This window comes from Heteronotia binoei, chromosome 12, assembly GCF_032191835.1.
Source record: "Heteronotia binoei isolate CCM8104 ecotype False Entrance Well chromosome 12, APGP_CSIRO_Hbin_v1, whole genome shotgun sequence".
NCBI classification, from domain to species: domain Eukaryota; kingdom Metazoa; phylum Chordata; class Lepidosauria; order Squamata; family Gekkonidae; genus Heteronotia; species Heteronotia binoei.
In genome coordinates, this window is record NC_083234.1 from 77,786,880 (window position 1) to 77,852,145 (window position 65,266).

General features: G+C 50.6%; 1 protein-coding gene across 1 annotated transcript; it reads left to right on the plus strand.

Annotated features, from left to right (window-relative positions):
- The first annotated feature begins 19,075 nt into the window (after window positions 1-19,075).
- Window positions 19,076-55,378, plus strand: PRDM12 (PR/SET domain 12). Its single transcript, XM_060251034.1, is given in 6 exon segments — window positions 19,076-19,322; window positions 25,042-25,113; window positions 25,116-25,231; window positions 34,147-34,302; window positions 50,803-50,914; window positions 54,996-55,378. Coding segments are annotated over 6 exon segments (1,086 nt in total).
- Window positions 55,379-65,266: the final 9,888 nt, after the last annotated feature.

Here is a 65,266-nt window from a genome sequence, read left to right on the forward strand (position 1 = left end):
TCTCACTTTCTTATTCTCTCATTCTCTCTTTCTTTCTCTTTTTCTCTCTCTTTCTCTCTTCCCTTCCTTCCTTCCTCCCTCCTTCCCTCTCTCTCCTTCTCCCTCTCTTTCTTTCTCTCTTCCTCTCTCTCTCTTTCTTCCTCTCTTCCTCTCCCTCTCTTTCTTTCTCTTTCTCACTTTCTCATTCTCTCTTTCTTTCTCTTTCTGTCTCTCTTTCTTTCTCCGCCTTCCTTCCCCCCTTCGGGTCATGCCACTTCTGCAGAGCCTCTCTGCTGCCTAAACTGCGATTTAGCCAAAAGTGAAGCCGACCGTGGCTCAGGCAGTGTTTTACGGGTTGGGGACAGCCCAGAGACAACCCCCCCCCCTCCAGTTCCCCTTTCTCTCCTCCCCATTCACAAAATTGTTATTTTGGCCACAGAGAGGGTTGGAGAGCTCTTGAGGACCCCCCCCCTCACCAAACAAGAGCAGGGAGGAAGAAAAGCCCCCATCTCCCCCCCCCATGTGTCCCTCTCAGCTGCAGAAGCAAGCGGCTCTGCCCCCTCCCTCCCCCCCCAAAAAAAGAGAGCTGAAAACAGATTTTTTTTTGCAGCCAATCAAATCCTCATCGTCCCCTGTAGATTATCTCTGCGGTCTTCATTTGATACCCCTTTAATACAAAGGGGGCTTTGCAGGGCCCTCTTTTCTCTTGTCTCCCCCTGCTCTTTAAGTGCAATAAATGTTCCGCCACAAGAGCCATAAATCAATCTTCCCTCTCTTCCACCCCTATTCATGCACCAGGGGGCTGAAAGGAGCCGGGGAAGAAGGAACCCTCCCAGTCCACCACCCCCCCTCCAAAGCAGCTGTTGGGGGCTAATCTCCTTTCTTGCTCTGACATCCCTTCTCATTTCCCTCCAACCCCCTTCCCCCCCCCCATCACTCCATCCTTGGTCTCTCTCGCTCTCTCCTGCTCTCCCTCTTTTCGCTCACATCCTTCTCTTCCACATCAATCCCCCAAATGTGTCCAGTTTCCCCCTGGCCGACCCCCTCCCCTCCCTCCCTCCCTTCCCCTGCCCATCCATCCCCTTGTGGGGGGGGGGGGAAGGAGAGAGAGAGAGATGACTCCCCGAATGCCAAATTGCTGGCCAAAAGACCATGCAAGATTGATTTGCTCCACTGTTCTTCTCCCTGGCATTATTTCAGAGGGCTTCTGAATAGGAAACCAGAAAGTCTAAAGATGGAATAAAGATGTTTTCTTTCTCTTGGAGAAAAGGAGGGGAACAGGAGGCGGGAGGTCCATCAAAATCTAGAGCGGAGGGGGAAAAAAGACAGGAGAGGGGGAGAAAAAGAAAAGAAAAAGGGGAACTGTGGCTATTGAGTCTTTCGCAATATGTACACCTTTGAACAATGGCCCAATATACTCGGGGGCTCTTTATTAACACCCATGAATATTAAAAGTCCTTCAGAAAGAAGGACTATAGACAGGGAAATGCCAGGCCCACAATGAGCTCCCAGGCAAACGGGCTGCTCTATTAAGGGCCATGAATATTAAACTGGTTTCCTCCGAAATCTTTGGAGAAAGGAAGAGGTAAGAGGGGGGGGGGGTGCGTAAAAAAGAAAGAAAAGCAGAACAGGCAAAGAGGTTGGGGAGAGAGGTGGAGAGTGGGAACGTGCACATTTCGGCCTGGGGGTTTGAGAGGTCACCTGTGTCCAGGCAGGAAAGGGTCAGTTCTTTACTGGGGAGGAGACCCATAAGACCCAGTGACTCCACAAGACCTGATTTGGGCAACTGTTGTCTTCAAGCTACTTGACCAAATGGTGTGTGTGGTTCCCAGGGGTGGAATTCTATCAGGAGCTCCTTTGCATATTAGGCCACACACCCCTGATGTAGCCAATCCTCTAAGAGCTTACAAAAAAGAGCCTTGTAAGGTCTTGGAGGATTGGCCTAATATGCAAAGGAGCTCCTGCTAGAATTCCACCCCTGGTGCTTCCACATCACAGGCACAGACCAGGACTCCATCCTCCAGGTGATTGACAGCCTGTGGATTCCCAGGAGTCCTGGTCATGCAGCCCTTCTCCCATTGGCTGGGGAGAAAAGAGAAGGGCGGAGGTGTGCTCAGAACCCAGGTTAGAAACTGTGATGGCTGCATTGTTGAGAGTGGAGAACCGGTTCTGTGACTTGGTAGCTGAGCCTTGAGTGCTTCAAATGCCAATCATGTTGCTATTGCAGTTTGTGGAAAGATGTTCTCATTTTAAAAGATGCATTTGTGATGCCCACAGAGTAGTAGATTTGCGGTGTTCTTTCATAGTTGACTTTTATGTTCTGAATCAAGGGAGACATTTGCTGATAGGTATGATGTTAAGGTTGAAACTGATATCTGTTAAAAAACAACAACCCTGAAACTAAGGCTCCAAGTTTGCATTGATTTCTGTAGGTGGAAGGAAGTTTGTTTAGGTTAACTTGGTAAGTTGCAAGGACATAATGAGATCCAGGATTTACTTTCTGTACCTTCACACCCCCCCACCTGGGGGGGACCCATGTTTGAGTGGAAAGGGTACCAATTCTGGTTTTCTGAACTCTGTAGCTGTCCCTGCCACCATCACTTTGGACCGTGTGTCTTTATTGCCTAATTCTGAATTGTTGATACAATCCTAATGGCAAACGTGAGACATTTCTCACCTGTTGGCAAGTGGTCTCTCCTAAAAGCAAGGTTCCTATGCACCTTCTTTTCTTTCTACATTCTGCCTGGCCTACACAGTCAGCACAATGCAGGATCATGAGGTAAAACCAGAGCTTTCTTTTGTAGCAGGAACTCCTTTGCATGTTAGGCCACACACACCTGATGTAGCCAATCCTCTTGGAGCTTGCAGGGCTCTTAGTACGGGGTCTACTGTAAACTCTTGGAGGATTGGCTACATCAGGGATGTGTCGCCTAATAGGCAAAGGAGTTCCTGCTACAAAAAAAGCCTCGAGTAAAACCCAGAGTGTGTGGGTAAGAGATGTTCCTTTGGAATGCTCCCATGCATAAAAATCAATTTGGAAGTCAAAACTAGCCCAGGATGGGAGGAGTGTACTTTTGCTGGGGGGTTGAAAAGAGTCTTGCCACAGATACAGCTAGAATGTGGGTCCATCTGTCCTTATACCTTAGAGAGTGGAGTGGTTTTAGATGCTGAATGCAATAGCAGGCAAACGACAATGGCAGGTATCTGAAATCCCAGCATCTGAAATCACTCTGCTCTCCAAGATATAAGGACAACGAACTCACATTTTAGCTGTTATCTGAAGAAGTGAGCCGTGACTCAAGAAAGCGCCCCCCCCCCCCCCCCGGCCACAAATTTTGTTAGTCTTGAAGGTGCTCCTGGAGTCTTGCATTTTTCTGCTGCTATAGATCGATTGACACAGCAACCCATCTTGATCTATCTTGCTGGAGTGTGTGTGTGTGTTTGTGTGAGACAAAATATCTTGAAATGGATTTGGTCAGCTCCCTCGCTCTCCCCCACCCCTAGGAACAGAGTGACCCCAGGACGCAGTCCTTACATGCCCAATTCATTGGCTTTGGAAAACAGGGTCAAAGTCAGCTGTTATTGCTGGGTGGGCTGCCATATAGTGGAGCGGGGGAGGTTTCAGAGATTAATTCCTAACCCACAGGGACTTTTAGGACTCTTGCCATGCTCAAGAATCTGGGTGTACTTTATCACCTACGAATCCTTAGACTTACAAATGTAGACATGGAATTGAAAAGGCCAATTTAAAATGCGGAAACTTTTGCCTGCTTCAGGTGAACATCTTCCTTAAATAAGTAACCAGGTTCTTAATTTAATTTCACCTGACTCTGTTAATGAACACCTTGCCATGCTGAAAGACAAAGCAGCCAAAGGACTGTTCTACTTTTCGGAGGGAGGGGGGGGGGGATCAGAAGCTCTCCCAATCTGAAAGCAAGTTCTGATTCTTTCAAAAGAATCAGCCAAATCTGCCAAATCACAGCAACGAGTCTGGATGGAATAACCGCTGCCCCCCACAAGCCCCCCTCTGGGCTACAGCAGTGAACTTCTCTGCTCCACCTTGCACGGAGCCCCCCCCCATCCCCCCACACCCATGAGTGACTCTGAAGCTATGCTCCCAAACTCACTGTCAGCCCCTAGTGGATGGAGAGTGTGGTGGCCCTGGCACACTTAGAGATTACCTGAGGGAATCCCAAATCTTAGTTTTCTCTCCCATTCAACAGAATGCAGCATGCGCTGCATCTTTTTATGGTGGGGGTGGGTGGGACAGAGAGTGCCTGTTATCCCAGTGTGGCAAAATGAGCTGATGGTCATCACAATGGCTTGGGGGGCAATTAAGTCCCCTCCCTCCCTCACTGCAGCTGCCATTTACCTTGCTGTTATTGTTGTTGTTGCTCCAACCAGCTTTTCAGACCTCCCAGTCTCCACTGCATTTGGCTCTCAGCCACGAGTTGACTTAGGGCAAGCCTTTCTCTCTCATTGGCACTATGCTGGTAATAAAACTGACCTACCTTACAGGGGGGGTTGTAAGGCAGGAATAATGTAAAGGGCTTTGAAGACCTATGCATTGTGTCAATGTAAAATAACTAGGGCTGCCAATAGCCTGGAGAAAAGGCTGCCTTGTCTCTTGCAGTGTTATTGCCCAGGAGGTGTTCTCTACCTCCAAGCCATGAAAAGCTTCAGCGGCTCATTTCTACTCATTAAACTTTTGTAAAAAGGACAGGGCACTTTTGCCAGGCCTGTTGGCAAACCTGAATATTGAGCATGGAGGAATTCGGGACGGCCTCCATGAAATGCTGTAAGTGAACCGCTACGCTACACTGGCTGATGCTATGGTGAAGGACCAGCCTTCGACAGAAGAAGAAGAAGAAGAAGAAGAAGAAGAAGAAGAAGAAGAAGAAGAAGAAGAAGAAGAAGAAGAAGAAGAAGAAGAAGAAGAAGAAGAAGAAGAAGAAGAAGAAGAAGAAGAAGATGATATTGGATTTATATCTCATCCTCCACTCCAAAGAGTCTCAAAGCGGCTCACAATCTCCTTTCCCTTCCTCCCCCACAACAGACACCCTACTAGGTGGGTGGGGCTGGAGAGGACTCTCACAGCAGCTGCCCTTTCAAGGACAACCTCTGCCAGAGCTCTGGTTGACCCAAGGCCATGCCAGCAGGTGCAAGTGGAGGAGTGTGGAATCAAACCCGGTTCTCCCAGATGAGAGTCTGCGCACTTAACCACTACACCAAACTGAGGGACCTCAATGGGGAAGAATGTCACAGAGCCCACCCTCCAAAGCATCCATTTTCTCCAGGGGAACTGATCCAGAGATGAGCTGTAATTCTGGGGGATTCCCAGGTCCCACCTGGAGGCTGGCATCCCTAGCATGTGGACAGCTTAACATGGAGTTCTTAGAAGCTAAAGTGACAACGTACATGTTTTCAACGCTGGCTCAGAGTTGTGAACGAAAGGATTTCTTCCCCCTGGTCCAACTGCATATCGGAGATGTTGGAGGTAGGGTTGCCAACTCTGAGTTAGGAAATTTCTGGAGATTTAGGGGTGGAACCTGGGGAGGGTTTGGAGAAAGGAAGGATCTCAAGAGGCCACCCTTTTCTCCAGGTGAACTTACTTCTGCCATTTTGAGACCTCTTACAATTCCAGGAGATGTCCAGATCCCGCTTGCAGGTTGGCAACTTTAATCTGAGTTGGTGTCTTATAGCAGGGCTCCTCCTCTTTTTAGCTATGCCCATTTAGTGGTGCAGAGTGGTAAAGCTGCAGTACCGCAGTCCGAGCTCTCTGAGTTCAATCCCGGCGGAAGCTGGGTTCAGGTAGCCAGCTCAAGGTTGACTCAGCCTTTCATCCTGCCGAGGTCACTAAAACGAGGACCCAGCTTCCTGGGGGGAAAGTGCAGAGGACTGGGGAAGACAATGGCAAACCACCCTGTTAAAAGTCTGCCATGTAAATGAAGTGAAAGCAGCATCACCCCAGAGTTGGAAACGACTGATTGCTTGCACAGGGGACCGCCTTTACCTTTTTATTTAGTGCCCTAGTAGAATGTGGAAAGGCTGCTTCGGAGGTTCTGTTCCAGATCTCCAGATGACCCCTCCCAGCTTTTCCCCATGGATTTGAAACAGCTCAAAGGAAGATGGACGCCAATGCGGGTTATTCTGTAGGCCAAAGGCGCTGGGCAGCACAGCCATCTTGGCTCCAAGATGATATGAGAAGTGGCTAAATTACCCCCCAGCCCATTCTGTGAAAATGCTACAGGCAGTGACACCAAACGTTCTGGAGAGATCCAGGAGAGCCAGCGCCCTCCCCCCATCAGCCAAGGATGTTGCCCAGAACCATCCAGGTGGCTTCGGTCCAGGCCTGAACCCAGATGGAGGAGGATCAAGATTATCTCTCCCGTCCAGAAACACCTGGAGTTCAGAAGCCACTTCCCTTTCAAGTTCTTCAGATGAGGGTGGTCAATTTGAGACAAGGCTGTAATTACTCAAATCCTTTGGATCAAGAGTTGTTGCTATTTGTTTAAAGGCCGGCTTGTCCCCTGCCTCACCATCTGGGGCCCCTCGGACTCTTCTAGCCCCTCTGTTTGTTTGTTTTCCAAAGGACGCCTGGGCCTGGAAGGCTGCTGAGGCAGGAGGGGAGCTTTTGAACCACCCGATCCCCATTGGAGGAGTCCTGTGGTGGTCCCAAGACCGAAAGGATCAAAAAACAGGAGCCCTTTGAGAAAATGTTGATTTCCTTTAGGGAAAATGCTACTGAGAAGGAGGAGATCATAATGGTCCATAAGATGTTCTCCCTCCCCTAATAATAGAAGCTGGGGCCATCTAAGGAAGCTGCTAGCTGGACAATGAAGAAAGCAGACAGGAAAAAAGTGGATTCGTTTACAATGTGGCATTGGAGGAGAGTTTTACATCTATGGTGGACTGCCAGAAAGACAAACTAGTGGGTTCTAGATCTTATCATGCCTGAACTCTCCCTAGAAGCTAAAACGACTAAATTGATATTTTGATCACATTTTGAGAAGACAAGAGTCCCTGGAAAAGAAGATATTGGAGATCTCAGAGTGGTCACAGTCTTCTTTTACTTCCCCACCCCCACAACAGACACCTTGTGAGGTGGGTGGGGCTCAGAGAGTTCCTACAGCAGCTGCCCTTTCAAGAGCAACTCCTATGAGAGCTATGGCTGACCCAAGGCCATTCCAGCAGCTGCAAGTGGAGGAGAGGGGAATGCACAGACTCCCAGATAAGAGTCCGCACACTTAGCCACTGCACCAAAAGACAATCATGCTGGGAAAAGTGGAAGCGACTTGTGACACTTAAGCACGTAACACATGGTGAAGCTGCTTGCCTTTGGAAGAGACAAAAGAGAAAACTCATTCAAGCAAACATAACTTATGGAATTCACAGCCACAATTAATGGTTATGGTCACCAGACTGGCATCTGTTTTGTCTCTATATTTTATTTGGCCGTTCTCCCCAAACAGATACAAAGTGGTTTTGGAAAAGACTGAACAAATTTGCAGAGGAAGGGAGAATCAATCGCTCTTCTCCACGATAGCTGTCTGCCATCAGCTGGCTGGAACATAGGATGCCAGTGCTGCATCAACTGCATGGGTTGCTTATCTACTTTGGGGGCCAAGTCTAATGGGCTCTTCATGGCCTGCAGCCCTCATAGCCTCTCAAACAGCATCTCCTAGGATTATTTCTAGCCTGAGACTCAAAGCCAACAACAAAATCTGGAAAGCAATTCAATTGGGCAGCAAGGGCCTCCAGTGCACAATGCAGGAGGAGTAAGATTACAGAACAGGAAAGACAATGCAAATGAAAACCAGACTGAGGAAATAATGAAGGAAGTGGATTTATTCCAGTGCAGCTAGGATTGCCAGCCTCCAGGTGAAGCCTGGAGACCAATGTTCCCTCTAAACTGTGGAGTCCTGCGAGCAAAAATTCTACTTTGTGAGCTACTGGCATTAAAGTTGTGAGCTACTGCAGAAATTAGCGTGCTCTGGGGTCATTTTTCCTGAGCTGAGACAAAAATGTGTGAGCCAGAGGCTTAAAAATTGTGAGCTGGCTCACACCAGATCAGCTTAGAGGGAACACTGCTGGAGACCTCCCAGGATCACAAGTGATCTCCAGACTACAGAGACCAGTTCCCTTGGAGAAGATGGCTGCTTTGGTGGGTGGACTCGATGTCATGGAATTTTGCCTCCCCAAATCCTGCCCTATCAGGGCCTAGCTCCCAAATCTCCACAAAATTTCCAGCCTGGAGTTGGAAACCCTAAGCTAAGTAACTATTCGCCCCTTGATGGTCTCCTAGCCCAGAAGGGTCCATTGGGCAATGGGTTAGGGTGACAAACATCTACTCTGTTTTAGTTTTTAACGGCGTGCAGCAATTGTGTCCTAGTTTTAACTCCTTGCCAGCCACGGCTGAAGTCTACGTCTAGGCACGGGCACAGACAGAACCACGAATTGTGATTTGTGCATAAATCGGGCCAGTTTGTGGATCGTTTCGTTTGTTGGGCTTCATTTGTTTGGTCTTTGCAATTCATTTCCCCAGAGAGCCTGGTGCTGATTCAATCAATTGCTAGGCAACACTGGGGGCAGACTTCCGGGAGCCCTAGAAATACCCATAGCAGTTGTCCATAGCTTGATTGGCAGCTCCAGGAGGCAATCACAGAGCTCCCATTCTGCAGCACAGAGAGTTGCCAGCAGGCCCCTAGCCAGAATTTTAAAAATTGGGGGGGGGGGGGCATGTGAAAAGGTTGGGGGGCACTCTGCAGTTCTTCTCCCCTGGCCACCACTGTGACTCAGGGTGCCTGACTCAGGGCACCTGCAGTGGGCCCTTAAAATGGCATAAGAAGGGCAGCAGCTGCTCTTGTGTACCCCTCTTGTGCAGTTTAAATTGTGGGGGAGGGGAGGGGATGGCCCTCAGCTTCTCAGCTTTCACACCCATGGTCGTGGGAGGGGGAGGGAATGTCGGGACACCGGACAAGAAGTCAGGGTGCAGGGCCCCCGCAGGCTCCCCTGTAGCTTCAGGCCTGGTTGCCAGTGAGAGCTGAACTGAAGCTTTCCTGGGGGCTTTGGGCAGCTATAACTTGGAATCATAGAATCATAGAGTTGGAAGGGACCTCCAGGGTCATCTAGTCCAACCCTCTGCACAATGCAGGAAACTCACAAACGCCTCCCCCTAAATTCACAGGATCTTCATTGCGGTCAGGAAGTTTTTCCTAATGTTGAGCCGGAAACTCTTTCGATTTAATTTCAACCCATTGGTTCTGGTCCTACCTTCCGGGGCCACAGAAAACACTTCCATGCCATCCTGTACATGACAGCTCTTCAAGTGCTTGAAGATGGTGATCATATCACCTCTCAGCCACCTCCTCTCCAAGCTAAACATCCCCAGCTCCTTCAACCTTTCTTCATAGGTCTCCAGACCCCTCACCATCTTCGTCGCCCTCTTCTGGACCCCTTCCAGCTCGTCTATATCCTTCTTAAAATGTGGTGCCCCAAACTGAACACAATACTCCAGGTGAGGTCTTATCAGAGCAGAGTAAAACTTGGACATTCCAAATCCAATCTTTGCCAAGCTTGGCGGGCAGGTGGAGGAGAAGCTGTTGAAGACTCCCAGTGAGTTTTACACCTCCCGAACCAAATGAACCAACGAACCATGAACCAGCTCAGAAATCAAACGAACCAAGAAACAAAACAAACCACCATTTCCGCATTACGTGCACATCCCCATCTCTCTCCCTCGCAGCTTTTGATGACGTGTGGTATAAATATTCTTCAATAAGTAGCTAAATGGAACCTCCTCATTTAGGGGCAATGTGACTTTGCTCAGTCATGCAGCATTTGTGGGAAGCAAGCAGTTGTAACTTGCACATACTTGTTTAATTTTATTTTTGTGTGTTTGTAGTCTACCTTTCTTACTTGGACTCAAGGTGGATTACGCATGCAGGCACCCAGCCTGTGGGCAGACAGTTTAGCACTTTCTCTTCCCCTGCATCTGTAAGAGATCTAAGCTGTGGACTTGTTGGCCATCCAATGTAGCCAAAGCCATTTACTTGGATGGCTTCCAAAGAGGATTTAAGAAGAAAAAGAAGAAGATATTGGATTTATATCCCGCCCTCCACTCCGAAGAGTCTCAGAGCGGCTCACAATCTCCTTTACCTCCCCCCGCCCCCCACAACAGACACCCTGTGAGGTGGGTGGGGCTGGAGAGGGCTCTCAAAGCAGCTGCCCTTTCAAGGACAACCTCTGCCAGAGCTATGGCTGACCCAAAGCCATTCCAGCAGGTGCAAGTGGAGGAGTGGCAAATCCAACCCGGTTCTCCCAGATAAGAGTCTGCTCACTTAACCACTACACCAAACTGGCTTAACACATTCGTGGTGGACACAGGTACATCAGTGGCTAGCTAAATAGGACCTGCCTGTCCATGGGCAGTATACCTGTGGATATCAGCAGTTGGGAGGTAGCAGCAGGGGGATGGCTTTGGTCTCTGTGTTCCTGCTGGGGGCTTTCTGGGGCATCTTGCCAGTCCCTTGGGTGCTGGGAGAGATGGACCACTGGCCTTGCCCACCAGACTTCAGGGTACTTTTCAATAAATCCCAGGACATTAAAGTCATTGTAAAAAAAAAACAGTAAACTTCAACAAAACAGTGAAAGTAGCAGAAGCATGTAAACACTTTATTTCAAATCATTAAATCAATACCATTATTTTTTTTAGCAAAACACAGTATTATTGTTCATGCTTCAAAACCATAAGGCAGGTCGGTGTGGAGCTTGGTTCCAGCCACCCCCAAAGAAAAACTGCAACCAGAAGCGCATTTTTCTAAATAGAAATAGTTTCTCATAGTGGCACTGAAAATGCAAGCAAATGGCCGGGGGCCAAACAATTGGGAGGGGGGGGGGGTTGCCACCAAGAAGATCCTGCTCCTAGGCAAATATACAGAAAAGAAGGGGGGTAAACTGGATCTCAGTTGGTGGGTGGTTGTAGATGGGAGGCCTCAGTCCTCGAGGCCTGGAAGGTAAGCCCCATCTGTGCTTTGGCAAAACAACAACAACGGTGTCCACAAATGAAAATATTAATACGAATACATTCATAAATATGCTGAAAAAATTGTAATTATGCTGAAAAATCACTAATTGACGAGTAGGGGAAACATAGAGGACCCCAGAAATGTTCTCACAATTCCAAATAAGTGAACACAGTTACCATTTCAAATGTAACAGTCCTTCAATGGTCCACAATTCAGAATATTCAAAAAGCCCATCTTTAGTCCCCGGGAAAATTAATCCAGTAAAGAGTGTAGTCCGTAAGTGTCAAACATGCAGCCCAGGGGCCGAATCAGGCCCCCTAAAGGGCTCCTATCAGGCTCCTGAGCAACTGGCTGTCATCTGCTTCCTTCTTCCACTCTCTTGCTTCTTTCTGAATCACAGCTTGCTTTGCCAGGCTTGCTCAATCGCACAGAAGGTACAGAGCAAAACCTCTATTTTCTTTATTGGCTGAGGCTAGTGCCTTTAAGGGGGGAGGAAGGGGGGGAGGCAGAGCTTGTTTTATCAGGCTCTCTCAACCGCACAGCAGAGCTACTGAGCCAAGCCTTTCTTCCTGCTATGGGCTGTGGCTCCTCCCCCTCCTGGTCCCCTGGGGAAGAAAGGAAAGAGCCAGAGCTTCCTTTGCCCAGTTCCCTGGGTCCCATGGGAGAAATACAAAGAAAGCACCTTTAAGACCAACAAGTGCTAATGTTTTTAGCATGTTTTAAAGTGGTTTTTTTAAATCTTTAATTGTGTTTGTGTCCATTATAAAGTTTATATCTCTGCTACCTAATCTTAAATAGGTACACACATGGGCTGGCACAACCTGACACAGCCCGGCCCAACAAGGTCTCATTTATGTCAGATCCAGCCCTCATAACAAATGAGTTCGACACCCCCGGTGTGGTCTGTTGCGGAATGACATCATAAACCCATGCTATCTTGAAGCGTTTGCTAGCTAATTATCCCCGCATTTTGGGGCTGTTCCCTTACAGCCAAGACTTTAGCAAGAGCTTCCAGCAACGGTTGCAGCCACACTGCAAAGCAGTTCATTCCATAGTAACCAGGCACCATCCCTGCTTTGAGCAGATCCCTGAAGTGGAAGAGCAGCCCGTGGGGATGTTTTCAGACTGGCCAGGTGTGTTCCTCACAAGCAGCCAGCAATCGAACTGGTGCATTTTGCTCCAACAGGAGTTTCTGAACTCTCTGCAGAGGCAGCCGATTACAGCAAATGATCCTGGCTGTAACCAGAGTGAGCCTCTCCTGGCCAGGTGAATCCAAGTTAGCTCATCCTGAACAGAATTAATTCTTCTGCAGCAGGTAGGGTGTGTGTCAGGTGCTGACACGCTGCAGCTGACTTATGGGACCCCAGAGGACATCCCAGAGAGATTTCTACAGTCGATACGTCCTTCCCAGGTATAGAAGACGTTTAAAAAAAAAAATCTTCATCAGTTATATGGCTGAAAAATGAAACCTGATTTCCACACTACTCGAGGCACTGCTCATCTCTCAAATGGAATCTTGAGGTTCTCAGTTAGCCAGTTTGGTGTAGTAGTGGAGTCTGCGGACTCTTGTCTGGGAGAACCGGGTTTGATTCCCCACTCCTCCAGCAGCACCTGCTGATGTGATCTTGGAAGAGTGCTCTCAGCCCCCCCTCCTCCCAGGGTGTCTGTTGTGGGGAGGGGGAGGGAAAGGAGATTGTGAGCCACTCAGACTCCTTCAGGAAGTGAAGGGCAGGGTACAAATCCAGTCTCCTCCCTCTTGTTCTTCTTCTTCTTCTGACTTTAGGAGGTCTTTTGGACACTATTATATGAAGGCCCACTGAGGAGTCTCTTGTTGGATTGGTGTTTAGTGCTGAAGAATATTTCTTGAATTGTGATATTTAGTTCTTACTAGTTGCATCTGAATTGTGACCACCAATTCTGTTTTGTTCTCTGTATTTACTACGACTGATTGTCAATAGACTGATGTCTACTGGTATTTGTGAATTCTTGAGCCTTTTTTGATGGTGTACCCTCGCGTTCCCCATATTTGCCTAAAACAGAGAGGCACATTCAACCATCCAGTCCTACTGGGGGGGGGGGATGGGGGAGAGGAGGAGGATAGAAATGGAGGCGGCCGATGCTGGAGAAGAGGCTGTTCTGCACAGAGAATATTTCCTTTATACCCTGCCTGAATCCCCTAATGGGGGCCCAAAGCGGCTTACATTCCCCTCCCCTCCGTTTTATCTTCACATCAGCTCTGTGAGGAAGGTGAGGCTGGTAGATGAGTGGCCCAAGATCACCCAGCAAAACTCCCTTGGCGGCAGAGTGAAGATTCAAATGGAGGTCTCCCAGATCCTGCACCAACCACTACATCACACTGCCTCCATCTGAATAGCAAAGTCATTCTTAAGCAAAGAGTGCTTTCACACCGCATTATATTACTAAGACTTGAACTGTTGGGCTACTTGTGCTGCTCTTCTCTTCATAGACATGTAGCATTGAATAGATTTTTTTTTGGTTTAGGAATACTCTCAGCAGGTGTTGGGAGTGGGGTCATAGGGCAGTGGTAGAACATCTCTTTGGTGTGGAGAAGGTGCCATGTTCAAGCCGCAGCATTTCTAGTGACAAGGATCTTATGGTGGTTAGTGATGTGAAAGACCTCTACCCGGAGACCCTGCCAGTCAGAGCAGGAAAGACCTCTACCCGGAGACCCTGCCAGTCAGAGCAGGAAGGACCTCTAAGTGGAGACCCTGCCAGTCAGAGCATGAAAGACCTCTACCCAGAGACTCTGCCAGTCAGAGAAGGAAAGACCTCTACCTGGAGACCCTGACAGTCAGAGCAGGAAAGACCTCTACCCAGAGACCCTGCCAGTCAGAGCAGGAAAGACCTCTACCCGGAAACCCTGCCAGTCAGAGCAGTAAAGACCTCTACCCGGAGACCCTGCCAGTCAGAGCAGGAAAGACCTCTACCCGGAGACCCTGCCAGTCAGAGCAGGAAAGACCTCAACCCGGAGACCCTGCCAGTCAGAGCAGGAAAGACCTCTACCCGGAGACCCTGCCAGTCAGAGCAGGAAAGACCTCTACATGGAGACCATGCCAGTCAGAGCAGGAAAGACCTCTACCCAGAGACCCTGCCAGTCAGGGCAGGAAAGACCTCTACCCGGCGACCCTGCCAGTCAGAGCAGGAAAGACCTCTACCCAGAAACCCTGCCAGTCAGAGCAGGAAAGACCTCTACCCGGAAACCCTGCCAGTCAGAGCAGGAAAGACCTCTACATGGAGACCATGCCAGTCAGAGTATGAAAGACCTCTACCCGGAGACCCTGCCAGTCAGGGCAGGAAAGACCTCTACCCGGAGACCCTGCCAGTCAGAGCAGGAAAGACCTCTACCCGGAGACCCTGCCAGTCAGAGCAGGAAAAGCCTCTTCTCGGAGACGCTGCTAGTAGAAGTGACCTACTGAGTGGGACCGGCCAGTGGTCTGACTCTCAGTCCCAGTAGGCCGCTTCCTGCGCTCACCGGTAACTCTCCAAGCTGCAGTCACACCTGGAGGAGGCAGCTCTCCTGTTTCCTCTGTTCTGCCTCCGCTGCAGCCTGCGACACAGAAACGCCGTTTGATCGGCTGAGCTCCATTCACTCAGGGCTGCGCCTGCTCTCCGAAGGCAGCAGAAGAGTTCTGTGACTTGACTCTTGCATGTTGCCTGCCGAAAGAACTCCCAAGTGATCATTACAAACGTGTGTGTGTGGGGGGGGGGAGTACCAAGTCTCGTGCCTGCAGAGGGGGAAAGGTCAAGGTCGTTGCCGACTCTGGGGTGACGCCGCTTTCACAACGCTGCCGCGGCACACTTTGTAGGGCGTGGCTCGCCCTGGCCTTCTCCAGAGCACAGGTCCTTGCAAGAGCCTCCGGTCGACGGGCGTCCTGTCCGCAGCGTCTGCAGTTAAGAGGACCGGCCGGGAAGGACCTCGGCCTGAGACCCCGGAGAGCAGCTGCCAGCCTGGGTAGGCAAGGCTGACCTTGGCGGACCAAGGAGGGTGTGTGAGGCAGCGCTAGAGGGCAGCTCCTAGAGCAGGCGGGCCAAAGTTGCTTCATGGAAGAGCCACGTGGAATAAGCAGCAGATGTCTGAGGAAGGGAGGGAGGGAGGGAGGGAGGGAGGGAGGAAGGAAGGAAGGAAGGAAGGAAGGAAGGAAGGAAGGAAGGAAGGAAGGAAGGAAGGAAGGAAGGAAGGAAGGAAGGAAGGAAGGAAGGAAGGAAGGAAGGAAGGAAGGAAGGAAGGAAGGAAGGAAGGAAGATTGAGGAGGGAGAGAAAGGTGGAAAGAAAGCAACTTTAACTTTCCATGCATTCCCGGAGCCACTGGCTTGGCAAAGCGATTTCGAGCGCAGTGCCTTCTCCCAGGCAGCCAATGGGGCGGCGGGGGCTGCCCTGGCCTAGAGCACAAAGGCGCCGCCGAAGGGCAGGGTTGGAGAGGCTCTGCTTGGCATGCAGGAGGCCGCGGGTTCCATCCCCGTTGGGCCCCCCAAGTGGAAGGGCCAGGCGATGTGGGGGATCCGGCGAGCCGCTGCTAGCCCGAGGAGCGAAGGCGGCCCTCGAGGGCTGGGCGCAAGGCAGCTTCGCGGGGCTCCCGAGGGAAGGCTCCTGCGGGTGACGCGTGCAGCAGCCCAAGGGCAGTCTAGGCTGGGTTTCCCCTCCAGGCCAGTTGGCAACCCACGAGAGCGCCTCCTGCGAAGAGGGCCGTCCAGGCGGGGGCGACAAGCTGCCCCGTTGCTCTCTCCCTGCGGGCTTGCAGGCGGCGGGGAGGGGAGGAAGAAGAAGGCAGCCAGAGGAGAAGGACCCCCGCCCCCCCCCACAAGCTGGCCTGGCTCGGAAGCCCGGTTGCCAACAGGCCAGGAAAGAAAAGGACCCTCGGCCGGGATGGGATGAGGAATCCAGACCCGCTTCGCTTCCCCTGCCCCGCCGTCCTGCCCAGCCCAGCCCTCCAGGCAGCTTTCGGTGCCCCCCCCGCAGCCGTCCCGGGGTCGCTCGTGGCCGAAGAGGCCCCGCTGGCTCGTGGCCTTGGCCGAGGGGCGGCAGCGAGGACAGGGGGTCTGCCGTCGGGGGGAGAAGAGAGAGGAGGGCGGGAGCCGCGGATTCCGGGAGAAGGGCGGCCTATAAATCTGCAGGCTTCTTCGCCATCACCTCCTCCTCCTCCCTCTTCCTCTTCCTCGGCGAGGGACACCAAGCCTGCGGGCCCCACACAGGCACTCGGCCACGCCCGTTGCGGCTGGAGTTTGGCGCCGGCCACCCGTCCGCCCCCCCGGGCAAAAGCGCCCTTCGTGCCTGCGCCCGCTGCGGGGCTCCCCGGGAGACCGGCTGGAGAGGAGGGCGCTTGGCCCCCGGTCCCCTTCGCCCGGCGCCTCTGGCCGCTTGCCTGGGATGTGGGAACCGGCGAGCGAGCGGCTCTTCTTGGGCGCCGGGCTGCGGGGCCGGAGCATCCCGCGCCACTTCGGAGCTTTTCAGCCCGATCTGAAATCCTGCCCCTCCCGGGCCCGGGGAGGAAAAAGAAGAAGGGCCCCCCCCCACCCCCCCAGCCGCCCTCCAAAAGGCTTCCGGGTTGGGACTCATTTCAAAAAACCCAACCAAAAAACAAACCCCCCCCCCCAGCAACCGTTCTGGGGTGGGAGGGAATCCCCCCTTCTTTTTGGTCTCCCCCCCCCACCCCCGTGGGGCGGGCGTGGGTGCCGCCAGGCTCTGCTTTCGGGAGCGGGGAAAAAGGAGGGAGGGGCGGCGGCCGAGTCCCCATCGCGAGGTTGGCTTGGAGAGAAGCGCGGGGGGCTTTGGCGAGCCTGTTTGGCAACCCCCCCTTCCCTCCCCTGCACAGCGGAGCTCCCAATGCGACCCCCGGGCTTAGCCGGCTCCAGACGCACCAGGCGAAGCTTCAGCCTGACTTGAGATGCCCCTTTCGCGCCCTCCCCTAATCCCGGAGCCCCCCTGATCCAATTCGTGCCTATTTGGACCCCCGTCTTCACGGGGCCGATTCGGCGGCTTGCTTTCCTCGCGGGCCCTTGCTTACGAGTAACCCTAGGATCCCCGGAACGTATTTCAGCACGTGGAGAATAAAGACAGCCTCCCTCGACCATTTCTAAAAAATCTCCGCCCCCCCCCCCCCCATCCCATCACTTAAAACTTTCGATTCCGAAATGAGAATTTAAAAAACGCTTCCCTCTTTTCAGGCACCTGCCGACAAGAATTCGGATCTTTCCTTTCCTTTTCCTTATTAAAAAAACAACAACCATCAACAAATTATTTGGTCCGGTTTTTCGAAAGAAAGATTTGCTAACGAACTTGAGGTCCCTCGAACCCGGTCCGGGTGGGTTTACACTGCTGAACACTGGTTAGCGCCTGGGAACGAGTAAATCGGCGCTGCCGGGGAGGAGCGCGGAGAACCAGCATCTGAAACCGATTAATTTTTATTCTGCACCGATATGGAGGTAGGTCTAGGGAGGCAGCTACAACGGTCATTAGTACGCTAAGATTTATCGTTCTGATCTTCCACGAATTCCCCTCCGAAATGTTAAAAAGCCTCCTCTTTAATCCAGTTCCACTCCGGATTCAACGAAGTTTTTTAAACAAACCACAAAACCGGGGCAGGGGTGGCAGTTCGGGCGTTTACCCCGGTTTCTCTTTTTTTTGCAGGGGAATCGACACTCCCGTGTTCGATTTGAATTCATTTAACATCGTTTCCGAAACGGATAACGAAAGCGAGCGGTTTCGTTACGGGGGGCTGAGAAGGGCATTTGGGGCCCTTTGCGCCGAAGGACCCCCTGGCCACTCCGCCTCGCTTCTCTTGGGGGAAGGAATTCAGACCCCCGGCGGCGGCAGCAGCACGAGGAAGGGAAAGGGCTGCTGGCGAGAGAATCCGGAGAGCCTCTGCAACGACACTTCCCGGCAAATGAGGCTCCGGGATCGCGGGGCCTTTTGGGCCGCCTTCGGGCAGCCGCTAGCCTGGTCGCGTTTCGGAGCGCGCCTCCCAGCCCCGCTGAGCCGAACCCCCCGGCCCTGGGGCCTCCGGGAGAAGGAAGGCGCGCCCGGGCTCCCTTTGTCCGCCCGCCTCCGCAGGCAGGCGGGCGCGCCCTTCTCCTGGGGCAGGGCAGGGCAGGGGGGCGAGGCAGGGCAGGGGGGCCGAAGCTGGCCAGCAGCCGAGCCCTCGGGAGTTTGGGGGGCAGCGACCCGCCGAGAAGCCCAGCTCAGTCCCTCCAGGCCCGGTGCCCACCGGCTCCTTCTCGCCTCCATTCCACGGAGGCCGCCGCTTCTTCCCACTTGGCCCCCAGGCCTGCCCCGGCCCTTCTCCCCGCTGCACTCCCGCCGCTTGCCAGGAAGCCTTCCTCCTCCTCCTCCTCCTCCTCTCCAGCGCGGGGGAAACTAGCTGAGCTCCCCCCCCCCAGCTTCTTTCCCCTCTTCCTCTTCTTCTGGTTTCCAAAGGCCGCTCTGGCATTCAGGACCGGGGGAAAGTCGCCCAGGTGTTTGCGGGGGGGGCATATTTTTTCCAACCCCCCCCCTCTCTGTCTATGCCCCCAGCCAGCCCCCTGCCCTGCTCCCTTCCTGGAGTTGCCCTGGAGGCTGGGCTGCTCTGCGCGAGAGGCGCGGCGGCGGGGCTAGCAGGTGTCGGTGGCCGCATCTTTCTCTCTCGCTCGCTCTCTGTGTCTCTGGATTGGTGGGCTCGGGGTGGGCTAGGAGAGGCAGCCTCTCCGCCTCCCCCTCCCCTCCCCTCCCCTCCGCCTTTCTCTGGATCCGCTCCACACCCCCTCCGCCCGTCGAGGGGAGGAGGGGGTCTCTCGCTCGCTCTGGGAAGGTTTGGCTCGTTCTGGCAGAGGAACCCGTCTCTCTCTCTCTCTCTCTCTCTCTCTCTCTCTCTCTCTTGCGACGTCAGGGAGGGGGGGTCATTAAGAGCCAATTAGAGAGGTCACTGGAGCGCATATATAGCCCTTCCAGGATTGGGGCGAGCCAGCTCTGCCAGCGCGCAGCGGCCGGGGACCCCGCGCCACCCCCCGACGGAAAGCCAGGACGGCGGGCTCCTGCTCCCGCTCCCCCTCGCGTGCCGTCTCACCTCGGCCTCCCCATGATGGGCTCGGTGCTCCCGGCGGAGGCGCTGGTGCTGAAGGGCGGCCTGAAGGCGCCGAGCCTCTCGCTGGCCGAGGTCATCACGTCGGACATCCTGCACAGCTTCCTCTACGGCCGCTGGCGGAACGTGCTGGGCGAGCAGCTCTTCGAGGAGAAGGCCGGCGGAGGGGCCGGCGGAGCTGGCGGCGGCGGGAACCCCAAGACCGCCTTCACGGCCGAGGTGCTGGCCCAGTCCTTCTCCGGAGGTGAGTCCGCCCGCCCTGCCTGCGGCGCCCCGACGGCCCCGCTCCTGGCGGGAAAGAGGGCTGGGCGGCGGGGGCGCCTTGGGGGACTGGAAGCTGGGTAGGGTTGGGCCCGACCAGACGGGAGGGCAGCCAGAAAGGCCCCCGGCTGCGCTGGGACCGTAGAATTCTCCTCCTCGGTCGACGGCTGCGGCTCTGCTCCTCTCCCAAGGCTGCGCGCAGGGCGTCCCCGGCCCAGGCGAAGTTGGGGCGGACTCCCCTGCCCCCCCCCCCCAAAGGACACGGAAAGGTGGTGGAGAAGAAGCTGCGCCCCTCCCCGCCCACAGGGGTGCGTCGTCGGTGCTGGTGGACTCTGCCTAGAAGAGGACCTCCCGCCCGGGAGCCCTCGGCATCCGACGGTCCTGAAGGCCCAGCCCCGACGTCCCCCCGGCAGGTCAGCCCCGGCTGCAAAGCTGCTTGAGCCGGGACCGTCGATCAATATTTACTCCCCCCCCCCCCCCACCACTTCAAGGGATCAGGTTTTCCCCGGAACAGAGTCAGGTCCCGAAGGCGACTCCGATCGTCCCCAAAGGAGACCTCTCCCCTCTGGCGGCCTCCAAGGGGGTCCAGTCTCTGGAGCTGCCCCGCGCGGTCCCGCCAGCTCTTGCCCCGCCGCTCTCGCAAGCCTCCCCACCCCCGACCGACCCCTGCGCCTTTGCGCACGAAGCAAAAAGGCCTTCCTTCCTTCCTTCCTTCCTTCCTTCCTTCCTTCCTTCCTTCCTTCCTTCCTTCCTTCCTTCCTTCCTTCCTTCCTTCCTTCCTTCCTTCCTTCCTTCCTTCCTTCCTTCCTTCCTTCCTTCCTTCCTTCCGCGTTTGACCCGCATTCCGTCTCCTCCAGTCCCACCAAGTTCTCCTCCTCCGGCCCCTTCTTCTTGAGAGGAGCAGAAGCCGCCTCGTTCCCGGCTCGCCTCTCTCCCCCCGGACAGGACAGGAAGGCAGCGCAAGGCCGGCCGGCGTGTAATAGCTCTTGACTGATGGCGAAGCGGCTGAAATGCGCCCAGTCAAGTGGGGCCTGACCTGAGACAGTTCCCGCTTCAGCCCAGAACTTTCAAAGGCGGGGGGCCTCCCTGGCCATTCATGCAGGGCCGGCCGCCCGGTCCCCCCGCCCCGCCCCGCCCGCAGAGGCCTGTTCCGCCCTTAATGCGCCGTGAAGCCCCCGCTCCGCCGCCTTTCAGCGCCTGTCATCCCGCTCCGCTCCGCCGTTTTGTGCGCAGGAATTCCTGGGCCTTTTAAAACACGTTCCTGGGGGCACCGCGGCCCCCGCGAGGGGAGCGCCCGCATTCTCCGCAGCCTAATGAATTTAGAATTAGCGCGTTTCCTTCCAAGGGACTTGAATGAATGCGGATCCCTTTAAACAGCGTGACAAATTGCTTCACGGACTGCAATAGACACCGCTTAACCCCCTTTTGCTGCGCCCGAGACCTCTCCCGCCTCAGCCCGGGGCTTTTCCCAGGTCCCTGCCTCCCAGGGGAGCCTTGTAAGAGGTTGTCGGCTCCACTCACACCTCCCACGGGGTGCCTGGAAGGCAGGCTGCGGCTAGGGGCACGGGCTCCCGGGATCTGTGGGCCCCACCGGGCGATGCTGCGGCGCAGGTGAGAGCCCAGCAGGTGGGCGCAGGTGAGAGCCCAGCAGGTGGGCGCAGGGCAGGCAGCGGCTGCCGTCATGTCCCCAGGCCCCCCTTCCTGCACCCCGCTCCTTCCTCGCCATGCCTCTCACCTTCCTCGGGCAGCCAGAGTGGCCTCCAGCCCTCCCCCCCTCCATTGCGCGTTGTGATCCGACCGGCAGGTGAGTTGCGCAGGGTGTGGGTGTGGGGCAGCGGGGAGCACCCCTGAGCATGGGGGCAGGCCGTCCCGCCTGCATGCAGACGACTGCGTTGCATGCGAGCATGTAAGTATCCCGTTATTGCGTGGGGTTCATACCACCTGTGTGCGAGAGTCCCTGCGCAGGGGTTTCAACTAAGGGGTTCCAGATGCGGGGCATCGAGGATGTTTGTGATGCATTTAAGGCGGGCTTGCTTTAGACAGGGTGGGCACGGTGCAAAAGGAAGCGGGCGAAGGCAGGTGGGCGCCTTCTCTCCCTTGGCCAGGCGGGGGCCAGGTATATTCACATCGGCAGGTGTGCATGGATTTCAGGAAAGCCCCCCCGTCCCCCCCAAAGGCCGCGGAGTCTACTCTTCCTGTTTCCTATCCTGGCTCCTGGGAGAGGGCAAGCTGGCAGGAAGGCTGCAGCCTCGCTCCCCTCCATCCCCAGCAGCAGTCTGGGAAACGGACTGTGAGGCTCCGCGGCCCGGCTGATAAAACTGCATCCATCCAATAAGACCGAGCTGCTGATAGATCCAGATGCGAGTCTGTCTGCAGCACCGGGAAAGAGCCAGAGTCCAGCACGACCTTTAAAGACTAACAGCCCTGGGGACAGGATTGGCGCTTTCAAGAGTCACACAGCTGACTTCTTCAAAGAACGAAAGCCCCTCCCCTGCCAGAAATGTTGTTACTCTTGAAGGTGCTCCTGGGGTCTTGCTCTTTTCTGCTGCTACAGAGGTATACTGCGTCTGAAGCTGGAGGTTCTGTTGATTGATTATTGTTTATTTTATTGGATTTTTTTTTATCCCACCCTTCCAGCGAAGGGGCTCAGGGCGGGTTACAATATGAATGAAAACATAACACCAACTTAAAAACAGAAGTTTTAGTGTTGTGGCTACCAGCGGGTGACGGCCCTGCCTTGTGAAGGAGGCGTGAGGGTCTACAGATTAGGGTTCAAAGCAGCAAGTGTTGTGTGCAGCGGAGAAAGCAAGAGAGGCTGTGAAGGTGTATGGGGGAGGGAGCTGTCCGTGTATTCTGCATACAGAATCGTTTAGCGTGCCTTGGATTAACTGTAAATTCTGTATGTGCTGAGGTTTTGTGTGTGTGTGTCTATGTTGTGACCAATGTTCCCTCTAAGCTTAGTGTGAGCTGGCTCACAGCCTTTTAGCCTCCAGCTCACAGGTTTTTGACTTAGCTCAGGAGTAATGGCCGCACAACAAGCTAATTTATGCAGTAATTTCAACGCCAGTAGCTCACGTAGTAGAATTGTTGCTCATAAGACTCCACAGCTTCGAGGGAGTATTGATCATGACCCTGGACTTCTCACATCCAAAGAACTGCTGCATGCACTTCCGTGGGGACCATGCCCACGGAGACGGCAGGTGCAGAGCCAGGGGGTCCCTCCAAATGTCTGTAGGTGGAGGGAGCAAAGGAGGCAGAGGAAAGGCTCTTCTCTTCCTGCCCAGCTTGTGGATTCCCTGGAGGGAGCTGACTGGCTGCCACCAAACGCTGAGGCTTCATCCAACATGGCTCTTTTCGTGTTCGTGGGAAGGCATGGGAAATGTGCCTGAGCTGTGACCACATCAGCGGCAGTTATGGGTATTGTCCTGTCACGATACTGAGACTCCAGGCAAAGCCCGGCAACGTGCATTGATCCAGAGACCTTTCTGCCCAGTCGAGACGACGCTGGTGTTCTGTTCATGGTGCCCTTGAAGCGCATGGCAGAAGCTGTAGGGACTCACCCTTTCGCCCGAGAAAGTGAGGATGGGGGGCATGGCAGAGGGGAGAAAGAAGCTCTCCGGCTAGGTCACCCTGGCACCAGCATGGGGCACCATGGCATGGGGACCCAGACGCTAGAGGTGGCACAAGCTCCGGACGAGACGTTTGAACCTTGAATGTCTCGCAGTTGCCTTTCCCCAGATACCTCCATGGTTCTGGCTCAGGCAAGGAAGAAAACCCCTGGAAGAATTTCACCCCCCCACCACACAACATCCGCTGTGAATTCACAGGGTTGCCCTGAGCTGGAAGCAATTTGATGGCCCGTCATGCACACTCCCGCAGCATTCCTTTGATAGATGTGCCTGGCCCCGTCTGGGTGTGTGTTTGTGTGATGGTGCAGGATGAACAGAACTTATGTGCCTTTCTGCTCAACCAGCACAAAGTCCTTCCTGTATATTTATACATGTTGCCATCACCAATCTTCAGGTCTCATCCCATCGCCCTCTTAAAGGAGACTGCAGGTTCAAAGCCGGTTTAGCCCACCCACCCACCCACCCCACCTTCAAAGAGGCCACTTCAGCCCAAAGACCGGCTTCTGGGTTGTGCTTTGGGTTCCCCTGTGAACTGGCAGATCATCTCTGCTGGACTGCTCTGGTCCCCCCTGTCTGCTACTCCAGGTGGTTTGCTGGGGAGAGGATTCCAAGTCTGGTCCCTGTCTCTCAGGTTATTCTCCTGTCTCCCCTGAGCTGCCTGGGCAACGTACATCCTTGGCTTCTTTGGGGCGGTGGATGGAAATAGAGAGCACTAGAAAAGCATTGGGGAGGTTTGAGTAGAACATTTCCCTGGACTCATCACCAAAATAAGCTTGCATGTGAGTTGGGGTAAATGCTGCTCTGGTAGTTGCTTTTGTGGCTGCCGGTCAGGCCGGTTCCAGCATCGGCAGTTCATGTTTCTTTGGTTCTATTATTATCACGATCAGGCCTCTCTGACAAGCCTGTGGACCTTCCGGATTAACTGATGCGCTAATCAACATTAGTTTTTATAAAGCACTTTTCAAGCCTTCCAAACATTCAGCAGCCTTTACAGCTCCGTACAATAACCCAGTGTTGCTCTCAGCCACGGATGGGAGATGGGAGACAGACAGCGAGATTTGAACTCCGGACAAGAAGCAGCAATGGCTATGTTTTTAACCGGCTTTGGGAAGAGTCAGACAAAAGCCTAGAGGCAGGGCCAGATTAACAAGTAGGCCAAGTAGGCACTTGCCGATGGGCCCCCATGCATTTAGGGCCCCGGGCTGGCTCCCTACCCCCAATTCCCCCCTGCTTGCAGCCCTCCCAGCCTGCACCTGAGCCATTCTTTGCCTGACTTGCCTGGTGCAGCTGCTGCTGGTGTTGTCGCCAAGTTTGCTTCTCTCTGCCTCTCCCCCGCAGCTTTGCCCAAGGGGCTTTTGCGAAGGGGCCTGCAGGCTGCAGCGGGGGCCACAGGCAGCAGGGTGGGCATTCCAACTCTGAGATAAGTTGCAAGGGGGGCCCTGAGATTTTGACTGCCTAAGGGCCTCCGCAGGGTTTAACCTGGCACTGCCTAGAAGAGTCGGTCCCCTGGTAGATATTGCCGAGATAGAGATAGCTCCACTGATCTTCCATGGATGAAGCACTCTCTCTCAAATGCAACAGAGGTTATGTCCTTCCAGCGCTTCTTGTGCGACTGGCTACAATGGAAACAGAACGCTGAACTAGATGGATGTTTGATGTGATCCAGCAGGTCTTACCTTCCTTTCTCAGCGTTCGTTCACAGCCATTTAATGTCACAGTATCAATGTGACCATGATTCATACGTCGTTCTGAGATGCAAATTAAGCCAAGAAGACTTGATCTCATGTGTTGGAATCTCGAACAAACAGTGTTTGCCGCAGCAGCAACAGCCATTGGTTAGTTGATTGATAGTCCATGTCTCCTCAGTGTGGGAAGCAAGACAGCCTTTTGAGGAGGGGTTCTTAGGGTTTCCCTGTCTGGGCACTGGCCACTGGGCACTGGCAGATACCTTGGGCCTTGTTAGCTTGACAACATTGTTAAAGGATATACCTGAACCCTGGATGGAGAAAGCTCTGAACCCGTGACTCATTTCCTGTCTCCCCCCCTCCTCTCTCTCCTCTGTCTCTCCTGCAGAGGTTCAGAAACTGTCCAGCCTGGTGCTCCCGTCGGAGGTGATCATTGCCCAAAGCTCCATCCCTGGGGAAGGCCTGGCATCTTCTCCAAAACCTGGATCAAAGCCGGCACAGAGATGGGACCCTTCACAGGCCGGATCATCTCCCCGGAACACGTGGATCTTTGCAAGAACAACAATCTCATGTGGGAGGTGAGGGCTGATCCAGGGGGGAGGTCAGAGACAGCTCCCGGCTGCCTGCAGTGCGGAGTCTGGCATCCCCTCCTGGGCCCACGCTGCCACTCAGGCTCAGCTCAGACCTGGCCCCAGGAGGTGATGGGCGCACCTGGCTCAGACGCTTCTGGCACTGGGAGGGGATCTCTCTCTCTCTCTCTCTCTGGGGTCATTTTGCCATTTTCTGTTGCTAAAGGAAAGTCTGCCAAGAGTGGGTAGCTGTGAATGGCACATTGTTCTGCCACGCGTTCCCCGCTTCCCTGAGAGTGAAAGGTACAGTGGTAAAAGTATTGCTTTGACTTTCCTTAAAGCATCTGCAAATGCACCAGTGAGGGGTTAAGGAAGGCCTCCTGCTGTTGAGTTGGGCCGTTGCCAGGTTGGCCCCAGCTAGGCTGATCTCATCAGCTCTCAGAAGCTAAGCAGGGTTGGATCTTGGTCAGTACTTGGATGGAGGACCATAGAGGGAAGCCCAGGGTCGCCATGCAGAGTCAGGCAACGGCCAACCACCTCCGCTCCTCTCCTGCCAAGGGCTCACCCCAAGTCGGCTCTGTCTTGAGGGCACTTTCTTAGTCTTTTGCAGAGACGCCTTAAAGGCAGGCGTGTTTTTGTCCAAGCGCAGACTAGGGAGGACTAGAGGCTGTAGCTCAAGACAGCTTACACTCAAATAAAAACAGTTTCCTCTTAAATAATACTAGGCCTATAGAACCATTCCTGCCCTAGCCACTACTAAACAACCTCTTGCGATGTTACATTTGAATATATCAATAGCATCAATAGCATTGTAGAGAAATTGCTCTTTTTGTTGTTTGAAAAGATCCTATAATATAAAAGTTGTCATACATTCCACTTGTCATTCAGCATTAAGTTTGTTTAGTAGCGGATAGCATAGGAACAGTTCCGTAGGTTCTATATTGTTCATTACGCCATGGCTCCTTCTTCGACTGTCATATTGCTCTTAAATAAGCCATGCGGCTCTGTTTATTAAGGGATGGGAAGAGTCTCTTGTGTGTTTGGGATTTCTATTGGAAGTCACTCAGAGATACATTTTAGTGACAAAGACTTTCACCACCCTCAGACAGGCTCATCAGATTTCTTTGTGTGTGTTTTTTATCCTATTGATAGTCTGCCTGTCTCATGGGAATTCCAGGCAGAGGATGAGGCATTAGGAAGAGCCCCGTGGCGCAGAGTGGGAAAACTGCAGGACTGCAGTCGGAGCCCTCTGCTCACGACTTGAGTTTGATCCCAGCGGAAGCTGATTCAGGTAGCCGGCTCCAGGTTGACTCAGCCTTCCATCCTTCTGAGATCGGTGAAATGAGTCTCCAGCTTGCTGGGGGGGAAGCGTAGATGACTGGGGAAGGCAATGGCAAACCACCCCGTCAAAAGTCTGCCGTGAAAACGTTGTGAAAACAACGTCACCCCAGAGTCGGAAAATGACTGGTGCTTGCACAGGGGACTACCTTGACCTTTTAATAGGATTAGGATGACAGAAATGACAGAACTCTGAAACATCAAGGAAGAGATGCATTTGTGGCATTCCTGAATTTCCTGGGGCTTGCTCCCGAGTGACTAAGGCCAGGCTTGTGGGAGCTTCTTCGGGGTTTGAGGCGCAAAGGCAAAGCCGTCTCCAAGCCTGACCGCTGAGTTCCTGTGGGTGGCTTTGAAAGGCTGCCTATGCTTAGTAGCGGATAGCATAGGAACAGTTCCGTAGGTTCTATATTGCTCATTACGCCATGGCTCCTTCTTCGGCCGTCGTATTGCTCTTACTGCCGGGAAGTGTGGCAGCTGCTGCTGCTTCTCAGTCATGCAAAAGCCTATTTTGCTAGTTGTTCTGCTTTCAGAGGGCATGCGGAGCATTTTTAAGTGCCATTCAGTGAAATAATTAAGTACCCAGTGGAAGGATTGGGTGAGAATTTCTTGCTGATAGACAGAGCTCCCCCTGTAACACTGTAACTTGTGGAGAGGGGTCACCCAATAAAAAGGGTGGCTCAGTGGTAGGGAGGGATGGTGGCTTAGCAGTAGAGCATCTGCTTGGGAAGCAGAAGGTCCCAGGTTCAATCCCCGGCATCTCCAACTCAAAAGGGTCCAGGCAAGCAGGCGTGAAAAACCTTAGCTTGAGACCCTGGAGAGCCACTGCCAGTCTGAGTAGACAAGGCTGACATTGATGGACCAAGGAGGGTCTGATTCAGTAGAAGGCGGCTTCATATGTTCATAAAAGGAGAGGGGATAGATTCAGGAGAGAAGGAAGGGCTTTTTTGGAGCAGGGACACACAGGAACGCAGTTCCAGCTGGCTTGGCATCAGGGGTGTGGCCTATTATGCAGATGAGTTCCTGTGGAGCAAACCAATTGTGCTAGGGGTGTGTGGCCCAATATGCAAATGAGTTCTGGCCCGGTGCTTCTTCATACAACCCGCTGTTCACTTCTCTGCTGCAGTGGTGGCCCCTGCCTTTAAAAAGGAATCAGACAAATTCACAAGGGGTAGATCTGCCAAAGGCTATTTGATAAGATAGTTAAATAGAGCCTCCGTGTTCAAAGGCAGTGTACCTTTGAATTCAGGGTGCTGGGGGATGATGAGAGGGGAGAGCTTTTGCCATCATGCTCTGGGAGAGAGAGGCTCTGTGTTATAGCGTTCAGAACACCTGCCTATGGAGATCTGAGCTCAAGTCCCATATTCTGCCGTGACTCTCATTGGCTGACCTTGGGCCACCCTCTTTCTCTGAGCTGAACCCCACCTCACAGAGTTCTTAGGAGGACAAACTGAAGGAGAGGACAGATCAAGACAGGCAGGGCTTTTTTTGCAGGGAAAAAAACCCAGCAGGAACTCATTTGCATATTAGACCACACCCCCTGACATCACCATTGTTTTGCACAGAGCTTTTGGTAGAAAAAGCCCAGGAGGACTCATTTGCATATTAGGCCACACCCCCTGGCACCAAGCCAGCCAGGACTGCCTTCCTGTGCATTCCTGCTCAAGAAAAGCCGGGAAGACGGGCAGCCGTGTTAGTCTGTCTGTCCGTAGCAGGAGAAAAGCAGCAGCTTCCAGCAGCACCTGAAAGACTCGCATAACTTGGGGCAGCAGGGGGAGGAGCTTCCCTGAGTCACAGAGTATCTGCAGAAGTGAGCCGTGACTCACAAAAGGTGCCACAAATGTTGTTAGTCCTTGAGGTGCTCCTGGACTCTTGCTCTTCTCTCCCGGAGGAGGGGAGAACGGGGTCTTCTCTTCTCAGCTCCACAGAGAAGGAGCAGGATAGAAAGGGACTAGAGCTGGGTGGCCACTGTGGGAAACAGGAGGCTGGATGTGCCTGGCTCTCTGCAGGACCTTTCTTGTGCATGCCAGGGACGCCTCACCTTCTGTCACGGGAAGGGGCAGACCAAGGTGTGCTCGTCCTTTCACGTCCTTAGGAAAGGTCCCAGAGGGCTGCTGTTCCAAACCGCCACCAACAGCCGGGAGCGAGCAGAATCAGATGGGCCGAGAGTGGGGCGCTGGCTGCCCCTTGTCCCCTCTTTTAGTCATTCTTTCATTGGGATTGTTAAATAATCAAATAAGACAAGATGAAAATATACAAGGAACTGCGATAAGAGGTGGAACATTTAAACTACGAGCCTTTGCAGAGGATCTTGTGTTTATTTTGGAAAGACCTTTGGAATCTATTGATGATTTAAAAGTTAACCTAGACAGATTTGGAGAAATGGCTGGACTTAGAATAAACTATCAGAAAAACAATTTTTAAAGCAAAAAATATGCTGAAAGATGCTATTGGACTTTTGCAGCCAGCAGCCGCAAGCTCAGGGAGTTGTCAACAGCCTTTCCGTCCTGCCAGATCTCCTTGGACTGAGGGAGGCAGTGGCTGAGTTGCAAAGGGATAAGGAACAGCCCAATTAGCACAATTAAAACTGATTAAAATGACACCCGTTGCCTAGTTCAATGCATTCCACACAAGGATTAAAACACAGGATCAGCCGGCTGAGAGCCAAATCTGCAAGGAAAATTCTTTGAATGCTCTCTGGAAGAGGACTGCCTTCCAAGATGTAGCAAACAAAGGTGCCTGCTTTGTCCTTTGGGTTGCCAGCTCTGGGCTTGGGAATTCCTGGAGATTTGGGGGTGGAGCCTGCGGAGGGAAGGGCTTGAGGACGAGGGATTCTTCAGCGGGGTCTAATGCCACGGAGCCCACCCTCCAAAGCGGCTGTTTCCTCCCGGGGAACTGGTCTCTGTTGTCTGGAGATCAACTGTAACGCCAGTAGCTCTTCAGGCCTCCCCCGGAGGTTGGTGTTTTTAACTGTGTGCAAACCAAATATTATTACAGACAGTGCAAACAGTATAGTACTTTTAGTGAAAACAGTCTCTATCTGACTGGGGATTGAGAATTCTTTGGAATGGTGTGGGATGTAGTGTGGGGCTCTATATATAGAGGAGTTTGCAGAAATTGCCTCTTCCCACTCTTGCATGAGTTCCTTCTTGGGACTCACACAGATTCGGGGTGATTTCTGCCCATTCCCTTTCTATCAGCAGTCCCCTATGCCTTATCACACAGAGATCCCAAGGGTCCCCAGAGTATTCTCTTTATATTATTCTCAGAGTTCTCCTCTACAAAATCGTATGGCAATGCTCTCCAATATTCTTTGGCGCTTGAATAATAATTTGATATATACTACGCAGTATTTGACATCTGGTGATTTTGCAGTGACAAATCAACATCTGCTGGTATCTCACAATAGACATGCAGCAGAAGTCAACATTTGACACTGTCTCTGACACATTAACAATCAGTATTTGAAAGTATCTAATAGCTAACATGCAATGTAAGTCTGTATCTAGTATTTTGGCCCCGCAGCTTACATGTAAGTGGGACTGATACAATTCTCATTTACCCTGGTTCTTAAATCTGTACCATGTTGCATTCTGGGCCACTGCCTACCAGCTATGTAAGGCTCAGCTCAGCTATGTGTGGGTTTGCTCACTGTGCTGGATTCCTCGTCTGATGAAATGTGCTTAAGAGCACACGAAAGCTTACGTTCTAAGTAAAAATTGGTTGGTCTTAAAGGTGCAACTTGACTCCTGTTTTGTTCACCTGGCCTCTTTGTTATCACAGCCATACAGGAAAGAGTATCAGAATGGTACATGAGGAATGACATCACAGGGCTTTTTGGAATTGAGCTCTTAAACTTCTTTTTGTGGCATCCTTCCTTTTTTTTTTGTACTGTTGTTTCTACTAATTAGAGGAGCCCCGTGGCACAGAGTGGTAAAGCTGCAGTACTGCAGTCCATGTTCTCTGTTCACGACCTGAGTTTGATCCCGGCAGAAGCTGGGTTCAGGTAGCTGGCTCAAGGGTGACTCAGCCTTCCATCCTTCTGAGGTCGGTAAAATGAGCTTGCTGGGGGGAAAGGCAGATGACTGGGGAAGGCGATGGCAAACCATGCTGTAAAAAGTCTGCTGTGAAAACGTCGTGATGCGACGTCACCCCAGAGTTGGAAGCGACTGGTGCTTGCACAGGGGGTCTACCTTTACCTTTTAAAATCTTTTTTCTACTAATTGGTTTATACTTTATGTGTTATCAATATGTGGTTTAAATTTCCCCCTTTCCCCTCTATGTTTGGCTGATATAAATAGTCAGAGTTGGTTTTTTTTCCGCTGCAAATACCGTAAGCCCTCTTAGATGTTGCATCGTCTTTGAACAGGTTTTGACTGACAGTCTGCAAGAACTGTACATGGCCACTCTGCAGCGGAACTGTAACAGAAGCAGTGCTGAAGGAGATCTTGAAGCAGGGTCTTAATGAGCCGGCAGTCTGTCAACTGTTATACGTCATCATTAATTGACATATAATTCACTGCATCATGTACTGCATGTCATTCCTCGCTGTATCATGCACTGTATATAGGGGCTTAATTCTACTGTACTATTTGCACTAATATTTGGTTTGCACACAGTTAAGTATACCAGTCCTACAGGGCTTACTGTAAGCTCTGGGAGGATTGGCTACATCAGGGGTGTGTGGCCTAATATGCAGAAAAGCCCGTGCTTCAAAAAAAGCCCTGGTGTGGCCTCTGTTACTCAGCATATTTCATGGCTTCCTGCAGAAGTCTCTTCTCCTCCCCCTCTTTTTTTTGCTCATCTGGAGGTTGGCAACCTGTTCTTATCTGCTCTGGCAGGCTGTTCCAAAGGATTGAGCCCCCCTTGGAAAAGGCCTACAATCTCACTGTAGCCATCGGAAGAGTCCCAAGGGAGGGCGCCTAGAGGGCAAGGCTGTCTGGAGCATGTAACTGGGGCAGGGGATGATTCTGGGAGATGCAGTTTTGAGATCAGGTATGAGCCTCCCCCCCCCCCCACAACCCCACTGCTTGCTAGGCAGGCCTTGAATTCAGTGGGAGCTCACAGGTGCACAGCTCCTGACCCTTTTTGAGGGTTCCCCCTCCTCTTCCCCACCTTGTCCATTGAAGAGTAGGTGCAGCTGCATAACAATCCTTGGATGAGCTCCACCGCTTATTTTTCTACAAAACAGGGTATTTTTCCTACCCTGTTGCCAGGTACTGCCAGAATGCCAACCCTTCGCCTGTGGAGAGGGGGTGCCCAGCTGCCTCGAAACAAGACTTGGGCGGCTGTCTCTGCCAACTCGCAGAACATACTAAACATGTGAGAGAGTGGAGGCCAATGGCCTCTCCCCATTGGACCACCATAAGAGTACATTTTTGAGGGAAATCAGGGGGACTCGATGCATGTCAGCCCCAAGACTCGAGAATGGGTCTTGGAATGGAAGAGGGCAACGGAGGCAGGAGGACCAGCTATGGAGGGAGCCTAGAAACTCACAGCTGGAGGGTCCCATTTCACTCACTCTTTCTGCTGTCCAGGTGTCCTTTGCTTTTTTGTTTGGTGGAATGCAGTCTGCTCATGCTGGCCTCTGGCAATTCCACTGGGTAGACTGAGGGCATCAGGGGCTTAGCACGGACACTGGAAGAGGAAGCTGCACAAAGCTGCAGTTAAAATGAAGAAATGCTTTGCTGGGTCCTACTGAAAGTCTGTCTAGTCTAGCAAACCATTTTCAGCATTGGCTGGCCCACCAGACAGGGACCAAGGGCAATAGCCTATGCCCTGTGTCATCTCCCAGTCTCTCAGATTCACAGGCCTTTGGCCATGGAGGTTTCTCTTAGCCATTGTAGCTAATGGGCCTCTTCTAATTCTCCTCTGCCGCTGGTGCCTGTCCCCAGATCTAGTGACAGGGAGTCCCACAGATAAATTGCATATGGCACAACATAATATTTTGGTTCATTGGTCCTGAACTTACTGCTAAACTATTTCACTGGATGATCCCCCTCCTTCCCGAATTATCCTGGGAGCACAAGAATGAGAGAGGTAAAAGAATGTCTCACCGCTTTGCTCCATTCGAAATAATTTATAAATCGATGTCATCTTTTCCTCTTTGGAGCTTGCTCCCCCCCCCCCCCCGCAAGACTGAAAGCCTCAAATGCAGGGGCAGTGTCCAGCCCGTGGTGGTTTTGGTCACCATTTTCTGCACCTTTCTCAGCTCTTGAGCTTCTCTTTGGGGAAGGGCCCTGCCTCTGGGGAAGAGCCTTTGCAGGACATGCAGAGGTAAAACTTTCATCAAAAGTACTTTGAGCACAAATCTGACAATGCTATTTGTCACATTAGAAGGAAGTATAATATTACAAAAAAGTCCATCCAATGAGCACCCGGTTTAGGCTCATTTCGTCAGATTCTTCCTCAAGGATATCCCTGCCCATGTCAAGGTGATCAGCCTCCTGTTATATTTCAGTGCGTGTCTTAGGAGCAAATCAGTCACTAACCTCTTCTTAAAACAGATGCAAAAGCCTTCTGGATTAGACTGGGAAATGCTCTCTGCAGCCCCTTTGTTTCTTTCAAAATTATCATCCTGGAATAAACCATGGCAGTTATAACAAGACACAACACAAAGCTGAATGGGAGTAACTTTTTAGATTTTAATTTAGAACTTACCTCTCAATGTACCTTGATGACTAAGACAGCGCTAACAGTTTTAAAATTGATAAGTAAATTATGGTTTTATATGTTTTATTGAATTGATTGTTTTTATGATGTTGTAAGCCGCCCTGAGTCCGCTTGCGGAGAGGGCGGGATATAAATGTAAAGTAATAAAATAAATAAATAATAAATGCGTACAGGAATAGCCTTGAGAATGAATTTGACAAAATGAGCCTAAACCAGATGCTCATTGGATGGACTGGGTTTTTTTTGTGTGTGGTAACATTGTACTTCCTTTTAATGTGACAAACAGCCTTGTAAGATTTGTGATAAAAGTACTTCTGATGAAAGTTTTACTAAATACGTTAGCCAGCATATCACAGTGTTTGGTTGTCTGTATTTTCTCTGTTCTCAACTGTGATCCCGTGGTGTTGTTGCTTTTGGCATGCAGCTTCAGTCCCCTCCCCAGCAGCATCTCCAGTGAAAAAGGACCAGGCGGGGGGGGGGGGGGATGTGAAAGACCCCTGCCTGGGGCCCTGGAGGGCAGCAGCCAGTTAGAGTGGACAAGGCTGACCTGGAATGGACCAGGGGCCTGATCCACTATAGCAGGGATGGCCAAGGGTAGCTCTCCAGATGTTTTTGCCTACAACTCCCATCAGCCCCAGATAGCACGACCAATGGCTGGGGCTGATGGGAGTTGTAGGCAAAAAAACATCTGGAGCGCTACCCTTGACCACCCCTGCACTATAGGGCAGCTTCATGTGTGAAGTCTTGGAGCCCCATGTTTCCTGTAAGATTTCCTCACACAGTTTCCTGCTTGCATTTCTATCTGAAGTGGGCCGTGACTCAACCAAAGCTCTTGTTGAAATAAACATTGTCCGTTGTTGAGGTGCTGCTGGGCGTCTGCTTCAGCCTTGGGACTGACGGCTCTTGCATTCTCTCAGGTCTTCAATGAAGACGGGACAGTCCGCTACTTCATCGATGCCAGCCAAGAAGACCACCGCAGCTGGATGACGTACATCAAGTGTGCCCGGAATGAACAGGAACAAAACCTGGAGGTGGTCCAGATCGGCAACAGCGTCTTTTACAAGGCCATTGAGGTGAGGTGCTTCAGAGAGGAGGCAACCTGCCGCAAACCAGGGCTGCAGATGCTTCTTTTGTTTCTCCAACCTTTTTGTCTCTGAGTGGAGGAGCTGGAACTTTGCAAGGCATCGGCTGCTCCCCAGGAAAAGATGTGCTGCTAGGTTACATACACGAGACAACCATATCTCCAGATCAGTGTTCCCTCTACCCTGAGTCAGCATGAGCTAGCTCAGTTTTTGAGCCTCTGGCTCACACATTTTTGTCTTAGCTCAGGAAGGACGGCCCCAGAGCACAAGAAATTATGCAGTAGCCAAATGGCTTGCTCACAATAATGCCGATAGCTCACAAAATTGGATTTTTGCTCGAGGGAGTATTGCTCCAGATGCCAACAAGCTGCTGTTCTGCGGAAAGAATTTTTTAAAAGTCAAATTTCTAGCCCTTAAGTTTCTAGCCCTCTTCAGGGCTTTGCCTGGGGAATTTCAGGTGTGTGTGTGTGAACTTGTTCTTGGCCAAAAATCAGCGGGTGTGTTGTATATCTTGTCCTGACCTGGCTGGCTCAGGCTAAGCCAATCTCATCAGATCTGGGAAGCGAAGCCCCAGCTAGTACTTGAAAGCCAGGGTCATTTTGGATAGAAAGAGGTGCTGATTAGCACAACGCATTTGCATAACTCATTTGCATATGCCACCCACCCCTGACATCACCGGAAGGTGTACTAAATTCTATCTGCTCAGCATCTACCTGAAAATGCTTCTTGAATTATAAGAAAACCTTACTCCCAACATACCGTACTTTTAAAATTATTTTCTCCTAGGTGGCTATAGTGGCATGGTGAAGATTTCCATCTGTCTGCTTTATATATTTTGGTTATTTATTTTGGTTATTTATTTTGGTTATTTCCCCCATTTTTTTTGTGGGGAAAAATATTAGAAAGTTTGTCGAATCTGAAGAGTTCAGCAAAATTCTCATAGGAGGTTTGAGCGATGGAGCCCAGAAGCAAGGGGGTTTTTTGGCGGGGGGAAAAAGAAAGAGCACAATAAAATTTAGAGGTCCTGGAGCTCTGCTCCAATGAGCTCCTGCCCAAAATGAGGCTTACTTGAAGGGGAGACCCCCAAAGAAGCCCACGGTTGCTGTGCAGAGGCAGGAAATGGCCAACCGCCTCTGAACGTCTCTCACCTTGAAAGCCATGGCTTTGCTATTTGATGGCATTTCCCATCGTCATCGTATCTCTTTGCAGCATGCTGGGCCAAGGCATAAAGCAACTTGGTCTCCAAACTGGTTGCAAAAGGGAAAATGCCATCTTGGGGTGCCCTGCACACACTGTGTGTCCTCAAGCAGCTGTTTTTTTTTTTTTTTTGTCTTGCTGTTGTCCCACAAAGTTCACAGAGTTCAGGGCTAACAGACTTGCAGTACAGATGGGAGATTTTTAGCTGCATCATTCAGCCTGCCTGTTTTGAAATCGAGGCACTGCCTCGCCAGAAACCCAGGGCAGCAAGGAAAGCTTGTGGGTTGTTTCTTTTCGAAGTCGTTTTAAATCAACACAGACCTATCAAAGATGTCCAGCATGGTCTCGGGGTTCAAGTGCTGAACTATCCCCAGTGGTGCACCTGGCTTGGACCTTCCTGCTGAGGGTCTAACTCTCTAGGGCACAGCTGGAGGTCGCAGGGTCCCCAGAGCCCACCTGGGGATGCCACCAGCACTCTTTTAGAGCCAAATGTAGCCCATGTAGAAATGGCAGGAGGGCTCAGCCCCAGCACAGAGGGCTCAGGCACTTTCGTTCTCCCCCCACCCCGATGTACCTTTCCAAGCGCCCCCTGGTGGCTGTTTGAGGCCAAGGTTTGGGATTTCATGGTGCCCAGGCAGAGGGGGGACCGGATTCAGAGTGTTTAATTGCTTCATTTGGATTATTTAGTGACTTCATTGATGCCCTCCCCGCCCCTCTCCAGCAAGGACCCGAAGCCGCAGACCTCATTCTCCTCTCCAGCATTTGAGCCTCGCAACAACCCAGCAAGGAAGGCTAGACCCAGGAAGCTTCCATGGCAGAGGGGAGATTAAAACCTGGGTCTAGACACTCCAACCACTATACCATGCTGGCTGGATTGGGACTGCGGAATTTTCTCACCCTGAAATGGCTTCAGAGCCTCACCGCTTGCCTGCCCCCAGTTTTTTTAATAGCAGGAACTCCTTTGCATATTAGGCCACACCTCCTTGATGTAGCCAATCCTCCTGGAGCTTACAGGAGGCCCTGCACTAAGAGCTCTGTAAGCTCCAGGAGGGTTGGCTACATCAGGGAGGTGTGGCCTAATATGCAAAGGAGTTCCTGCTCCAAAAAAAGCCCTGGGGGAAACGTAGCAGAAAGCTTGTGAGTAGAGCTGCCATGCTCCCGGGCTGGGCTGGGGTTTTCCCACCCTGGAGGTTCCCAATCCACCTGCCCACATTGGGCCGCCACGGGGAACCTCCCCTGACATCGCCGGCGTGATGACATCACCCGCAAGTAACATCAACGTGCTAGCGACGTCACACGCTGGCTGTTGTAGGCATTTCCGGGAAAACTCTATGGTTTTCCTGGATGCTCTAGCAATTTGGGAGGGAAACCTCTATGGTACAATAGAGGAGCCAGTGGGGGACTTGGCATCCCTACCTGTGAGTTCATGTAAATTTCCCCAAGGGGCAAACAGAGGCTCCCTAGGATGACTTCAGGCCAAGAAAATGATTTGGTGGGGGGGGGGGGCGCTCTTCTTATGCCCCGTGCTCCTGATCTGAACTGAGAACACACCTGCGAAGCACAGAAATTCCCAACTGCAGCTGTTGAGCCAATCCAGGAACCTATTAAGGGGAGGGAGGGTGGCTCAGTGGTAGAGCATCTGCTTGGGAAGCAGAAGGTCCCAGGTTCAATCCCTGGCATCTCCAAAAAAGGGTCCAGGCAAATAGGTGTGAAAAACCTCAGCTTGAGACCCTGGAGAGCCGCTGCCAGTCTGAGAAGACAATTCTGACTTTGATGGACCAAGGGTCTGATTCAGTATAAGGCAGCTTCATATGTCCATATGTACCTGGGGAAATGTATAGTGAGGTGAGTCCCGCAGTGGTGAAGTTTGCTGGGCAGCCTTCTTCACACCAACAGCCTGACCTACCTCACAGCGTTGCTGTGGCAGGGAAACAAAGGAGGGAGGGCCACAGTCCCGCATCCCCAGCTCCTGGGAGGAAGGCCAATGCCACTTGGAGAAATTAAAAGTTCAGAAGAAGTTGAATGCAGCAGCCACAAGATGGAGCCCCCTCCCCCCAATTGGAGTCTACCCTCTGCTGCAAGCTCAACAAGAGGTGACTGGAGGCAACCCCATCTCTCTCTGGCTCACCTGCCCCCCATCTGCACGAAGCGGGGGAAGGGGGGGTGGGAATAGCACAAGCCTGCTTTCTTGGGATGCTGGAAACCGCTCTTGAGGCCATGCAAGTGAAAGGCTTCGGACGTTCTGAATGCTGAGGATCATAATGTTGCTACATTCCCTTGGGTACGCTTTCTGATGTATTGAAAGCAGGATGGAAAAGTGCACTCCCCTTATTATAAGCAGTGTTCCCTTTAAGCTGAGTTAGTGTGAGCTAGCTCACGGTTCTTTAGCCTCCAGCTCAAAATTTTTTGTCTTCACTCAGGAAGGATGACCCCAGAGCAGACTAATGTATGCAGGAGACAAATCACTCGCTCACAACTTTAATGCCAGTAGCTCATGAAGTTGGATTTTTGCTCACAAGACTCCACAGCATTGATTATAAGCCAGACAGATGTCACTGGAAGACGGTTCCTTTCCCTGCACGACATAAATGGGGGGGGGGGCATTTTCTCTGCCCACCCCTAAGCTTACAGTCATAAGAACAGAAGAGAAGCCATGTTGGATCAGGCCAATGGCCCATCCAGTCCAACACTCTGTGTCACACAGTGGCCAATATACACACACACACACACACACACACACACACTGTGGCTAATAGCCACTGATGGACCTCTGCTCCATATTTTTATCCAATCCACTCTTGAAGCTGGCTATGCTTGTAGCCGCCACCACCTCCTGTGGCAGTGAATTCCACATGTTAATCACCCTTTGGGTGAAGAAGTACTTCCTTTTATCCATTCTAACCTGACTGCTCAGCAATTTCATTGAATGCCCATGAGTTCTTGTATTGTGAGAAAGCGAGAAAAGGACTTCTTTCTCTACTTTCTCCATCCCATGCATAATCTTGTAAACCTCTATCATGTCACCCTGCAGTCGACGTTTCTCCAAGCTAAAGAGCCTCAAGCGTTTTAACCTTTCTTCATAGTGAAAGTGTTCCAAACCTTTAATCATTCTAGTTGCCCTTTTCTGCACTTTTTCCAGTGCTATAATATCCTTTTTGAGGCGTGGTGACCAGAATTGTACACAGTATTCCAAATGAGACTGCACCATCGATTTATACAGGGGCATTATGATACTGTGATACTATGATACTGTGCCCAGAGCACAGACCAGCAATGTGAATCCAACAGTATAGCTGACCTACCTTGCAGGGCTGCAGGGTGGATTGGTTCTCCAGCCAAGTGACTACTCAGGGACTCGGCAGCCATCAGCCCCATGGGGAGGGGGGAGCCCCATCTCCTCCTGGACTTTTGCTGCTGCTGAAGGTCCGGAGCCGGGAAGGGAGGCAGCTGTACTTTGCTGGGGGGGGGGGATCAAATACCTTGAAGCAGGGGCTGTAAGGCAGGGGATGAAACTGAGGGGAGGAGTGTGGGGCAAGCTGGGGGCGGAATCCTCTCGATCACCTTCTGAGAGAAAGAGGTTTTCTGGGTCGCAGCCCGGCAATCGTAGGCGGCCTTAATTGTTTCTGGCAGGGCAGCTGGGCTTTTGACAGCCACCTGACAAGCCTCCTTCAGTGAAGCTTGTTCCAGAAAGCGATGAAAGGGATGCAGGGGGCCATCTTGCCATTCTCCACATGGGGTTTTGCCTCGGTGAAGCTGCTAAGAAAAACAACACTGGTCAGGCACAGAGATCTCCGGGGCTGTGCAGAATGTCTGAATCGGCATAGAAGGGGGATTGTGTGGGAGTGGGGCTCTTTTGTAAAGACCTTTTATAACAGAGGTGGCCAAACTGCAGCTCGGGAGCCACATGTGGCTCTTTCACACATACTGTGTGGCTCTTGAAGCCTCCGCTGCCATGTCAGCCAGCTTGGAGAAGGCACTGGTCTCTTTAAATCAGTTCTCCAAGCCAAGCCAGCTGGCAGCTTGGAGAATGCATATAAAGTTAAAGTTGCTTTCTTTCCACCTCCATCTCCCCATCCCCATCTTCCTTCCTTCCTTCCTTCCTTCCTTCCTTCCTTCCTTCCTTCCTTCCTTCCTTCCTTCCTTCCTTCCTTCCTTCCTTCCTTCCTTCCTTCCTTCCTTCCTCAGACATCTGACGTTCATGTCTTGTGGCTCTCAAACATCTCCCATTTATTCTATATGGCTCTGATGTTAAGCAAGTTTGGCCACCCCTGCTTTAGAACAGGAGTGGCCAACGGTAGCTCTCCAGATGTTTTTTGCCTACAACTCCCATCAGCCCCAGCCATTGACCATGCTGGCTGGGGCTGATGGGAGTTGTAGGCAAAAAAAACCATTTGGAGAGCTACCGTTGGCCACCCCTGCTTCAGAATATTGATTGCCTGGCAAGTAACAGCAATTGGTCACCTTCAGGATCCACAAGGTGCCTTATGGGGGCACTGCAGGTGCTTAATCTCAAGCGCTGGATGGAGGAGATGCTGGGAAACCTGACCAGGGATCTTGGCTGGCTTCATTTCAGCCAAGGGGCACGAGGGTAGAAGAGAGGAAAGTCCCCCTTTCGCCCTAGACTCCCTTGGCAAACTCAAGACCACCCTGCCCCCCACCCCACCCCACTCTGCTGCTGCTGCCGGTTTGTCTGCTTATTTAAAATATTTATATGCCCCACCCTTTCTCCCAGGCACCTCAAGACCCAATGTGGGTTCCAACAGTGTAAAAATAGGACAAAACATAATTAGTAAAATAAATATTCAAAACCCAAATCAAATGTGTTACGGTCAAAAGACCCGCAATATTAAATACAGATAAAAGAATTATTAAAACGGGACCTCTGAGAATGCCAGTTCCAGCTGCTGGCAAAATGTCTGCAATACCAAGGCCATGACCACACAGCCCGGGAAATCTACAACTATCCAAGCAATACTTTTAATGGCACACCATGTCCTTTTCAAGAAAAGAAGAGGGGCGGGGGATACCCCTGGTTTTGTTGCAAGGGAATGGCAGCTGCTGCAGGCAAGAGAGGGCCCAAGGATGATTTCAATCAGGCCCCATTTTGGGCAGGAGCTCACAGGAGCAGAGCTCCGGAACCTCTAAATTTTATTGTGCTCTTTCTTTCTCTCTCTCCCCCCGCCAAATACTTGTTTCTGGGCTCCCTTGTTCAACCTCCCTGTCACAATTCTGCTGAACTCTAAGATTTGACAAATTTTCCAATATTTTCCCCCACAAAAAATAGTGGGAAAATAACCAAAGCATATCAAGCAGACAGAGGGAAACCTTCATCCTGCCACTGTGGCCACAAAAGAGAAAGTAATTTATAAGTAAGTAAGTAAAATTTTATTTATATCCCGCCCTCCCCCGCCAAGCAGGCTCAGGGCGGCTAACAACAGCAAAATAACAATACATTTAACAAAACATTAAATTAACCCCAAACCGATTAATACATTAGTTAAAACAGTTACTAAGTCTAAAAACATTAAGTTAAATCTGACAGTACCGTTATTAATCGACGCTATGCCTGTCAATTTGTGTAATGATGGCGGATCTCCAGACTGGACCATTTTGATGTTTCTTTGTGGACTTGGTCAGCCGTTCATGAATGCCTGTTTGAAAAGGGTGGTCTTGCAGGCCCAGCGGAACTGATCAAGGTTCCGCAGGGCCCGCACCTCCTCTGGGAGTTGATTCCACAAACATGGGGCCGTGGTAGAGAAGGCCCGTGCATAGGTAGTCCGAAGTTTAACTTCTTTTGGCCCAGGGGTGGTCAATCTGTTTTTACCTACTGACCTCAGTGCTCTCTGGGGCTCATACGGGGAGAGACGGTCCCTCAGGTAGGTCGGTCCTCGGCCATATAGGGCTTTAAAGGTAATCACCAGCACTTTGTACTGACCCGGTATACAATCGGCAGCCAGTGCAGTTCGCGTAGCCCCGGCCGTATATGCTCCCATCTTGGGAGGCCAAGCAGCAGCCTGGCCGCCGCGTTCTGCACTAGCTGCAATCTCCGGGTCCGGCACAGAGGCAGCCCCATGTAGAGGGCGTTACAGTAGTCCAATCTTGAAGTGACCGTCGCAATGGGTCCAAGGCAGGCTTCATGATGACAATTATAATTCAAGAAGCATTTTAAGGCAGATGTTGAATTGACCTAATTTAGTGCACCTTCTGGTGATGTCAGGGGTGTGTGGCCATGCAAATTACTTGCGCTAATGAGCTCCGGCACCTCTTTTTCTACAAAGACTCCTGATTTCAATTACAGACTTAAGAGAAAAAAGGAAGCAGGTGCAGGGCTGAAAGTGTTGTTGCATCGTCTAGATCCCTTTCGGGGGTCTTGCATAAAAACATGTCTACAAGATCCCCTGACAAAGCAATGGAATGCGTCGGGGTCTAGCAGATCTAATAAATCCCTCGCCGTTGCGCTTTGTCCTTTTTTCTCCTACCTTCCGGTGTGGCCTTTATCGCCACAGGCCTCCACAGCAGCTGGGAGGCTAAAAGCTTCTTTGCCTGCCTGGGTGGCCTCAGCCTGGGTCTGGGACAGCTGTAAACAGATGCTGAGAGATCTGTGATCTACTCGGTCACTGCTGAGATTTGCCAACTCTGGGTTGGGAAATTCTTGGAGATGTGGAGGGTGGAGACTGGGGAGGGCGGGGTTTGGAGAGGGGAGGGACCTCATAGGGGGTCACCCTCCAAAGGAACCATTTTCTCCAGGAGAACTGACCTCCGTGACCTGGAGATCAGTTCTCATTCCAGGAGATCTCTGGGCCTCGCCTGGAGGTTGGCAACCCTAGCCTTTCCTTTTATTATTGTTCTAGATTAGATTAATTGGATTTCTATCCCACCCTCCCCACCAAAGCAGGCTCAGGGCGGCTCACAGCAATACGTTGCAGTAAAATATCAATAGTACAGCTCCAGCAATTAAAACTGTTTAAAACAATAAAAACAATTTGGTGCTAATAGTAGATTAATGTTTGATGGCATTCCATGCTCTTAGGTGGCTTTTGTATCGCTGTATCAGCAGTTTAATTCTAGGGGTGGGGAATAGTGGCTCTCCAGGTGTTTTTTGCCTACAACTCCCATCAGCCCCAGCCATTAATAATAATAATAATAATAATAAATTTATTTTTATATCCCGCCCTCCCCCGCCAAAGGCAGGCTCAGGGCGGCTAACACGACACGGTAAATACCATGATTACAGTAAAATACAATATTGTTACAAACAATTAGACAATTAAAACAAATAAATTACATTCATAAGTTAAGTTAAAATTAAATAAACAGTTAAACCGTTATGAATTTTAGGTTTCAGTGCTACAATTCAGTTGTATATAAGAAGGCTAGATGTCATTTCCCGGGTTTCATTTTAGTGCGAGCTCGAAAAGGGCAGTTTTACAGGCCCTGCGGAACTGATTTAGGTCCCGCAGGGCTCGCACCTCTTCTGGAAGTTGATTCCACCATTGGGGAGCCATTGTTGAGAAGGCTTGCTCCCTTGTTGATTTCAGTCTAACCTCCCTTGGTCCAGGGACTTTTAAGAGGTTTTGAGAACTAGATCTCAGTGCTCTCTGGGGGACACATGGGGAGAGGCGGTCCCTAAGGTAGGCAGGTCCTCGGCCATATAGGCCATGCTGGCTGGGGCTGATGGGAATTGTAGGCAAAAACATCTGGAGAGCCAGTGTTCCCCACCCCTGGCTAGCCGGAAGAGTGTTGTCTTGCAGGCCTTGCGGAGCTGGGTGTGGTCCCGGAAGGCTCTGACCTCCTCCAGCAGTTGGTCCACCAATAGGGGCGGCGATTGAAAAAGCTCTCGCTCTAGTGGTTTTCAATCTTGCCTCCCTCGGCCAGGGGTCGATAGAAGATTTTGTGTTCCAGATCGGAGTACCCTCTGGGGAACATGTGGGGAGAGATGGTCCCTAAGGTAGACAGGTCCTCGGCCATATAGGGCTCTGACTGAAGGACTTGAGCAAATCCAAACAAAGGCAGAATAAAATCTAAAACCGCAAACACGAAAACAAGGCAGAATGAATGCAGGCCCACCTCTGTAACAGAGAAAAGAATTATTAGAGTGAAGAGTTCTCCTCTCCCGGGCAGCAATAGCCTGCCCCCACAAATTGTGGCATGGTGCAGTGGTAAGAGAGTTGGACTAGGGTCTGTGTTCAAATCCTCACTCTGCCATGAAGCTTGCTGGCTCAGTCATCTTTACGTGGTTGTGAGGATAAAATGGGGAAAGGAATGCCATGCAGGCCTCCCTGAACTCTTGGAGAAAGGACAAGCTTTTATTTTATTTTATTTTATTTTAAAAAACACAAGCAAGGGAGATTTAGAATTCAGGAGCAGAGCAGCGAATACAGCTCTGTTCTAGCTCTGCTGGACTGGATCCGCGGTCCATCTAATGCAGCATCTGGTTTCTCACAGCAGCCAACCGGTTGCCCAGGAAGGTCAAGAAAGAGGGCAGAGAGGCTGAGGCTTTCTGAGGGCACTGGCATTCAGACATATACTGCCTCTGACTATGGAGGTGCCCTTTGGCCACCAGCTCAAGTGACTATTCGTGGCTCCTCTATCCCCCATGAATCGAGCTTCGTCTTAAAGCCATCTGTGCTTGTGGCAGTCACTACCTCTGCTGGCAGCAAGTCTGCACTTGAATTACTTGTTCAGTAAAGAAGTGTTTCCTTTAGTCTGCCTTGAACCTATTTCCCAACAATTTCACTGAGAGAGAGAGAGGAAAAACTCCCTTTATGCAATTTCTCCACCTTGTGCATAATTTTTTAAAAATGGTATCGTACACCCTTTGAGTTGGCCATTTTTTAATAAACAGAAAAGCCTCAGGCTCTTCAGCTTCCCCAAGTCATACCGGTTCTTTTTTCAAAAATGCACTTAAGCGTTGCTGAAATTCTCAGGTAGTGAGAATGACGGCTTCTGATGGAGATGCAGTAGCCAGTTCTGTTCTGACCATGACTCTGGAGTAGCCCTCATAGCAGAAGACATAGGAATAATCTCCCACAGTTCATTTTTTTTTCTTTTTTAAAAGATCAAACTAATTGGATTGGTCCATAATACTGGGTAATCTTTGCTCTATTAGGGAAAACTTACATATGGAAAAATAGAATATTTAAACTGGCAGATTACAGCAGAGAATAAATGGACTCCTGCCCTTTCCCCACAATTAGAGTTAAAAAGCAAACAAACACAAACGCACCCCTGGAGATGCAGTCCTGGATTTCTGCTGCCTCTAATAACCGCTTGTCTTCTACCTCATTGCTGAGTCATGAAGCCAAAAGCTTGAAGGAGCCATTTCATCGTTGAAATTGCTGGGCTCAACCCCTATCCTTTGAAAACAAAAAGGAGAAAAAGAGGTACTGGCTGGTAAATGTGTTAGCCGTAGTCCAGTCCAAATCCAGCATTCTCAAATCTTGTCCCTCCGGTTCATTGGAGCCTGTCTTGGGCTAGAATTGGGGGCTCCCTGCCGCTCCCCAGCTCAGCTTCTTTGCTATCCACTTATGTGCAATAGAAGAGCCCCGTGGCACAGAGTGGGAAAGCTGCAGGACTGCAGTCGGAGCCCTCTGCTCACGACCTGAGTTCGATCCCAGCAGAAGCTGGTTCAAGTAGCCAGCTCAAGGATGATTCAGCCTTCCATCCTTCCGAGGTCGGTAAAATGAGTCCCCAGCTTGCTGGGAGGAAAGTGTAAAAGACTGGGGAAGGCAAGGGCAAACCACCCCGTAAAAAGTCTGCCGTGAAAACATTGTGAAAGCAACGTCACCCCAGAGTCGGAAACGACCGGTGCTTGCCCAGGGAACTACCTATGTGCAATAGATTTATTAATTCTATAACTTCTATAACTTATATCCCGCCCTTCCCACAGAATTCAAATCCAGGGGTGACTCAGGGACAACAAGATTTTTTGGGGTGGGGGAATAAGCTTTGGAGAATCAGCACTCCCTTTGTCAGGGTGTCCTCACCAGCTCTGACTCTCAAAAACTTGTGTCCTGGAATTCTTGTGAGTCTTTAAGGGCTTGAAGGGTTTTTGTTGTTTTGCCATCAAGGGGCACCCGACTTCTAGTGATGCTGAAGGGGTTTCCAAGGCAAGAGAAGTTCAGGAGTGGTTGGCCTTTGCCTCCCTCCGTGTCACAGCCCTGGACTTCCTTGGTGGTCTCCTGCCCAACTACTGACCATAACTGTAGTTGAACGCAGAACTCAGAACTGGTTTTCATAGTTTCCTGTGGATTCTTCTGTTCTACGTGCATTGTTCCAGAACATTTGCCAGCAGTTATCACAGATATTGTTCTGCACAAGCAAGCTTGTTGCTTTTTGGAGAAGCAAAATCAGCATGTGGACTTAAAAAGACAGTGTTTATATAGGATCCCAGGAACGTAGCTATCAGGGCTTTTTTGTAGCAGGAACTCCTTTGCATATTAGGCCACACACCCCTGATGTAGCCAATCCTCCAAGAGCTTACAGGGCTCTTAGTGCAGGGCCTACTGTAAGCTCCAGGAGGATTGGCTACATCAGGGGGTGTGGCCTAATATGCAAAGGAGTTCCTGCTACTAAAGAAGGGCTGGCTATTGTGGTTGATTATGAAAAGGAGTGTGGGCAGTGTGAATTATTGCGAAAAGTGTACCTTGGTTTGATCTATGTTATTTGCACAGTCTGGTGAAGGTTATACATCAATTTTGTATTGCTTGAATATACGTCGTTATGGCTCTTCCATGAATTTTCTTGTTGTTGTTGTCGTTGCCAACGACTGCCCAGGGCTGACTTTGCTTAGCTTCCGAAATCTGCTGAGATTGGGCCGGCCTGGGCTCCCCGGCCTTTGAGGTATTGCTGGACTCAAATCGAGCTCTTCTACTGCAGACCAACAGAGCTCCCTCTGAAACTATTGGCACCTGTGCAAACCTCAGACTGAGACGGCAGAAAAGAAAACGAGCCGTTTTAGCTGGGAGTCCCAAAGGGCCGTGCACCCATGCCAGGCTGGGAGATAGTTGCTTTCTCTCCAAAATGTTTGACTTCTCTTGTGGGGAAGTCACCTGCTGGGCTGCAGGGTGTGAAGTGGCCTCAGCTCTGCAGGCTGCAGCAAGACGCTTAGACCGATGGGTCCCCCCCCCCCCCCCCGCACATCCAGTGCCAGCCGAGGTTAAAGGGCTGTCTGGAGCAAATCCTTAAGAGCTTCTTGAATCTCTCCGAAGGTTGCGAATGTTTGTATCAAACCCTTCGAAATAAGACAACGACAAAACATATCTCCCCATTATAATCCAGTAAGACTGCAATCTAAATAGAGTTGCCAACTCCAGGCTGATAATTTTTTGGGGGGGAGAGGAAGGTTTGGGGAGGCGGAATTTCAGTGGGCTATGAGGCCAGAAAAGTCCCCTTGCAAAGCAGCTGTTTTCTCCAGGGGAACTGATGTGGGTGGTCAGGAGAATAGCTGTAATTCCAGGAGATCTCTAGGCCCCACCTGGAGGTTGGCAACCCTAAATCTAAGCCATCCACATATTTGGGCAAGAAAGAAAAGCACTTGGGTGTGGGTGTTTGTAAAGCATTTAACCCCCACCCCCAAACAAACCAGAAATATTCCCCCAATCGCCTGTAGACAGAGACGAGCGGCCTTCCTCTTCCAGTCCATCCTGCATCCTCTTCCAAGTCATGCCCACCTTCAGCCTCAGCTTCCCACCCCTTCTGGCTTCTGGCACATGTGCAGCCACTTCCTCCCTCCCTCCCTCTGGCCACTGCCGGCCAGGGCAGCTTCCATCCTTCCACCAGCCATTCAAGCCCATCAAATCTTGCTCCCCTCAAATACTAAAATCCGGGACACGGCGCCATCTCTCAAGAGGCCTGTGTAGGCGCTTCTGCAGCTCTGCCTCTCACAATGCGAGACAGACGGTCCTTACCTCGAACTGCTGCTCCCCCCCCCCCAGCAATTCCAGTGCAAAGTACTGTTATTATGTGGCTTCTTCCCTTTCTCAGGTTTCTCCTCCTAATGGGAAAATAACAGTCAAGATTTGAGCAAGAGCTGGGTGTTTGGGTGGGGGGGGGGCCGTGTTTATTCCCCCACACAAGGCCGTGAAAGCCTTTTGGACGCCTCTTTTGCAATTTGCTTTCGAAAAAGAAAATAACTGTTGTAGGAAATGGTGGAATGAGAGAAATGGAGAGGGGAGGAGGAGGGGAAAATGCTGTTGTTTGCTTGAAACATTTGACCGAGCCCTTTGGCATCCTCTGTGCATGGGGCCTTTCCTGCCTTCCTTGGGAAGTCGTCCCTGCCTAGATTAGATCCCCTATGGGGCAGAGACCTGGCTTGTTCACACAAGGAACTGGAAGCTGTTTGTGCCCCTGGCAGTTCTCCCATGCTGTAGGAGCTTGGCTTGGACCCAGATGGTGGCAGCATGGGTCTCGCCTGGGAGGTGGTGGTGGGCAGGAGAGACACCAGTCACTTCCTCCTGTGCCACCAGCCGCTCAGAGAAAGCTGTGTTTCTGCAGGGCGCAGCCACCTTCCTTGTCTTTCTGCTCTGTGTAGCTGCTTGGACAGAAATCTCTGCCCTGAATACTCTAGAAAGGGCTGATGCTTTGAAAGGAGCCACCCAGATGCCCACCGGGTGGAGGGCAAATTTGAGCCATGCCTCCTGGCTTGCTCCAAGCTTGGAATTCTTGAATGTGCAATTAAGGGATGCTTTTGGATCACTTGTCCTTGCCATTTTGGTTGGAAGGTCCCTGTTTCATTTTTGGCTTTGTGCAAATTGAACCTGGATTGTGTGTGTGTGTGCGCACGCCGTTGGCTGCTTCTTTGCATGGAATGTTTTGCTCCTATTAAATCTGCAAATTTTAATGATGCCAAAAGGAAATGAAAACGGTAGATGCTGAGCTGATAGAACTGAGTCCACCTTCCGGTGAAGTCAGGGGTGTGCAGCATATGCAAATGAGTTGTGCCAATGAGCTCTGGCACCTCTTTTGCTACAAAATGACTCCTACTCAGAGGTCTCCCCTCCAAGTCCTCACCTGGGCTGACTCCGCTTTGCTTCCGACATCTGATGAGAGGCAAGAGATGAACGTTGCCTCCCTCTGCATCCCAGCCCTGGGCTTCCCTGGTGGTCTCCCATCTGAATACTAGCCAGGGCTGACCCTGCTTAGCGTCTGAGGTCTGATGACTGGGTGAGCATGGGCTATCTAGGTCACGTATGGGATGCCCCACATGCATCTGCAAAACTTCTCTTGATTTTCAGTTCTGGGACCTCGTAGGGTGCCTGGAGCCCCCTGTAACGATCAGTATTCACAGTATCGTCATCACCCCTCGGCTCAGATGACCCTGCATCTTTAGCTGATGCTGCCAGAACCGTTCTGCTTGCACGATGCATCATTATCATGGGACGCATAATTTCACTGCTGCAAAAATGTGACGGCCACCAGTCTGCTGCCCAGGTGCCGAGAGGCGGGTTGAGGGCTGTGCCCAGCAGCTGCGGCTCTGATTATGCCCTTCTTAGCAAGGCTGGCTCTCTCTCCCCTTGGGCACATGGTGCCACTGCTCGGGTCCCAGCAGGACTTGGCTGGAGCTGCCTGGTGGGAGTGGTGGTGGCAGGTCCCAGGTGGGATAAGCTGCACCTCACTGCCTGCACCTTGAAGCAATCCTGTTGAAATTTCCTGAGCTCAAGTCTAGGCAGATGAGCGGGTTAGGGGGAGCGCATCTGTACTTCTGTGCATGCTTGTAAGTCTGAGAGGCCTGCCTTGCTCCCTTCCTTCCAGCAGCCAGTGGGGCACTTGTCTCAGAGACCCTGGCCATTTTGGAGGGACATCAGGGAGAGCCATGCTGGACTGGCTGCTGGTGGGAAGTCAGAAGTCCGGGGTGGGGGGGAGGAACAAAGGGGCAAGTGGCCCTCAGAAGCTGAGGAGTTCCAGCCAGAGCAACCCGTGACTGGCCCTCAGGCTAGGGGGCCACTTCCGGAGGGTTCCCAGGTGGCAGAGGATGCCGGGTTGGGGAACTTGGGGGGGAGGTTGCCAGGTCCAGTCCAAGAAATATGTGGGACGTTGGGGGCGGAGCCAGGAGCAAGGGTGTCACAAGCACGGCTGAACGCCAAAGGGAGTTCTGGCCATCCCATTGAAAGGGACCGGGCTCCTTTAAAATACCTTCCCTCCATTTGGAATAATGAAGGATAAAGGCACCTTATTTGAGGGCTCGTAGAATTGACTCCCTGGTCCAATCTTTTTGAAACTTAGGGGGTGTTTTGAGAAGAGGCACTGGATGCTGTGCTGAAAATTTGGTGCCTCTACCTCAAAAAACAGCTCCCCCGGAGCCTCAGATACTTGTGGGTCAATTCTCCATTATACCCTATGGGAATCAGTCTCCATAGGGAAGAATGGAGTGCCCAGCAGACCTTTCCCTCCCCCACCCCGCTTTCTGATGGCCCTGAAGTGGGGGGAGGGCCTCCAAACTGGGGGATCCCCTGCCCCCACCTGGGGATTGGCTACCCTAACCCTGGGCCAGTTGCGCTCTCAGCCTGACCTACCTCACAGGGTGGTTGTGAGGATAAAATGGGGGAGGATGTCAGTTGCTTTGGGTCCCCGCTGGGGAGAAAGGCGTGGCATAATTAAATAAGGTTGTCAAGTCCAATTCAAGAAAGACCTGGGGACTTTGGGGGTGGAGCCAGGAGACACTGTGGGTGGAGCCAGGATCAAGGGCGTGATAAGCAGGACTGAACTCCAAAGGGAGTTCTGGCCATCACATTGAAAGGAACTGTGTTCCTTTTAAATGCCTTCCCTCCATTGGAAATAATGAAGGAGAGAGGCACCTTCTTTTGGGGCTCATGGAACTGAACCCCCTGGTGGGGAGGGTGTTTTGAGGATAGGCATTGGATGCTATGTTGCAAATTTGGTGCCTCTACCCCCAAAAAACAGCACCCCCAGAGCCCAAGATACCTGCAGATCAATTTTCCATTATACGCTAGAGAATCGGTCTCCATAGGGAATAAAGGAGTCCCTGCAGACATCCCCTCCATTTCTGATGACCCTGAAGCGGTGGAGGGCCTCCAAACCGGGGGATCCCCCGGCCCCACCTGGGGTTTGGCAACCCTCGAATTAAAGTTAATAAAGAAATAAATACAAAGTGTCCTGCGCACCTTCTCTCGGATGCTGAATGTTGCCATCGATTGCAAAGATATCCCTCGGACAATTCCTGATTCAACCGGGCCTGAGCTGGAGGGGGCTCTGGGAGGGGTAAGAAAATGGGACAGACTGTCAGGCAAAGAACCCCATTTCTATTACCCTCCCCTCTCTTGTCTCTCTCGGCAGATGATCCCCCCAGACCAAGAACTCCTGGTCTGGTACGGAAATTCCCACAACACCTTCCTGGGCATTCCCGGCGTGCTGGGCCTGGAGGAGGAGCAGAAGAAGAGCAAGCACGGTGAGTCGAGTGGAGATGAGGCTTGTGTAAGAAAGTGAACATAAGAACATAAGAAAAGCCATGTTGGATCAGGCCAATGGCCCCTCCAGTCCAACACTCTGAGTCACATAAGAGCATAAGAGAAGCCATGTTGGATCAGGCCAATGGCCCCTCCAGTCCAACACTCTGTGTCACATAAGAGCATAAGAGAAGCCATGTTGGATCAGGCCAATGGCCCATCCAGTCCAACACTCTGAGTCACATAAGAGCATAAGAGAAGCCATGTTGGATCAGGCCAATGGCCCATCCAGTCCAACACTCTGTGTCACACAGTGGCCACACACACACATACAAGCACACACACACACACACACATATATACACACACTGTGGCTAATAGCCACTGATGGACCTCTGCTCCATATTTTAATCCAAACCCCTCTTGAAGCTGGCTATGCCTGTAGCCGCCACCACCTCCTGTGGCAGTGTTAATCACCCTTTGGGTGAAGAAGTACTTCCTTTTATCCGTTCTAACCTGACTGCTCAGAAATTTCATTGAATGCCCAGGAGTTCTTGTATTGTGAGAAAGGAAGAAAAGGACTTCTTTTTCTACTTTCTCCATCCCATGCAATTCACCATGGGACAATAGAACAAGATTTAGGTTTGCAATAGGTTTGCAATGCAATCAACTAGCTTTCGGGTTACACAGAGTTCTTTCTCCGATTGGATATTCGGTTTTGCTAAGAGGGGGTAGATAAATGTAATAAGGGAGCTTAGCATGGCCAGAATCCCCCTCCCACGGTGCCTTTAGGCTTAAGAACATAAGAGAAGCCATGTTGGCTTAGGCCAATGGCCTATCCAGTCCAACACTGTCACACATTGGCCAAAAAAATCTGGGTGCCATTAGGAGGGCTGCCAGTGGGGCCAGGACACTAGAAGCCCTCACACTGTTGCCCCCCCCCCCCCCCAAGCACCAAGGATACAGAGCATCCCTGCCCCAGACAGAGAGTTCCATCGATACCCTGTGGCTGATAGCCACTGATGGACTTCTGCTCCATATGTTGATCCAATCGCCTCTGGAAGCCATTTATGCTTGTAGCCACCACCACCTCCTGCGGCAATGAATTCCATGTATTAATGTATTCCTTTTATCAGTTCTAACCCGACTGCTCAGCAATTTCATTGCGTGTCCACAAGTTCTTGTATTTTGAGAAAGGGAGAAAAGTGCTTCTTTCTCTACCTTCTCTGTCCTGTACATAATCTTGTAAACCCCTCAGTCATCATTTCTCCAAACTAAAGAGCCCCAAGCGCTTTAACCTTTCTTCATAGGAAAAGTCTTCCAACCCTTTAATCATTCTGGTTGCCTGTCAATAGTGTTCTCTCTAAAACAAAGGCCTCGTTGTGCTGCTATAATATCTTTTTTGAGGTGTGGTGGCCAGAATTGTACACAGAACTCCAAATGACCTTCTGTCCAGGCTCTGCTCTCTGCTGCTTCCGGTGTTCTCCAGCAGCATGGGGACTGCCCCCCACAAGGTTTGGGGAAGCAGGGGGCATTATCCAGACTCTGTAATAGCTTTTTGCAAGAGAAAGGTGGGAGGTCTCTGCCACAGAAGAAGATGATATTGGATTTATCTCCCGCCCTATACTTTGAATCTCAGAGTGGCTCACAATCTCCTCTACCTCCCCCCCCCTCCACAATAGACACCCTGCGAGGTAGGTGGGGCTGAGAGAACTCTTACTGCAGCTGCCCTTTAGAGCTATGGCTGACCCAAGGCCATTCCAGCAGCTGCAAGTGGAGGAGTGGGGAATCAAACCTGGTTCTCCCAGAGAAGAGTCCGCACACTTAACCACTACACCAAACTGTCTCTCACAAGGACAGCTCTGCCAGAGCTATGGCTGACCCAAGACCATTCCAGCAGCTGCAAGTGGAGGAGTGGGGAATCAAACCCGGTTCTCCCAGAGAAGAGTCCCCACACTTAACCACTACACCAAACTGCCTCTCTAAAACAGGTTTCTGCGCGTCTCTGTTTTCATCAAAGTTTGAGTCCAGAGGCACCTTTAAGACCAACGAAGTTTAATTCTGGCTGGCTCTAAGCTTTTGCACACGTGCACACTTTTTTAGACACATTGAGACAGACTTCCTCAAGCCTTGTGTGTAGGTAGAGAGAGTGACTCATGCAGAGATACATTTTTGAGGACAGGTAATTTTGTGTATCTTTGTATCACGGCTGATCTCATTATATCCAGAGCAGAGGCGTTAGGCAAAGCCAGCGACTCTCACCTGTGCTGTGCTCCCCCTCTCCCACCCTGCCCAGCTCTTAGAACATTTGCCAAGATGATTGCTATGCGGATGAAATAGGTAGATACATCTCTGTATGGTTTAGATCCAAAGTCACTACCAGTGATAGTTACTTCTCAGAATGCACTCCTCTAAAATGTGGTCTGAGAGTGTTTCAGCAGCTTTGTGTGATTGTAAATGAGAGAGGGAGAGAGGGAGCTTTCAATCGCAAGCAGCTTGCTGATTTCGTATACAATAATATAGAAAGAGCTTAGACTGTAAAGGACAAGCCTTTTGTTATCTATTTGTACATTTTAGGGTTTTGCCCCAAATCTTCTAGCACTTTCTTCTAACACAAATTTCAATGGGGATAAATTTAAAGTTTTGCATTTAGGTTGGAAAAATCCAATGCATCATTATAGGATGGGGGAGACTTGTCTTGGCAGCTGTACGTGGGAAAAGGATCTAGTAGTCTTAGTAGACCCTACACTGAACATTAAGTCAACAGTGTGATGTGGTGGCTAAAAAGGCAAATGGGATTTTGGGCAGGATCAACAGAAGTCTAGTGTCCAGATCATGCAAAGTGATGGTATCGTTTTACTCTGCTCTGGTTAGACCTCACCTGGAGCCTTGTGTTCAGTTTTGGGCACCACAGTTTAGTCATTTAAGCTTCTAGGGCTTGATTTGCTCTAGAACCCACGTTGTCTTTTTGGCAGTCCACAGTATCTGTAAAACTCTCCTCCAACCAGGGCTGGCCCTAGACTGGCACCCTAGACAAGGCTAACTTCTGGTACCTCCCCTGCACTGATAACGTCACTGAGCCACGTGGAGGGGTGCCCAATTCATCACCCCAGAAGGCTGGTGCCCTAGCCAATTGCTAAGTTTGCCTCCAACACTCCATTTCAGATGAATCTGCTTTCTTCCTGTCAGCTTTCTTCACTGTGCAAGAAGTACCCTGTCTGAATAGATCAGATGTCTGTGGATTCTGGGACAATAGGCCCTCTAAGCTGTGGAGTCTCGTGAGCTACTGGCATTAAAGTTGTGAGCGAGTGATTTGGCTACTGCATAACTTAGTTTGCTCTGAGGCCATCTTTCCTGACCTAAGACAAAAATATGTGAACTGGAGGCTTAAAAACTTGAGCTAGCTCACACTAACTCAGCTTAGAGGGAACATTGGTCTGGGGTGAATTTTTCTTTCATTGACTCAGTGAGACAGGCTTCCTCGGGAGGTGGTGGGCTCTCCTTCCTTGGAGGTTTTTCAACAGAGGCTGGATGGCCACCTGACAGCAATGAGGATCCTGTGAATTTAGTGGGAGGTGTTTGTGAGTTTGGAGCAGTTCCTCAGTGGAACAGGCTTCCTCGGGAGGTGGTGGGCTCTCCTTCCTTGGAGGTTTTTAAACAGAGGCTAGATGGCCATTTGACAGCAATGTGGATCCTGTGAATTTCGGGGGAGGTGTTTGTGAGTTTCCTGCATTGTGCAGGGGGCTGGACTAGATGACCCTGGAGGTCCCTTCCAACTCTAGGATTCTATGACTGCCCCTTGGAGAGAGCTGTGGACACAGCAGGAGATATTTCCCAAGGCTTCCCTTGCTCCTCTTAGCCAATACCGATCCCGGTATTACTTTGGCGATGGCAGGATTTCTGCCAGCGTGGCTTCTGGGTGGGGATGGAATTCGAGGGTAGTACTTGTAAGACTGTTAAATACAGCCCCGTCTGCTTATTCTGGGGCGTATCTCTGTTGCCTCGTCGCTGGAAGAGCGGGAAAGCCCAGCTCGCAGCCCCCGCCCGCGAATGACGTTTCCCCTCTCCTTCTTTGCCCTGCAGAGGATTTCCACGTGGCGGAAGCCGGGGCCAGCAGCTCCGGGCGCATGCGCTGCGTCATCTGCCACCGTGGGTTCAACTCGCGCAGCAACCTCCGCTCGCACATGCGCATCCACACGCTGGACAAGCCCTTCGTGTGCCGCTTCTGCAACCGCCGCTTCAGCCAGTCGTCGACGCTGCGCAACCACGTGCGCCTGCACACCGGCGAGCGGCCCTACAAGTGCCAGGTGTGCCAGAGCGCCTACTCGCAGCTGGCCGGCCTGCGCGCCCACCAGAAGAGCGCCAGGCACCGGCCCCCCAACGGCGCCCTGCAGTCGCACTCGCCCGCCCTGCCCGTGCCGCACCCCGCCGCCCTGGCCCACCACATCCCAACCATGGTGCTGTGAAAGGGGGCAGCCCGGCGGCGTGGGGGAAGGGGCTGGGGATTCAGCAGCGGCCTCGAGCCGGGCAGCGAAGTGGAACTTCCATGTGCAAGAGCAGTGCACCTCTGAGCAGGATGGAGGCAAGCCGTCCCCGCCTCTGCCTGCTCGGGAGGTTCTGAGGGGCGGACCTCGGGTCTGGGCCGGGACGGGCAAAGGAGAGGAGGCTGCTGCGCCTGCCATCCCCGCTGGGGGGGTGGGTGGGCAGGGGCGATCTTGGCACATTGCCTTTTGCTGGGGGATACGCAGAAAGAAATCTCCAAAACGCTTCCAAAGTCTCCATCCAATGCAGCATCTTCTTGCATTTTGTAGTCGGGTCTGGGGCAGAATGAAAGAGAGAAACTGGAGAGCTTCCCCACGGCCGCGGCAGCAGAGAGAACCGGGTTCAAGTGATGCCGGAGAGAAACAGGGAGAGGAGTAGCGAAAAGAAATCTGCACAGTTGTTTTGGGGGGCTGTTTAGTGAGAATGTAGTTAAGAAGCCCAGTTAATTAAAACCCTTTCACTTGACTAAAAAGGTTCCTGTAACTTGGAGGGGGGGGACGGATGACTAATTGTTCTTAATTTTAAAAAACTGCAATGGCAACTGCCATCTAAGAAGGGACATGTCCTCCATTTCCCACCGCCCCCCTCCCATGTAGGAGAGAACGCCTCTTCTGACACATTCTTAGAAAAGGCTGACCCGCTGCTTTCTGACACACAAGAGGGGAGGTCTCTTCTAAGACAGGCTTGCTGCTGCAACACACGAGTGCGTGGCCCAAACACAATGCAAGGAAAGCTGGCATTCTTCCGAGCTCTTATTTCCTTCCTATGCATGGAGCGTTTTCCCTAGCTGGGCTATAAGGTTCAAAATGAGTCTCCCTAGGAGGAAAATCGGCTTCTGGTGGGGGATGCGGGAGGAATGGATCTGCAAGGGGAAATGGACATCCCACCCATCTGGGCATCACATTCCCCTTCGTCTTGGCAAATGGAGACTCTTCACGCACCCGGCTGTCTCAGCTCCCAGTCTGCAAGATGGAAACAGGAACTCTGGCCTGCATTACAGGGCTGTTGTACAGCTCGCTGGAAGCTAACGTGTGTAAAGTGTTTTGAATATGCACAGGCAGAATAAATAGGTTAAGTATTCTTATTTTTACGTGTGGTTGTATCCAGACTTGTATTCCCCTTGTACTTCCAGCTGGAAATGGTACAGTCCAAGGAAGACTTGACCATGTGATGCTGATAAGTGTATAGGGAATGTTGAAGATCCCCCAAGGGGCTGCTGGTGGTCTATGATTTATTTGCCAGCCTCTGGGTGAGGCCTAAGATCTTACAGAATTACAAGTGATCTTCACATTGCCCACAGAGAAAATGCCTTCTCTGGAGGGTGAGCTCTATGGCATTATGCCCCAGTGAGATCCGTCCCCTCCCCATTTCCCACCCTTCCTAGGCTCCACCTCACAAATCTCCCAGAATTTCCCAACCCAGATTTGGCAGCCCTGATCCAAACGGATGTACCTCTTTTACCTCCTGCTTCGTTTCTGAGCTCTTACCCACGGATCTGACCCACCCTGCTTTCTTCTCTACAGTTAATGCTGAGTGACTGAAGGCAGCCAGAGAGCCACAATCTAACCCTCCCCCTGCAAGGCTCTTCTCAGCCTCAGAGGCTGTGCCAGCAGCCCCTTGGGCACCTCAGACACCTCTCTGGGGTTATCTTCCAGTCCCTGAGGGGCGGGTGGTGGCTTTTAAGGAATGGGAGCCCTGGGGCTTACCCACCTACTACAATATTCCCATCTAGGTGAGATCAGATTACCCCAGAAAGTTCTCTGGGATATCCCCCCCCCCCCCAGTTTCCTGGTGGGACTGGACAGGTTAAGCACCTTTGGTTGGAGCTGGACCCTCTGCCAGGCTTTTGTCAGGTGCTCATCCCTGCTTCTTCTAGATCCTTGGTCCTCTGTGAACAAGCTGTCCGAGGAGCAGAACCAAGTCTGAGTCTAGGGGCATCTTTAAGGCCAACAAAGTTTAATTCTGAGTCTAAGCTTTCATGCGCATACACACTTCATAGGCTGGTGGGTAGCCGTGTTGCTCTGAAGCAATAGAACAGAGCCCAGTGGCAACTTTAAGACCGACAAAGTTTAATTCTGCACAGAAGCTTCGATGTGCATGCACACTTCATAGATTCAGGGTTAGCCATGTTGGTCCGAAGCACTGGAACAAAGTTGGAGTCCAGGGGCACCTCTGAGGCCAGCAAAGTTCCTGGGGTATAAGCTTTCACGCGCATGCTTTCATGTGCATCCTTCCAGGTTTACTTGCAGCAAACCGGATCACGGTTTGGCATGACATCAGAAGCCAGATGTGTGAAGCTTATTTCCCATATGCAGTTCACCTATTAGCAGACTTAAACTGAAAATCCCACCGAGTTCCTCTGCAGAGATTTAAAAACTCCTCTGGTCCCTCCTAGAAGTGTACGTCCCATGTGAGCCAACCGCCACGTCCCCAAGTACTGGCCACACCCTCTTCTGAAGCCCCGCCAAAACCCCCGCGTCCCACCAGGGAGAAGGAATGTTTGTGAAATAGAGGTTTTTAATGTCTCGGTGATGCTGACGGTCTTGTAAGGAGAGAGGCTGCGTCAAGTGGCTGCAGGCAGGGTTCGGACTTCCAGAAAACGATGGTCACTTTAACCCTGTAAATACTTCGTATAAAACACTATTTACAAAACTTTGATATTATATATTATTTGACTGTATGATGTACACAGTTGTATATATCTTTGTACCTCTCGCGCTCTCTTGTATTCTAAATAATAAAAAAGTTACTGGCGGAAGACGGAGCTGCCTTGTTCAGTACTGGGTCACTCTGCCTCAAACGGTTTTGTTATTGTGGCCCTCATCTGGTTTCTAATGCTTTCACACATGCTGAATAACGCACTTTCAATTCAATTCCAATCCTCTTTGCAACTGGATTTTACTGGGTGAAATGGCCAAGTCTGCTTGCAAACAGTTGCTCAGGTGCACTGAGAGTGGATTCAAAGCGCATCATTCAGCGTGTGTGGAAGCATCGGGTCATTTGAATGCTGAGGGAGGACTGAGAAGACTCGGATTCAAGTCGCCGCATGGATTTCACGAGGTGGCTGTGGGCCAGCCATTCCCCCTCTGCTTGGCCTAACTCAAAAAGGCTGGTGTGGAGCTAAAGTTGAGGGTGAGCACAGGGATGTCGAACTCATTTGCTATGAGGGCCAGATCTGGCATAAACGAGACCTTGTTGGGCCGGGCCATATGTGGACCTATTGAAGATTAGGTAGCGCAGATACAAATTTTATAAAGAACACAGATAAACACATATATATATATATATTTAAAAACAAAACATGCTTAAAACGTTAGCACTCGGTCTTAAAAATGCTTTCTTTGTATTTCTCCCAAGGGATCCAGGGAACTGGACAAAGGAAGCGCTGGCTCTTTCCCTCCTTCTCCAGGGGACGGGGGGGGGGGGGGAGCCTCAGCCAATAGAAGGAAGAGAGGCTTGGCTCAGTAGCTTTGCTGTGCAATTGAGGGAGCCTGGCAAAGCAAGCTATTCCTTCCCCCTTCCTCTCCAAGGGAGGGGCCTCAGCCAATGGAGAAAATAGAGGTTTTGCTCTGTAGCTCCTGTGTGATTCAGCAAGCCTTGCAAAGCAAGTTGAGATGCAAAAGGAAGCGAGAGAGAGAAGGAATCCTCTGCCCTATAGCTTAGCCTTAATAGACATTTTGGGGGCACAGAATCAGAGGAGATGAGCTACCTGAAACTTTCTGAGGCTAATGGCAGCCGCCCCCTCCCCCCGGCCCAGTTTTAAGATGATTCCAAGATCCATATCAAGACACCACCTCCCCCCCCCCCCATCTCTACCTGCTGTTGCTACTTTAGGGATTAAACTAAACAGCATCTGAGGAAGCCTATGATGATTGCATGTCCTCAAAGGGAGACCCTAAACTGGATCAGGACCATGACCCAGCAGAGGGACAATTTAACGCTTCCTTTCCATGCTGTTTCCTCTACTGATCCCTACTCCATTCAGCATGTTCTAGCGCAGGGGTGGCCAAACTTACTTAATGTAAGAGCCACAGAATAAATGTCAGATGTTTGAGAGCAACAAGACATGAACAGATGTTTGAGAGCTGCAAGACAGGGAGGAAGGAGGGAAGAAAGCAAATAGATGGGGAGAGGGGAAGGAGGAAGAGATGGAAAGAAAGCAACTTTAACTTTACATGCATTCTCCAAGCCACTGGCTGACTTGACTTGGAGAAATAACTTCAAGAGGCCTTCTCCAAGCTGGCCAACAAGACAGGGGATCCCCTGCTGGGATCTGGGGATTGGCAAGCCTAGACATGAATCAGTTCAGCCAACTCTCTCAGGATGAGGTGGACAGGTTGCTCCAATATGAAAACCAAGTCATCCGCGAAGGCCCTCAGTTTATATTGTTCACCCTTAATCAGCGTCCCCTTAATAGTTGGATCTTCTCTTATTTGTTTATTTAATATCTCTAAACAGAGGGTGAAAAGGTGTGGTGACAGTGAGCAGCCTTGTCTTCTACCTTTTTGAATAGCAATTGCTTCTGTTAATTCGCCATTCACCATCACCTTTGCCCTTTGGCAAGAGTATATTGATTGAATTGTTCTGAAAAAGTTCTCGCCACATTCCATGTCCTTCCGTTGTTGTAACATAAATTGCCAAGGTATGTTGTCAAAGGCCTTCTCTGCATCCAGGCAAATGAATGCCAGTTGTTTCTCTGGATGGTTCTCATAGTATTCCATTATATTACATACTGTTCTAACATCGTCTTTCAGATATCTTCTAGGAAGAAATCCTGCTTGGTCCTGATGTATTATGGCTGATAAAACTTTCTTCAGACATTGTGCCAATATCGAGGCAAAAATTTTATAGTCTACGTTTAAAAGAGAGATTGGCTGGAAATTCTTTATGTCTTTCAAATCTGCACCCTTTTTTGGAATTAAAAATATTGTCGCTTCTTGCCATGAATTTGGTATTTGAGCTTCTTTCTGAATCTTTTCAGTCAGAAGCTTGAATGGTGCCAATAAGGAATCTTCAAAGGCTTTGCAGAATTCTGCAGGGAAACCATCTGGCCCGGGGGATTTACCATTTTTTTGAGATGCCATTGCTTCTCCCACTTCACTTATTGTTATTGGTCCATTTAAAATTTTCTGTTGCTCCTCTGAAAAGTTATTGAGATTGTTTTGTTTAATGTATTCTTCTAAGTCTTCCTTTTGCACTTGTTTGATTACATACAGTCTTTTATAGAATTGTTCCACAATTTGGCATATCTCTTGTCTTTGGAATTTCTCTTTATTGTTTTATCTCTTGATACTGGTATTGTTCTTTTTGCACTCTCTTTCCTCTGTCTGTATGCCAACCATCTTCCCGGTTTATCAGCATGTTCAAAATAGTTCTGTCTGGCAAATCTCAATTTTCTCTCCGTTTCTTCTACAAGTAATAGATTAAGTTGAAGATGTATTTTTTAATTTTATTTTGAAACTCCTGTTTTGTGGGTTGCATTTTTAAATCCTTTTCAGCTTTTTCTGCTTGCAACCTTAATTTTTGAAAATTTTCAGTTCTTTCTTTTTCTGGGCACTAAATCTAATTGCTAGCTCCCTAAAATATGCTTTGGCTGTGTCCCATACCATTTGCATCTTCACATATTGGGTTATATTCTGTTTATATTCTGTTGTTGGGACTCCCAAAACGGGAACGTATACGGCCGGGGCTACGTGAACTGCACTGGCTGCCGATCATATACCGGGTCCAGTACAAAGTGTTGGTCATTACCTTTAAAACCTTATATGGCCGAGGACCTGCCTACCTGAGGGACCGTCTTTCCCCATATGAACCCCAGAGAGCACTGAGGTCAGTTGGGAAAAATCTAATGACCATCCCTGGGCCGAAGGAGATTAAATACCAGAATACTAGGGCACGGGCATTCTCAATCGCGGCCCCTACCCTATGGAACCGACTCCCCGAGGAGGTGCGGGCCCTGTGGAACCTTGATCAGTTCCGCAGGGCCTGCAAGACCGCCCTTTTTAAGCTTGCACACTTGGACTGCTAAGAAGATCGGTAATTAAGGATCCGCCAATGCGGTTTGAAGACCTATACCGCTGAATAACTGTACTCATTGGATTGGTTTTAATGTTGTTAAGTTTAGTGTTTAATGTTTTATATTGTTAAATCTAAAGGCTTTTAACCACTGTATGTTTTTATAAAATGTTGTTAGCTGCCCTGAGCCTGCCGAGGTGGGGAGGGCGGGATATAAATAAAATTTATTATTATTATTATTATTAAACAAGAATTCTATTTAGTTTCTTGAAGAAAATCTTTATCTTTTAAACTTGACATGTTTAGTCTCCAAGTTCTTTTCAATTGTGTTCCCTTGAGTTTTATCATTACCAGATTATGGTCATGACTTTTGGTTGAATTTCCATCTCCACGATCAACTTTGTAGACAGCCAACACATATCGATTCTTGACCACAACTGATGGCTGGCAGAGTAGTATGTGAAATCTCTTGTGTTTGGATATCTTGTTCTCCATGCATCGACTAAATCCAGTTCTTCTGCAAGTTTCAAAAAGCTTGTTGGCAATTGTAGTCCTTTAGCTTTAATGTACTTATGTGTTTTTTTGTCCAGTTGTCTGTCAAAAAACGCATTAAAGTCTTCTATTAGACAATAGTCTGCGTAATCCAGACTTACTAACTTAGAGTGTAGGTCTTCAAAAAATCTTTCTTGATGTTCATTTGGTGCATAGTTTTTTGCCAATAAAATTTTTTTACTGTCTACAACAGTTTCTACTAATAAAATTCTTCCATCTGCTGAGGCATATTGTAACTGTGGATTAAATTTGTCTTTTATATAAATTGCCAGCCCCCTTTTCTTTTTTTTAAGATCAGCTGCTACAAATAAGTTGCCAAGTTTCTTATTTCTCAAGAGGAGTTGATCTTTTGCCAAAATGTGAGTTTCTTGTAAACAGATTATCTCCATCTCCAATTTTGCTAAGTATTTGAAGGTCTTCTCCTTTTTATGGGAGAATTAAGTCCATTAATATTGATAGAGACTATTGACGCCATTATGGGGTTTTTCTTATCACTATCTTTTTAATCTTTTTTGGTCTGCAGTCTTGTTGGATATTTCCTTGCTCTGCTTGAGTCCTCTTCATCCGAAAGTTCCTCTTCTTCCTCTTCCTTTCCCTCTTTCTTTTCCGTTTTCTCCAAGAAATTTTTAGCTTTGAAGGTTATCCTATATCTGTTCTCTTCATATGTAAAAAGTAGACCTTCCAGCATAAGCCACATATATGGTATTTCTCTTTCTCTCAGGAAATTTGTCAAAGTTTGGTATTCTCTTCTCTTTTGTTTGATTGGCCATGGTACCTCTCTCTGAATTTTCACCATATTTCCTGCTATCATCACTGGCTTGTCTCTTGTTTGTCTCAGAATATTATCTCTAGTCTTCTTCCTTGTAAGCTTCAAGTGAATTCGCTAGGCAGTTTGTTCCTCCTAGTGAAACTTGATGGTACCCACTTGACTTATCAAACTTCTCCTCAATTTTCTCAGGTGTCCTTTGTAGAATTTCTGATAGAGCTTTGCTTAATATTTTCTGTAGATCTTCCGATTTTTCTTCTGGTACATTTTGAACCCACAGCATATAAGCTGGTCTATCCATTTCCAACTGAAGAAATCTAGTATCATATGCTCCCTGCTTTTTCCAGTTGCTCCACTTTTTGAGTATTGTCCAGCACTTGTGTGTCTAAAAGCTTCATACCTTCTGGGGCCACAGAAAACAATTCCACACCATCCTCTATAGGACAGCCCTTCAATTACTTGAAGATGGGGATCAGGAGAGCCAGTTTGGTGTAGTGGTTAAGTGTGCGGACTCTTATCTGGGAGAACCGGGTTTGATTCCCCACTCCTCCACTTGCACCTGCTGGAATGGCCTTGGGTCAGCCATAGCTCTAGCAGAGGTTGTCCTTGAAAGGGCAGCTGCTGTGAGAGCCCTCTCCAGCCCCACCCACCTCACAGGGTGTCTGTTGTGGGGGAGGAAGGGAAAGGAGATTGTGAGCCACTCTGAGACTCTTCGGAGTGGACGGCGGGATATAAATCCAATATCTTCATCTACCTCACAGGGTGTCTGTTGTGGGGGAGGAAGGGAAAGGAGATTGTGAGCCGCTCTGAGACTCTTCGGAGTGGAGGGCGGGATATAAATCCAATATCTTCATCTACCTCACAGGGTGTCTGTTGTGGGGGAGGAAGGTAAAGGAGATTGTGAGCCGCTCTGAGACTCTTCGGAGTGGAGGGCAGGATATAAATCCAATATCTTCATCTACCTCACAGGGTGTCTGTTGTGGGGGAGGAAGGTAAAGGAGATTGTGAGCCGCTCTGAGACTCTTCGGAGTGGAGGGCGGGATATAAATCCAATATCATCATATCATCTCTCAGCCACCTCCTCTCCAGGCTAAACATCCCCAGCTCCTTCAACCTTTCTTCATAGGACTTGGTCATCATCAGCATACTGATGACATCCCAGCCCAAAGCTCTGTATCAGCTGGACAAGAGGGCGGATACAGATGTTAAATGACATCTATATGGACTAAGAGAAGATTGGCCTCCGTGGGAATTGCAGACCAAAGGGTGTCACTCTGAAACTTTCTCCTCAGCCATGGAGAAATGAGACGAGCCATTTTAGGGCTGTCCCACAAATCCCCACATCAGCAATGCAGTGGGTCATTGACTGTGTCAAATGCTGGTGTCAAGTCAAGTAAGAACAGCAGTGCTGGCCCACCTTGAACCAGGTGTCTATGGTAGTCATCTGTGACTGGGCAACCAATGCCATTGGAAGGGATCAAGGTGTTATTCAGGAATGTCTGGAGCTAGTAGATGGTCTCCAATCCAAGAACTACTGACCCTGCTTAGCTTTCAAGGCATTGGGTTAGCCATAGCTCTCATAGGAGCTGTCCTTGAAAGGGCAGATGCTGTAAGAGCTCTCTCAGCCCCACCCACCTCACAGGGTGTTTGTTGTGGGGGAAGAAGGTAAAGGAGATTGTGATCCGCTTTGAGACTCTGATTCAGAGTGGAGGGCAGAATACAAATCCAATGTCTTCTTCTACTACTACTCAGTTGCCCCTCCCTCTACTATTTTGGCCAAGACTGAAAGATTTGAAACTGGGTGGTAGTTGGATGGATCAGTGGGATCCTTAGATGGCTTCTTTAAGAGCAGCCTCACTGCTGCTTCCTTTGAAGCCCTGAATTCAAGGACAGATTTATAATATTTGCTGGGGGATCCAAATGCCCACTCTACTGGCTTTAACCAGCCATGATGGACACACATCCCGATGTCACCGGAAGTTACGTTACCCGTTCAGTAGGTTGCTTTCCTCACAGACACACAGACAGTCCAGTGCCATCAGCTGCATTTTATAGATGTGTGTTCTCACACAGCCCAGTGAGAGACCTTGTACCCCCCAACATGGCTGGAGTGAGCGCCACATGTGGTGGAGTAGGCAGCGGCAGGCCCAGCTTCTCCCAGGAGGGGGCGCTTGTGGGCAGCCCCGCATCTCTTGCTCTCTTTGCAAGCCTGTTGGAGGCTGGGGGTGTCAGAGGATGGAGCACGCGGTCTGGGAGCACATGGATGCCTCATGCCTTCCCTCTGCTGGAGACCTTTTTTTGAGCCGGAGTCTTGGCTGAGCCAGCTGGAACTGTATTTCTGTGCATTCCTGCTCAAAAAAAGCCCTGGTTTTAACCTCCAAAGCCCTACAAGATCTGGGACCAACACATCTATGGGACTGTCTCTCCTGGTGCGCTCCCAGAGATCACTGAGCTCTATGAATAACAATTTTCTGGTGGG